Below are 72,089 nucleotides of genomic sequence, written 5' to 3'. Positions count from 1 at the left end.
TTACTTTGCTCCATTGCTGTATTCACTACTGCATCCGCGTAAGACTGACTTCACACTTGGCCAATCACGAAAAGCTGGAACAAATAGCAAAAAACGTGGCTCAAAACCCGAGCATTTCACTGTCCGTTTCTGGGTTCTTTCCCGTCGCCTGAGTTATAACATAGCTATTCCCTGTTGTATGAGCTGGGTGGAATGCATTCTGCACCGTATGATGTCAAATACTTGTAACATCCTTTCTCTTGATTAACCATTGGCATATTCATGCAGCATATAAACGATTTTGGCTTCTACTATATTTATGCGATGCTCAAAGTCTTTTCCGAAGTCGTAGCAGGTCAAAGTAGCATGGAAGAACATTCTATTCAACTACGTAGAGAATGCCGGAGCCTCCACATGCATGCCCTCAGGATATGCTTTGAAGTGCAATCTGTAACGTTCAAGGTTTTCCCTTTAGTTAAACATGTGGATAAACAAAATATCATTCTTGTATATTTATAGGTTTTTTTGTTCGTTCCCCACTTCCGGAAACCTTTAAATTAAATGGGCCAGCTTAGTAGATCGCGGATGCGAAAAAGAGATTGTGGTAAGTTATTCACTGCGTGCAGCCGCTTCACAGTAATACCACCAAATTTGGCATCTAAGCATACTTTTGCGTTTGCAAAGTTCTTATAAAAATAGGAGAAAAATTATTAACTTTGAATTTGCAAGTAAAATGGGGAACTGTTTTGGCTATGTCACCCTTCTGCGTCCGCTTTCAGAGACTTATATCGAGAAGAGTGACTAGATGAAGACACCTTTTATTAGTTAGATATGAGGGAGTTTCAGATGATCTGAGTTTTATGGAAGGGATCAGCGGACGCCTCTCTTTTCATACTTGGCGACGTGAGCTCGGCCACGAGGCTGCCTCAATAAGACCGCAATGCGCCGAACAGTTTCAGTTTACGCTAAAATTCCTCAGTGGTTTTATCTGTTTTACAACTGGGTTAAAATAATTTGCGTCTTTTCCTCTTTAGCTAAACAAAAGCAAGAAGTGATTTAGTAGGGCTTTAATACTGAAGGTAATTAGAAGACGCTGAACAAATAAGAAGCAGTCAAATCTGATATTTCGCTTCATCTCTAACCGTAGAGCTCTCAACACACACTTCTAGATAATTTTGATAGTCAAGTCAGCAAAAATCGAGTGTTTAGTCCAGTTACTGCTAATCAAGTTACACCCATAAGTGAAGTGTAAACCCAATTAGAACATCATAAATACATCACGGTTTTTAAGGCTTAGAGGCGGTTTAGGGTAGCAACGTTGCCTCAGTAGCTAAAGCGCACGACGAGAGCTAGACATTCAATAGAACACTGGGGGATTACGTCCATTAGATGCATTTAATCTCCATTAACGTAGTAAATGCATAAAGATAAGGAGGATATTCATAGCCGCCACGTATGTAAGCCAGTCTTACTGCAATAGGGTCTAAGTGGATGCTGCTCTTCTTTAGCTTAGCACGGATAGTGACAAGTAATTCTGCATCATAAGAAGAAGATCGTCTTGGACGTGAAGGTGTGATCCAAAGTCACATCACCAGAATCATTGTTCTGGCCAATCCTGTCATCTGACCTTCTGTGACACGGATAATCCAAGGCCACTAGAGCACTGGAACTGAGTTAAGCTTAAGTAAATTTTGAACCGAGGTTGAATACCATGCGTCAGGTTAGGCTGCTATTTTACGTAAAAAAGTTTGAAATAAGAGGGGAAAGAGGCAGTAAAGGGTCTCACTTCGTGCCTTTTGAGCGACCGACTCATGCTTATGCCTACGGAACGCCAGTAGATAACTTCTCATTACGTCATTTCCTTAATGTTCCAGGTGTTTTCTTCTTTTTGCAGCCCTAAAACTTCCCAAAATGTCCTTATCCTTCCACCTTAAATATTGTTTTAAAAATCTCTCTGCCTACTAGTAGTAGTGGTAAATTTGGACTAGCTCTTCCAAAAAAATTGAAAGTAATTGGTAGGATTAATGAGTACTGACAAGTTATTTACCCTTAAAACGAATTACTTCACTCGCAAAGGGTACTAACTTAGCAGTTTAAAATTTTAGGCCAGGGAATTCTACTTTAAAAAATGAGGTGACTGCTTTTAGTCAAAGTCCTTTCCTTTGGTCTGCCCAGGTTCTCACGTTTCCAAAAACATCATCGCCGATGGGAAAATGGTCTTAGATAGTAAGTAGATACTAAGACTGGTGAAATCTTAGCTTAATTTTGAGTTAAACCTCTTAAAAGGGAATTAGCTACCCTCGCTTTAGGATCATTCAACTTCTGTTCAGCAGTTTTGTCGGTAGAAGAGCTTTGCTACATCATCTGGTGCGACCACTTGCTATGAACAGACAACGAATGTACCAACAATTGAACATGCTTAGAAAAAATAACAGGGCTTTTAGTTCAGAAATAGGAATAAGCCATTAAAAAATAAAATTTTTTCCTTTTTTCCTTTACTTATACCCTTAGGCGGTTAAAGACGTCTATATAGAAGTTCTAGTTGCCTAAACACTCTGGTTGGGAGGTAAACAGGATTCAGGGCACTTTGTGCATTCCCTTTATCTCTGAACTTTTTATCGAACCAAAGTGGCAAATTAACTGCTCTTTGAGCAATTAGAAAAGGCTTTCAACTTATCTAGTTTCGGTGATTTAGGCATTTCATCTACCAAATTATCCTGCTGTGTAGTCCTCCAACGGTCATTTCACAACCTTGTGAAAGTTGAATAATTGCTTTCAACTTCTAAGGATTGATCTTGGTCACATAAACTTGTCTATATAAACTTTTTCTGAAAAGGGAAAGCCAAATCGCACGAATTAATACTTGGACTTGGAAGAGTTAAAGGCTTTTTAATCGCACGCGTTTTAGGTGGCTCACTTTCACTAAACAACAGCAGCACAAGGTGGAATTTAATATGTCCAAGTAACACCTGCCTCTTAAATTAGCCGCAATTACCTAAACCTGACTACTCCATAAACTCACCTGCCATTTAAATGGCTCGTCAATTCTGATACTCACTTGAAAACAGCAGCATCTCCGTTATTGAAAAGGAATTTCTTTTAACAAGTAGTTGATTTATTTTACCTTCATTCTGAGAAAAACCCTGGCAACGCCCCCACATCCACAACTTGGAGTAGGAATGATGCAGCAGGACTGGTATTTGGAGTGCCATCTCTGCTTTGAGTTTTTTGACCAGTCGCTTTGATGGACGTCAACACTTAGCCATCTCTGCGGCAGCAGATAACGACAGGTAAGTCAGCATTATAGGGAGAAGAAGATCCCCTTGAAAGCGAACGTAGAGGTAGTACGTGTGACTTAGATCCATGCCTTAACTGAGTCATGACTCTGGCCAATTCTGCCATTGAGCCTTTTGCAAATGCCACCCAACATATTAACGTGGGGCCTCTATGGCATTGAAAGAGAGTTAACCTCAGACCGTAAATCCGCAGACTAGCTCCAGTCTGGTGCGTCACGTTGGATCGGTATTTAATGTGAAAGAGTTGGAAAGATAGAAAAATCAAAATAAGGCGCAGTATAGAGTGCCGTATCGTACTGTGGCGTAGTGTGCTTTACCCATTCACCGACATGTCTGTGTCTATGGTAAGCCACTAAAGGCTATTCCTCCCCATATTTTTCACCGAAAGACCTATTCGAAGAAATTGCAGTCCGATGTAATGTGGTAACTGTTCACAATAACGGCTTCATGGGAGAATACTTATAAATTTGTGAAAAATATATCAATGGTAAGAACAGAAGTATTGTCTCTGGTCTAATCCTATTTGGTAAACGGAAACCAAAGTAATTCATGGATGTAATTGCTTTAGCATCGCATTGCGTGATAAACAAAACTCCATCTTGGTCAACTTTATAACTCCATCTAGTTTATTTTAAGTTTATCTGTTTCTATAAATTCTGAGAAATAAAGGATTGAAACGGTCTCTAGATCGTGCTTCCTAGTTTCGAGGAAAATGGAATTATTGCTTAAAATAAACATCAATCCTCTTAGGCTCATTTTTTGTTTAGAACCAAATACATAAACTGGAAAGTAGGCGTCACATCTGAAAAGTAATTCAGTGAGATAAATGAAATCGAATGTTTTTAAATTCATCCCAAATCATCTCATGTGTCGTTTACTTATTCTTATTCAGTAATATCAATGTTAGATACTGAGAATATTATAAAGATGATCAAATGTCAGAGCTGCTTCACCATCTTCATATCGGAGCACTTGCTCAAGTTTTAAATATTGGCTTAAATAACATCTTCAATTGTTTTTCTACTTTCGATTTAATTGTGGTGGTTTGATATTTTGCTAAACTCCGTGGGTACCGACACAGGCACCTCCGTCGCCATGGAGAAGGCTGTACTTCCACTCCACTCTGTGCCATGGTCTTACAGCCATGCTAAATATTCCCGTGGATCTTCTCTGCATTATTAAATGGTGCATTCCATCATGGCAGCCTGACTTATTACAACTTCAATGGCTCGGATCTCTACTTAAAATGAAAAACTGATTTATAAGTATGTTCGCATTACTCAATGGCACCTCGCGATCTGTGTGAGAAGGGTTTTGTGCCACAACCCTGAAGTAGTAAGCGATTTCATGCGTGACTGCAACAAGCTTCCAGCACTATCTTCTGTTTTTCCGTTGCCTTCTTCTCTACACTGAGCGACATTGCGGTCATATAAAATAAACCAAACCTTGGGATGATAAGGTAGGCAGTATAGAACTCATTTATCTGTCATGTACTCAGAGCTAGGAGTAGGGGATGGCCAATAACGTGAGTTTGCCGTGTCCAATCCACTTGCTATTGCACCCAAGTAGTCTTTGAAAAAGGCACTAATTTAACTTCGAGGACTCATGCCTGATTTCCATGCTACTGTCGCAATCCTCTGAACTACTTTTGAATCCTTTAAGCATTATAAGTGCGTGGCTCTCCGATTTTCTTGGCATCTGCTGCTTTTTTGTCAAAATTGTGAGCCGGAGGGAAGAAAACCTGTATACTTAGAAGGATGGGGAGAGCATAAACAGAGCATAATATCATGCAGTTGGAATCGCTGGGAAATAAAAAGTTCTTAAGTTGATCGGTTTATTGACTTATTTGTTTTGTGGATTTATTTTGAATGGAAAAAACCACCAACAGAAAGACAATTGGACAATTTCAGCTTTCACACTGCGAACGTCTGAAAACGTCCATTAATGGGTGCCTAAGGGCATATTCTACTACCTAATAATTCTACAGACATAAAGTAGCATAAAAGGCCTATAAACCTGGATAACTTAGCTTAACCGCGTCATCTCTTTGTTCTTAGGGCTTTGCATCGCTGTTCTGATTAGGTCGTATTCAGGTCACCTGTCCCTTCTGCACGTTAATAAGAGGTTTTCTTCCAATATGACATTTGGATTATGCTACTTCGTTAACTGCACCGTTTCCTTTGAAGTGGAGTAGTTAAATTAATTTTACCTAGTTTCCTTTACTTAAAAGAGACCTGTGAATTTGTCACCCTAAATGCTTGTAACATTATTTGTGGTTAAGATAGCGCTATTTTAAATTATCATGTAAAATGCTTGAATAAAAAACAGAACATTGTATGTTCTCAGAATTATCGTCCATTTTCTCAGTGCCATACCTTCTGACAAACTATTCAAAAGTAATGGGGGAACAAAGAAATATAGAAACGCATAGGAAATATAATGAAGTGCTTTGATGACGCAAACTAATGTGTAATACGATGGTGGTTTATTCCTCGGTATTGGTAAGGCGCCACTTCTGGACTTCTGAATTAGCCTTTTTGTAGCACACTGGGTGGAGTGACCTTCGGACCATGCTATCAGCCCAGACAAACCCTTGTGCCGATTATAAATTCTGCCCGAGTATTGTGCCTTCTTTCGTCTTCATGGAAGTCTGGGGAGGCTACAAATGGTTTTATTTTCATATGAGAGTAGTAGAGTCTAATTGTTCCGGTTAAAATTGATCTGGAGGGGTAATTTTCCCGTAATTTACTATGCGCAGTACGAGAATTTTAGATTATATACAATGGAAGGAAAACCACCGTAAAAAAGTGAATATTTTAAGCTCTTTACAATTACTCATAATTTGTGGTTATACTGAATATAAAACATAAATTAGCCTAAAATACAAAAATAGACGTAAATAAAGCCAGTAAAATATTGCAAAATGCTTAGACTTGTGCATCACAAATGAATAAACAAATTTACTCAACATTAACGCGTTTTAAAATGCCACACATCTTTTGAGGAATTCAACGCCACACAAATTCTGACTGTATATTGTTTACGGCCCAAAACTCTATGTATCACTAAATCATTAAAAAGCTGACACTTTCTTTTTACTATTTTCTGCCCGCGTCTTTAGAATTGGTCCTGAAAGCGTACACATCTTTGATTCCGTGTGTCATTCCGTTCGTATTGCGTGCAGAGGTGTTGATTGGCACTGGGAATATACGGTTCAAATCCGACTTTTTTTAGGTATCTTATTGGTATAGACTGCGGGCCGAAATTTTGCTTTTATTCCTTCTTGTTACTTTATAGCATTTCGCTGAATATCAATAAAATAGTGTTATAGACGACTCCTATTTTTCCAAATTTACAGGTATGGAGCCTTGCAAGCCAATCTTAGAAAACTTCGTGGTAACATACTTGTATATCTATCCACTGCATTTTTATAGAGTATTTATGAAACCGCATCTTCCTCGGAAAACAAAAAGGAAAACAAAACAGCCAACGTGTATCGTCCACCACATCTTAATCCAGTATTTTATGGTAATATATCTGCTCAGTATTGGGAAACATCCACTGTTCCTGAATTAACCTTTCCGTTTGTATGCACAAAATTACACACTTGTCTTGTGACTGGTTTTCTGCTTGAATTTGAACATCGCGTCTGTTCTCAGATGGTGAATCAGCAGGTCCGACAAAGAAAGTCTCCAGAGAAAAACGTAGAGCAGCCAAACGGCTGCTGGAAGATGATGATATAGTGAAGGAGGAGGATTTGCCAGTTGAAATTTACGTATGAAACGTTTGCTATCATCATTTTCTAGTATGGCTCCTCCAACACAGACGCGAGATTCCTTGCTAAAATGCGGGAACGAGAAAAGTAAATGCTGATTGCATCACTACTTGAACTTATAGATATGAGGAAGAAAACTTTACCCGCGTTTCCCTTAATAAACGGGAGCGACTGATGCAAAAACGTCTCGAGCGCGGTGAATTTCTCGGTACTAGTGCGCGCATAGATCACATTAGAAAGTTGCTTGAAAGTGTGCGTTTTGTTAGCTTGGCGACTTTATTTCTGCTCTCATTTCTTCAAACAACGCCTATTATTTTGTCGATTTCAGTCGGATGACGAGGAGGAAATGAATCTGATTAATCTCAAGGTAGGTGGGTCAGCAGTGTGGATAGATGTTTTGTAGAAGAAAAAGAAGAAGCCTAGAAAAAACAAACAATGGAAGGGTGGAAAGAAGTATAGGAGACGCTGACAACTGTGATGTACTCTGTCAATCTTGTAAATATATTTGTATATTTCTATGCTTTTCCTATTTTAACTACTTTGTTCACGTTGGGTGCATATTTGTGTCTGGAAAGAAACCTCTTCCTTATTAAAAAGTCATTTATTTCATTGTTTTCTTCTGTGAAGATAAGGTGTATCCATTTAATTGTAGATTTCACGGGACTGTTGCATGACTTAGGTCGCCTAAAGTGGAATTATTTATTGCTTTTTAACACGACTTTTAGTTTATGCGAAACCGGTCTATTTATGCAAACTGCACTCGTGGGGTATGGTAGTGGTTACTACAGAGAGCTAATTTCAGGCTTTATTACGTGAGCAGATTGTGTGATCTTCCGCGGACTCACTACAACTCTCACGCGGCCACAGAAATTAGTCATTAACGTGTATATTACTTACAAAGCTGCCAGTGTTTGCTGTTTTTTAAAGGCGCGTCATGGGGATATACGGTGATATGACAAAGATTTGCCATTAGATTTAGGTCCCGTAATCGACATTATCGCAAAGTTTCTACACTTTGACAATTAACAAATAGTTATTTAGAAAGAAGTTTAGGTGATTTTTGAATTTTATACTCAACACAAATATTTAAAGCGCATTCGCTGCCGGGATGATCCTCGGTGGTCCGGGGTGCAGGCTTCAAACCTGTAGCCGATTAGCGTCGGAGCGGTTCAATTCCGCCTTCCTGGCGTTCGTCCTTATCCCCGTAGGCTGCAGCACCGTCAGAGCGGTTTTGTGCTCTCGACGGAATGGGAAATGCTTGTGTAGTTCGTCTGGGAGTCTCCAAGCACACCGATTCTCCAGCCTTGTCGATGCGGCGGTTGGTGCACTGCGGAATCCGCATGGACGCGAAAGTGGGGAAGGCTCGAAGAATTCTTATTATTTATGCGTAGTTTGGTCCAGTACTGGTTTGTCGCGATCTCACACACATTGGGATCTCGTCTAATTTCCTGTCGGTTAAAGATCCTCTTTCAGTGCTCATAACTTATGGAATTACCTTGGCTCCGCTACTCTGAGAGTCTTTTATGATGTCTAAGTTTATGATTTCTCCTCTTTTGGAATTCCTGGCTCCCAACTATTTGTTGATTTAGTATAAAGGCCAGAGAAGTCGCTGCACAATCAAGACCTAGGGGATCGCCGACAAATGGCACCGGAGCGGAGTGCTAGTGCGGTTTCCTTAATCACCGTTTTGCGTGCCTCACCGAAAACCGTGGGAGATTAAGATTAATTGTTAAATGAAATCTACGACAATGGATGCGTTTGGAAGTTGTACGCTTTACGAACCGTGTTTAACCCTGTCTCGGCAGATGACAAGGCGCTTTAAAGACGCCCACTTTGATGTTCTTAATTCCTTTCATGATTTCTACAAAAGCAAGTCGTACATGTTAGGTTGTTTGCTGACTGTCTAGCCTATGATGAGAAGGGAGTAAACATGGTAGTTAGCTCTTACACAATGCACTACTCCCCACCTTCAAGTAACCACTTTGTTCTCAGAACTCAGTTGCTGTAAACGAGACTGATCATTTCAAGCGCACTTGATCACACCGGAGATCCGCCTACTCCATATGATACGAATCAAAGGTGTACAAGCAATTCTACCTCCTCGATAATTAACAAGGCTAAAAACTCCGTAGACTCTTAGATGGAACGGAAGCATTGCTATTTCGTATTTCTGCAAGTAATTAGCATCTTTTCCTCGAAAAATAGGCACACCAAAAATAAAGGAGGCGGATGGGGCCGTGTTTTCCTTAGTTCCAGGCAAGGAAGTACAACATGAACCCTATTGGTTACCTTATGGGTGCTCTGAACACCTCGTTATGGACACTTAGTTGGGTGGTCGAGACTTTTATGCATTCTACTGTCTCAGATCTTTCCGTCGATTAGTGAATAACGTACGAAAACGGTATAGGCTGTAGTTGACAAAGGAAAACCCTAGTTTAGTGTACACTTTTCCCGAACGACACTCCATTCTTGTGGCAGCAGTCTGTAAGCAAATCTTGTAACAAGCACTAGCGCTCACACAGTCATACAATACTCATTCACAGCTGCGCATTAAGGCGAAAATGGTAAGGTGAGAAGCATTGTAGGCACTGTTGCAACACTACCACTTCCACACCTGTGGCGATTGCATTTCTTGTTACATAGCCGCTGTGGTGATGGTGGTGATAGTGCGAAAGCGGTCGAAATTTTTCTCCCACTCAGCTATTTGGCAAGCCAACAACGTTGCTAAATGAAACGGAGAAAAGAACTACACAAAGTTAAGTAATTTGAGGTAGAAACGGAATTATAGATTTCCCGAATAAGGCAAGAAGTGTTCCTATTCTCCGCCCTAATAAGACACAGAAAAAGTGCTTTTCATGGAAGTTCTTTGAGTGGTTGGTAAAATAATTTTGGTGGCGCTTTGTGGGCACAACTGAGGTCATTAAAGTGGCGAGCCATATGCGAATGGGAAGGTTCTGAGATGGCCTGTCCTGGATGCATATGTCGCGGTGAAAGCGAGGTCTCCAGGGTAGGTGATAAGCAGGGCGGACTGAAAATACTCGCGTCAGGAACATATGCCACGTCAAATGTAGGGAGAATGGTATAGCACAAAACCAACAAGCTTCTTCTTAACTTGTCAGGCGGCTATGGATTTGGTGTATCAACAGTGTGCGTTGAAATCCGTGCCAAGTATTGGGATCACAGCATCCAGAGAACAACAGATGGACCACCAGTCGACCAATTGTTTTTCTACCCTTCATTAAAACAAATCTAGTGTGAGTAGATTTGTTTACTGATCAACTTTCCGTAGAGGTACTTTGTAGTTGCAGGACAGGTAAAGGTGGAGATGGAGATCATTAATGACCAACCAGGTGGACTTTATTACGGCATGCGGTGGGGAATCACTAAGCCCTCTCACCGTCCCCTCTCCGCATTCTGACCTGCTCGCCCTGACAACTGTGTTTTTCTCAACTATACATGTAAGTGGGCGAGTGGGGTGGCTGTATTGGTGGATCAAATTGCGGATCAAATCAGTTACCGGGGTGATGGGTTTAGCGGTCGAGCTTAGTGCCTTTGACTGGACAGATGATTAGCTTGATCAGGTGGAGTTTTCTAAATCTTGGCCTTGCATGACGAATAAGCGAAAATCTGACCGAAGTATTTTAAAATCTCTAAAAAATCTTCGGTAATGAGAAATGCCGAGAAGTTATGTGCCTAACCGAGAAGAAGAGGTTCAGCGGTGGGGGGAATTTTGTGGTAATTTGTTAGTTGAAAGAAATGAAGAAAGTTTAAAGGCTGCTTCCAAACTATTATCAAATAGGCGGAAGTAATTTAGCAGGTGGTTTAAAACTTCAGAGGTTTTTTAATAGTTTTTGCTTAAGCCGCACAGTATAAAGCAGAAAAACGTTTCAGGATACTCTGCGCTGTCTTTTCAACTGTCTCTTCCTCATTTCTTATCCTTTTAGCATAAAATTCTGGGTGATTCTAACGGAATGGGTCTGAACATGTCTTGTGATTTATACTGATTATGTTCAGTCCAGCTCTAAAGCTATAAATTTTTCCTGTATACCATTTGAAGTAGGTGGGGCAGTAGAATGCCCCACTTTAATTCTGGAAAGTCAGATCCAATGTGCTCACAGAGGCTCTCTGTCTCAGACAATGAAGACTTACAAGTCGCTCTTGTATAAAGTTTTATTTGTAACCTGCTAAGAATAATCTTACGTAGTGCTAAATCTGTGTGATGTAGGACAATTGGCTTACAACTGTATTAATGAGATGGAGAAGTGACATAGAGGCTCTTGATCAGGTGAACGCAACATCCATTACTTTATGGTATTGCTCACTTTTAAATCTTCCGCTGACTAATCCACTGACTGAGTGACTTGCAATGAAATTTTTTTGAATTCTACCGATGAGAGTCCAAACATATCCTCAAACGTTTTACTACTCATTCCTCACTTCACCCTCACGAGACTGTGCCCATTTCGAGTGTTTATTGTGCATTGTGCCGCAAGAAAGTGTTCACTTGTAAAAGGCCGAGAAATGATAGCGGTTGATACCTTTCTCCTTAATGCAACTCGTTTGGGCTCAGTAAAAAAGCGTCTTTTTTTCTTGAGAATCAGGCAGGATTAGTCAGTTAATAAATCCATCAGCAGGAAGTGTTAGATGATACCTCTTCCTCCTCCTCTGTATTTCGGTCACATCTTTTCAAGCGAATCTCATCTATTCTTATCACTGGCCAATCACATGGAGACAGAGATACTTTGCAAAGGTAGAATTCCCCAGCTTTTATTTCGACGAGTGGCGATCCAAGACTAAATAGTTATTTATTTAAAAGCATAAAATATATTAGGAATCTTTTTGAGTTTTAAATATTATTACGTTTGCATATGATACTTAAGGCGTTACTATTTCTCCCATTTGGAAGGTTAATCGAAGACTTCTCAGAAATTACTACCCGTATGATCTTATGGTTTTAGCGAATAGCCTAGCCTTTACCGGCTTTAATACGCGATGATAGTAGAGGAGAAGTGACCGCATTTTTCGGCTTGTTCTGATCCGAACGACGCCATGTGACCTAACCGATCTCGCAGCAGCAGCGACCAAGCTGTCAATTTAAAATGGAGGCAACAGGAATTTAACCAAAAGTGGCAAAAGAAGAGGGTAAAGAATATTTAAAAAACTTAACCTTCCTAATTATTATCTTTCTTCGGATTTGCCACTTCAAGGTAGTTCGATGCCACCAAAGCTGAAAGCGGAGGTGTGAGAACAATCGATTGAGAGATGAGAATGTCAAAAATGATCGTGTGTCAGGGCGCAATCGATACAGTTGTCACACGAATAGGCCAAATGCAGTACCTCTTGAGAAGGTTAAGTTTGTCATTGATAAAATCTTAAGGGGGATCTGTCACTTGGGAAAGTCTTTATTAATGAACGAACCCACATGTCACCACACCCGAAAATTTTGACCTATACCAACCGAACTTATAGCACAAAGCTTTATTTTTATTTCAAGGTATATTTGGTGTCGGAATATTTTATAAGTAGACTAATAAAATAGAAACGAGTAAACGGAACAACTGACAGGGTAGAACTGGGCCCCCCGCCCTTGGGGATAGTTGTGGGTGCAGGGGAACTTGAGCTTCTGGCATCACTGAGTTACTAATATGTTATCATTATCTCTGCTTGTGGTGGTGCACCTAGAAACCGTTTCTACGAAAAAGTTTCATTTGCCTTTTAATGCTTGTCTGGCATCCCCCATATGACCAAATCTCCCTGGATTGCCATAGAGTGTAGGCTTGCACGCAACCGCATATTCAGGAAAGGATGCAAATATTGCAATGATGACAGCTTGGTGAACTGTCATCCACCCTAATTATCTTGTTATGAAGAATGAGAGGTGTTTTAGCCATTGTGCTGGACTCTTGCTATTCTTCTCACACATTCGTGGAATGCGCTCCACACACATAAGCCTTTAGCTACTTTTAAAGGGACGTGCCTGTTGCAGCAATAACGGTGTTAGTGGTGTCGCCTATCGGTCACCCAAAATCTCAAGTTCTGCAAAATGGAATGAGACGAAGTCAAGTTATATTTACAATTATAAAATGAACACTGTGAACTCTGACCCTAACCTGAAGGCACAATTCGTTATTATGCTGCAATGAGCAGAAAACATCCCAATATGGAGGGATGTGCAAGGTGGAGTTGAGCAATAAGAAGACAGCAAAGCCTGCCAAGTGTTCACAAGTGACCAAAAAAGGTTTTGTAACCTTCATTATAGCATGCTACAATAACTTGGTGTAATTAGGGAGAAAATGAGAAACAAATTCAGCACTTTAGCTCAGTGCTGTTACTCTTTATTGTCTTCTCTACTATTTTGCCCTTATATGAAATGTCTGTTAAATTTAATTGGAGTATGCAAGCTCAACTCGTTTCCAAAGTTGTAACTGTAAAGGTTATCGAGGTGATTCCAATACAGTACTTGAAGAGACAATTCTGCAAGGGAATGCGCCTTTCTTGTGATTCTGATTAGGACTACTCAAAAATGGATGCACTTCTTTGTTGTTGCAAATGTATACTATCTTGTGATATTCTTCCCCGTCTCGTGAAGAAGGACTATCTACTGGATTGCCTTGTGGAAGTCGAACTAAAAGAGTTACTGCGTGGAACTCATAGGACAGTCACAGTCTCGCGCCATTCAGCTCCAGTCACTCGCACTGTTTGTCTCACAGGCCCTCTGTAACGTTCATAGTATAACTGGCACCAGGTTCTTGCAGGTCCCAATGACTTCAGAGACATCTCAGGGGCTACTTGTTGGGTAGCGAACTGGCTCCTTACTAATGGTATTATATAAAACGTGCTTAAGCAGCTAGGCCTCCTAGGAGAAAATACTAGCCGAACCCCCATAGGCATCCTGCACAACTATAACACGCATTTGAAGCCCACACAACTAAGAATCACGCTATTTAATGCAATTATCATCAAGGGGACTGGTAGGTGTTCCGTGGGATAATTTAGTAATTGGAGATAAAGTTATCACTATTTATGGGGATTCCCACGGTCTTTGAAAATGCAATTATGTGTGCAAACAATGTTTAAACACCTTTATCAGCCTTTTCTTAGCAGTCACGGTGGTATCACTAGCTCTACAGAAGGGCCATTCAACAGACACTAATTGACAACATTTTTTTCTTTTATTTTATTGGGCTTGTAGCTGTCAAGTCACCTTAAAATCTCCCTTTACTACTATACTGTGTAATAATTGTCTATGCAGCCTAACATTGACGTTTGGTACACGTGTCGTAGGTCATTCCTGACACTTAATCAAGATGGCAAGGTAACAGCAGTGAAATCGTTAAGCACTTGCTCCGATGGTAGACTTCCAACGGTGATAAGATGATCGAGGGCTTCAGAAAACAATCTATTATAGTGATTCATTTCATTGTCGACCACCACACAAACTGTTTAAGGAATGCCTGCTAAGGTCACAAGGCTACAAAGGAGTTGGGCAAGCCTTTCTGTAGCACCGGCAACCACACAACAATTATTCTCAGTGACTTAGGTAACAGAGTGGATCAGGTTGTCCTAGGACTGTCCCCTTGTGCTGACGAAATCCCTCTATCCTGCTATTGCTCTCTACCTCGAGTAATAAGTGGTTCAACTTGAACTTGTACCCTAGTTACTGGCCGACATTACAGATAAGCTTAATCTGCCACAGAGATGAAGCCAAATTCTCATATTTTTAGGCGATTCAATGTTTGTAGTTGACACTTTGACTGCAATACCAAAACTATCCTTTTTTTTGTTTTACTTTTCTCCCCTAAAAGCCCGGAAATTAAATTTAATTACCTTTTTACTACACTTGCATAATGCATTAAAATCCCAAACCTTTTTTTTACAAAAGATGTATCATTTATAACTTTTACCTTAAAAGGACAGCTTTTATTCCAGTGTTATAAAAAAGGGTGACTAGCATATGAAATAGATTGACCGGGAAGGGGGAATGGGGTTTTAGCAAGTGCGTGTGTTAGTACACTAATACAGCCAACCAGCCAACCGACCGATCAGCCAATCAAGGAAAAGAGGGAGGTGGTGGTGGTTGAGTAGGACATGGGGGAGACGACGGTATAGACAAAAGAGCGGGGTGGGGTAAAGCACGAAAGAATTGTGTCAACATTTCCGGCGATAGATGAGTGCTGCTCTGTCGCCGCAGTTTAGCTCCCAAATTGAGCACAATTTCCATTGGTCCTTGAGGCGGAGTTGGTTCAGGAGGTGAACTCTGCTCATCGGTAGGCGATTGGTCTTCCGGTGGTAGTGGTGGAGTGATACTGCCACTGGTGATCGACAATTGTGAATCCGCTGTTAGATAGGCAGAATCTAGGCTCTGACGGGTTGGCTGTGGAAAATCTGATCTGCCTGGAACATAACGATCCGACCAAAATAATTTCCCTCCGTTATTTGGGTAGCATTGGAAAGGCCATAATCCGTGTTTTTGAGTTGTTGGAGAAATAAATGATTGCATTAACAAATGCTGGGTATTCCTTCGCAAATAAGAGAAGATTTTAGTAGTAAAAGCGCAGAACGGTTTTGCTTTTGGAGCACACTTCGTTGAATACATAAGTATCTTCGGGTGCACAACCCGAACTAGTCAACAGGATAGGATTCACTGAAATTGCTTTTCAATGCCCACATAAAAAAGAATAAATAAATGACAAGTCTACTACTGAATATTTCACTGAAATAATTTTGACTGCTTTTCAAAATTCTCCACTGCCCCCTAAAAATTTGAAATCAAACGCCATGTATTTTGTAAATAGTTATTACCGTGTTTGAAATGTTCGAGTGCCTCTTGTCAACTTGAAAAAAAACCAGAGGAAAAACAAATTGACTAGACGAGCGGTGGATTGGGCACTTCCTATCGTCTTAGGAGCACAAAAATTAGGGTATTTAGCGTGTAGAAACTTAAATTTCCACTTGTAACCCTTTTTTCCATTCAAGGTAAGCATTTTGCGTTAGTTGAATAGGCCTTATAAATGCGAGCTACAAGATTTCCCGTAACAATTTTCCTCTCTTTCCATCTCCTTTTACAGAGTCATTACAAACCTAAAAAAGGCTATATACTTGATTGTGTTAATTGGCACTAACTTGCCGTAAACCCTTGACAACTTAAACGAGCATCGTCTCCTTTCCTCCTAAAGGTCATTTTCAAGATGACTGTAGCCAAGTTCTGCTTTTATAAGCAGAATATTTATAAAAAGGAAATAACCTTCTTGGTAGAAACTCTTTTGAGCGCCAAAAGTGAGATATTGAGAAGGGACAGGGTAAAAAAAGGATGATATTTTATGGAATCTTTCGCTACAACGACTTTGTGTACCCTGTAAAGACTTATGCTTGATTTTTTCCTATGTACTGTACTCTACTTCCCTGTATTTTGAGACACTGCACCACGAAATGTCTGAATCTGATGCGGATTTTAACTTGTCCACTTTACTAGTTAAGTTTGACCGGACTTTAAGTGCAACGACTACTACCTTGATATTTGCTTTTTATGCAACACTTGAACGAGATGAGGTGTGTTGCTGTACAGCCTACCACCCGAAAACTGAGGACTTTACAAAGACTCTCCATTCTGGATAGCAATGGCGATTTGTATGCTGCCATTAGACAAATGGCAGCTGTGGGAGAGGTATAAAAATGAGTGAAGGTGAAGCAATTAGTTTGCCTCTAATTCAACCGCCTAAGGGAAAGTAGTGGAAAGTAGAAGCTAATCAAGATTGGCCCAAAAATTATGCTTAACGGAGGATTTAAATAAATTTTGCGTTCTTAAACTCCATTACATATTTTGGAAAACCCACTGGTGAATTTTAGATTGTTTTTCAACCGACCGATAGACTGATTTACGGGGAGAAATGACTTCTCCAAACTATTCACTACTTATACTTTTACAACGCACATTACGTTATCCCCACAAGACCATGCTTGCCCTGCATGTGCCCAGGTGGGCTGTGATGGAGAGAAATATACAGAAGAAAACTGGTACGTTTGAGATTTGACTGCTCAAGGCAACATGACACAATCCGAATATATCCAGGAAAAACATATATTCATCCCTTGAACAATCTAACCTAATCAATTAGCCAGAAGATTTGGTTCATATAAGACAACGCTAGGTCTCGCATAATACACCATAGCAAAACTGACCCATGAAGGGTACTACATTATCCACCATGTTAATGTGACCATGCCCCCTTGCCTTTTCCAGCGTTCAGACAATCGCATAATTGCACAAAAGGAGCAGATGGAGGAGCAAGGAAAGCAGGGATGAAATTGCGCGCAGCCACGTCCGGATGTTTAACTTTTGAAATCAAAATGAGCATAACTTAAGTGACCCAAGAAATAGTCAGAAGTCTCGAAACAGCCGGAGTGAGAGAGATATTTTGAAGGCCATGCCTCAAGGTACGTAAAAAGATAATTTGCGAACCTTAGGCAACAGTACTTTTAAGCCTACTAAGTTTAAAATCACCCACATTGGTCTATGGTAGGCAGGTGAGAAAAGAAATATCATATATGACGAAGGCATTGCTTTAGTCAATTCCAAATTATCCTTGACAAAACTCACGAAGTTGTGGAGGAGTAGAGGTGCTGATGCAATTCTGCTCCACACCGGATTTCGCCAGCAAATGATGAAAAGCAAGATCCTCTGCTGCTTGTTTGCGTTTGAGCGCCACTTGTGCAGCCATAATTCGCTGACGCTCTACCACTAGTAGACACTGTTCACATCGGCAGTCGCGAAAAGCACAAAACCTCTTGTGTCCCTTGATCCATGCTATTACCCCGTGATTCCTGCAACGAGCGCACTTGGGTTTGCGAACACCCGCCAAGCCAGAATAAAAGCTGGTTTCGGTGGTCATATGTGGAGGGCGGGAAACATGGACTAATAGCACTTGTCTTGCGCCTACGTGAGGATTTTTATGCGGGGCTGTGGGGGTATTGTATCGCCATTGGTTTATCGTCTGACCAGTAACAGCACTGCGCGCGGACACGCGTCGCTTATTGGCCAATAGGATGATAAAAGATTTGGATGACTAGAACGATCAAACGGCTTCCAAGAAGGTATGATTAATCCCCATTACAGAAAAATTAATGATGAGTAGAAGTAGGTAGGAGTCAACATTACAAAATTTCTCCGATACTTTGCTCAATCAAACCCCTTAACCCTAATATTACTTCTTTATCCGATTACCTAGTAAATAGTCTATGTTACTGAGATTATTTTTGAATTTAAAACATAATAAATTAGTTTTACCAGACATTTCTCACCACAAATAAAGTACATCATTAATCTAGCCTATAACATCCTCAAAAACACCGTTTAATCAAAGCCTAGACACCCTTATGCTTATTGAAGAGATTTCTTGGACAGGAGGAAGTCCGGAAACCATTGTTGCTTCCTAATGGAAGTTCAAGGAAAGCGTTCTCTCAATAGTAGCATAAATTCTACCTCGAAGCGCCTATGTTTCTAACCCTCGCCTAATTTGTGGAGAATATGCTAATCTTTAGAAGAAGAAATTTGGCAATTTGCACTCAGAAGATTAACTCTAAGGGTTAGTTTTAGGGCGTGAGATGGGACAACTTGCACTATTTTGCAAGGAAAGGACTTTTTTCTGACTAAACAGCTTTGGCAGTTTCTCGAGAAGAATAGGTTTTTGTTTAGTGTCTAGTGAACAGATGTCAGCCGTATTTTATACTTGGTCTTTAACAATTGCTTAATCCTTGGTGGACAATCCTGGACTTTAAGATGACCCAAACGCACGCACAATCACATAAAGGAAGCACACTTTAGGGGAGGACAGAACGACGTGTGCCCTAAAAGAGTAGGCTCAGGATGTATGGTTAGTCGATAGGTAGTGGGGTAACTGTCGATATGTTTGTTCGCCCACAAGGCGTTAGAGAGAATGCGAAAGCCATTGCTTATCATGAATTAGCCTATCACATAGTCAGTTAACAAACCAAAATGCAAGGTTCTTTTTTGTAAGGGGAGATAAGTAAAGGAATGGTAAACAAATTATCTTGGAATTTCGCCGCCAGCACCTGTAGGTCGGTTGCGTTATCCTCATCGAAAGGCGTTTCCTATTCAAAAGCTTCAGAATTGACTTACCAATAGCAACGGGCATTCCTTCCCTTTTATTAGGGCAAGTAAGTCTTTTCAATAGGCAATCTAACTGCTGGCGGTTCTTTTGCCTACCGGATACTGTTTCCTCTCAAAGTGTCAAATTAGAAGTTGCCTCATCATTGGCAATTGGAATCAACTCGGTATTGCGTCGGATTAACCAGATTTGATGAGGTAGTTTAAAATGATAGATTCATTATATCCATGCTTTGTAAATGACCGAACGCTCTTATGAGTCAATAGAACTTACAATGGCATTGCCATTAGTCATCCAAACCCATGGCTACCTGTGCTAGAGCGAACTATTCATTGATGGAAAAGTAACCAGTATCATTGATTCATGAACGTTTTTGTATGACTTAAGGATGAAGGCACTCCTTTACCACATCAAGGAAACCTTTTAGGTATTCACAGTAATAAGGGACTATGAGTAAATTAGCCCTTGTCTCTAAATAATGACATGGAACCGATAAGGCGGTAATCTTTTCGCAGCCATGCTGTATGTAAAGTCTGATTGACGAATTTGCTTTGATAATTGCAGAAAAATGTTTAATTATCACCTCACTTGCGAGAATTGGCTCCCATTAAGGCGATGGCAATTAAGACGGTTGACGTGGTAGAGGTGGTCCTGTCGTATGCCGTTTTATTGCGATTAGCTTAGCAGTGCTTCATTGTACTGTAATGTCGAGCATTTTTGCCACCACTTTTAGGGCCAGTGAGGTGGCGGCCATGTCCGGATGAAGTAGAGTTGGTGTGGAGGTTAGAGGTCAGTTAGAAGGAGCATAAAACATTTCGACATAAACCGCCTTGCAGTTAAGTGACCCATCTGCTCAGTCATGGTGAGCAGAAACCAGGTGGCAACCAGTACCCTATTGCTTCTTCACTCTTATCGATTTATAAAGGGGAATGGGGAGGGGCGACAGCTACTGGACCTGCCGATAAAATCATATGGACAAACTTCAGGTCTACTTGTACATGCATACGTGGCTTGAGTCCTATGGTAACAAACCTCTATCGGAGGGTCAAATTTGTAAATATTTCGGTGTGTCAGGGTGTTTTGAAATGCAAGGGCTGAAGCGGTACTATTTTTACCTAGCAGACATGTAGAAAGGGATTTGTAACTATCACCTACCTTTTGACAGGGTCTTTGCCTAGCATTGCTCACTTTTTACTTATGATCCAACAAATGATACTCCCATTTGATCTTAGAGTCGGCGCCTCTACTAAGGGAATAGACATGTATCATGCAGTCGGTATGATCTAACATCATCTGGGAAATGGAAGGCATGGAAACAGCGAAGCAAATTGGTTTGGCTCTCCTTAATCTCTCCATAAGACTGAGCTTGTGCGTGTGTATGCTTGATGCATTGTAAAGCATGTAATTTGCCATTGTGAATTCTTTTCTCACCGAAGGTTACCCAATGATAGTAGCTTAGAGATCAGTCTGTTTGATGCAGCAAAATAAAACAGTTAAAAAATAGTCAATGAGTCAGATCCTCAAATCTCAAAGCAAGGCAAGATCTCATCAGACTCGAAATTGATCTTTTCTTGGCTGGGAGAAAGGATAGAAGATGCCATTTCCTTCTTTACCTTCCCCTTAATATGTCCTCCTCCAAGTATTAGCTATATTCTTTGGGTTGAATATTCACATGGGAAGCAAAATAGACGTAGGAGTGGAATAGAATGTAAAGAGCAAAAGCTAAGTGCTTCTCATTTTAAATCCTAGGAAAAGAGAATGATTTTTGCCGAAAAGTGTGGGAGTAGATGGTTTTGTTTGCCCTAATGACTAACCTTCTATCCAAAATGGCAAAGCTTAGTGGTATTCTTAGTGAAAATAAAAAATAATCTTTAACTTTTTGACAGAAATAAGCGAAGTTTGAATGTCGTCTTCAGAATGCAGATGTTTAGGTAAGAGGTCATTGGCTTCATCCTAACATTTTACAAGGTCTCCACATGTCAGAAAGTATTTTTTATTACACTCCCATTAAGTACTCCCTCCGTATATAACGCTAATGTCTCTGGTTATGAAGGAAATAAGTAAAAGTTCATTAAATTTCGATGACAGGTGGTTATCATTGCATTGGTGCACATCAAGTTTTTAAATGAGCTTCGAAATTACCTTTTTGGTAGTCAGATGCTCCTAACAGATGTTCAAAATGCCTTTAATGCTTCCACTTTTACAGGCATTACTACCACCACCTGTCAGGTGACATTACCGTTGATTAGACAGAGTGACCCCATTAGATAACCTTCTAAAGATTTTACAGTAATTTGGTGTAGACGCAGCCATAATTGGTGGACAGTTTTCCTACTGTCTTCCAGACTAAAAGGCAACCCAGCTGTCATCTAATATTTCACTGCTTATCTTATAATCTAAGAGATCAGCCAGTTTGCAATCGTGCTCCACTTCCTTATCAAATCCTGCCCCCCTACTAGCAGCTTCTTGGCACTTTCACTCTTTTGTAAGGCAGTTTGGTCTCAGTGCACTGTTTCTAATAGATAAGCACCTACAGGTACCTCGGTACTTGGCCCCACTTGCAGAGGTTTGCTACTTTCTATTTTTGTCTGGATTACCGTGGTCTATATACATGTAGGCCATGTAAGTTAGTGTTAAAAAATATTAAATCTTCCACGCCATCCTACGTAGTTACAAATCTGGGTAATTAAAACGCGTGTGAAACATGGATACCTTCTCTGGTTCGCTGTGAACGATTGCGGTTTGGCTCCAGCAAATCGAGACTTAGAAGATGTTGGAGTTCCCGTTGTCAGTCTCCACAGCCTCAATCATTCAATTATTATGCCTTTCTATGCACCAAGCAATTTCGACTCATAATCAAGCCGCTTTGGAAGGAGTAGATGCTCTTTCGCAGCCGACTTGCCATTTGAGTCAGCTCTGAAGGTGTCGCAAAGTCCATAAAGATTCAGCTGTCTGTAACATGGTTGTACAGCATAGTCCTCTTCCAAAAGTGTGAAGTATGACATGTCTATAGGGTAAGCATACCCTTGTGGGTATAAAATGATGTGTCTTAGAGGTGTACAATGAACTGTGCATAGCTTGGGGAGAAGCAGTGATTAATTTTCTTCCCATAACCTGCACCGCTGTATGCAAATCACTTCTCAGCACAACTGCTTCAGTTAATCAACCAGCGAAAAATTCCAATATATAACAACTAAAATAACAAGTTAGCGTTTCTTGATGTCCTTGAATGGCCCCACCTTTTGGTAAAAGTCACCAAAAGCTTTCCTTTTACAGCGACACGTAAATCTTCAAAATGGTCGGCCCACAGCCTGGTGAACGCCACCGGGATCATTCTATGTGGTTCTGCTATTGTGTACCTCACCTCCTCTAAACGTTACACAACAATGCTGTAAGAAAGCATCCATCGCATTGAAAGCGACTTCGCCTTGGTTAGTGAGATAAACAAAGCTGGAATATGTAAAATTTGATCAAAATTTTACGGCCGGTAAATATTCAGGAGGCCATAAAGAGTGCCCTCCCGTTAGGCAGACGCATATCTGTCCACCCATCCAGTTGTGCCTCCCCACGTACATACGAATAAAATAGAATTGTAAGCTTTGGAGATCCCTTTATGGTTTGTACACAGGTCGTGGTGCAACATCGAGACGTCATTTGCCAACTACATGGTGAGCTTTAAAGTTGGCTCCGCAAGGAGAAACTTTCTAAACATTTTAATTGTACGCATGTTCAAAAAACAGATTCCTCTTAAAATATTGCTTCTTTTTGTCTTCATTTAAGGTAAATTATAGGAAAGCGCGATTACTTTTTCATATCTACTAATTTTAAAGGCGATCCATACTATTTATGGCTATATTAACAGTATCTGCCAGTGATGACCGCCTGAGTGATTCCATTGCATTCTACTATTTACTATACAGTGATTTCGTTACCATAGCTACCCTACAGCAGGATGCAACAGCGTCGCGTGCCAACTGACTAGTCAAGTGTGAAATTTTGGGTGGGGGTGAAGGAATGGGTGATAGGGCTCTTTTCCTCCAAACTGTTTGGTCAGTTTATCCACTAAACGGCTTGTTCCTTCCTTACTTTCTCAACTCCTTCATTTGTTTATTTATTTTAACTATATGCCTGGATTAACAGTTGACCCTAACAATTCACAACCAGGGAGCGAATCTGTCTCTGTTTGTGTCTTAACACTGCCACAGACTTCTCATTCGATGCTGATTGCTTATGTCATTAATGGTTGCAGAACTCTGCAGAAAGAGTTGCTTTAGCGCTTAGCCTCTCTGTCTAATCCAAAAATGGCAGATGAGAGTTAAGGATTATGTGGATAAGCTTCTTCTAAATCTTAGGAAGTAGATTTTTTAAGTTCCTCCATTGCAAATCTTATATAAACTGTGTCATTTCATCGGCTCCTCTAATTTTTAAAAGGTCAGTGAAATTCGAATAAATTGATTTGGGTAACACTACACTATATATCCCGAGTTTGACCCGGTTCTAAAGACGAGGAAGCTTCTCGCGTAAAAGGCATGGTAAGTGGTAACAGAAGGCACCACATAAAATGGGTTTGTTTGAACGACTTCAGCTACACAAAAGTTTTGTCTGCTCTGTATATGTCATGCATTGTGGAGTGTGGAAGTAATCACCAGGAACTTTCCTCTCACAGAAGCCAAAGCAACTACTAGTGGTAAAAGTCTTCTCCTCAGTAAAAATCAGTACAGCTCAAAGGCGTGGGAGCAAAACATCTTCTTCTTCTTGAGAAATAGGTAAACTAGTTCAGAGGTAGGTCCTCACCGGCAAGAAGGGCCTGTGAGAGGACCTCAGGCCACATTGTAGAATAATGGGGAGGAAAAGACGGTACTACTTTATCCTTTTCTTTTTAGAATTTGACAATGAAAATATCATTTGCATGCAGACTGGCTAGTTAAGAAAACAAGAGCGACTGAAACACCTATTAAAGCTCCATTTATTACTTTTCCTGCGCCTTTGAGGGTGGTATCAGACGATCAATTCAATGAGTAAAGTGTTGTAAGAAACTGTTTGGTATTAGTTAGGGAATTTTTTACAATTCTTGGCAAAAAAGCTAGTCTCTGCATAATTACAACTTCCTTTTTTAAGGGCCAACGCATCGATTCCATTTATGCGCCTGCACTGATTCAAAGGAGTTAGTGAATGAATGGCACGAATTTAAAATTTGTGAATTTACACAAACCTTGTAAAGCTAACAAAATAGGGGATTTTATCCTATTTGAAATGCTTGATTTCATTTTTAGAAGAATACAAGATATTTCTAGATACTACTTATTACTGCCAATTGAGCTACTTTACGTGCTCTTTTACAAACTTCCCTACCTGAGGAAAATTTTCATCAGCTTGATGCTTTTACTACATATTAAATAAAATTAGAGCATTAAAGTTAAAATAGCTCACACAAATCAGCTGTGAACCCTTCAGTATGTGTTCACTGTTGTGTTTGACATCTTTCTAGCTAATTGCGCACTTTCGTCTCCGTGTCACTCATTGTGGCTACACCTTGCTCTGCAGATCAGCAGTCTAGGCATGGTAGTGACTTTAATCCTTTGGTACACCAGTAATCCTTGTTCCTAAACAGTACTTTAGATCTTCGTGACCTCAGTGCAGTTGTTTTAAAACAGCTACTTAAAATAAATTAATAGGCATGTTAGCTTGTTACTCTATTTACCTTTGTACTCTGAATGTTTGCTAAAATTACTGCTTCGGTGTGTTTTATCCCACGCTATTGTTTGTTATGAGTGATCGTTAAACTAAACAGCTGCCCTGTTATGCCTGAAATTACATATGCTGTTCCCTCAACGCCGATGGTGTGTTACGACTCCAAAGTGACCGGATAAGATAGCATGATATTTTCCTAGTATAAATGAAATAGCTCAGGATAACCTCTTGAAATGTTTCATTCGTTAAACTCCTAACCAGTATCAATGAAAAATGGGCCTTCAAATGTCACACTTATGATATACACATTGTCTCTGCAAGTGGTAGCCACTTCAATTTCCATAACGTTACTCCCCAGCTATTCATTTATTTTGTATATGATCACATGACTGTTTAGGAAGAAGGAAAGGTTGAAGTCATAAATTCGAGAATTGCTACTCGAGTAGTATGGAGGATGGAAATGAGACGGCATCTCCTTCGCTGCAGCTTGTCACCTTAGGGTGGGATATGAGGTCCTAAGGAAAAACTTCGAGATGATATGAAGTTTAAGATCTTGCCTTACCCTCCTAGGTAAAAAATACCTTATTGTTTTATTGAGTGAGTGAAAACTATGCAATGCTACTGAGGACGCGCTTTTGTAGCAATACTATGGCGTAAAACTTTGTAAATAAAGCAGCCAACCTCGAAACATCCTCACCATAATCAACCGATATTTTAGGAATTAAGGGTTAAAAATAAGAAGATAGTGGGGTGCACAGCAAAGAATTTCTTGCTGCACTGGACCGTGCATCATAGTGCGTCTATGGATTAAGGCCTTTTTATCCACTCCTTACAAAGACACGTACATAAAAACTGATGACATGCATTCTACAGGCGCATAATTCATTAAGTCGCCAAAATCTAACACGGAATATAAAACTCTTTTGGTCTGAGTCCTTGCTCATGAAGAGAGATATTAAACAATCTGTATGCATAGTTGGTTGAGGCTGTAGTCTAAACAAATAAACATATGATTGAACGAACAGAAGGTGGAAGGGAGGAGCGGAGTAACTAACCATTTTAGTTAAAGTAAGGGGGCAACCAGTCCCCTCTACAAATTTCATACCTCAATGATTATTTGGCACGGTTCGTTATTGCATCACATCAGCATGGAGCCATGGTAACTGGTGTTATTGGGAATGGGGGTAAGAGACAAGGTGAAGCCGCTCTTTGGATCCACATGATCGGAATTGTTGAGATAAACATCAAGTATGACAATGTGTAAAAAATGAAGTGATTAGTGATAGGTAAACCTCTAATTTCTGTTATAACGGATGTTCAAGTGACCCGGCTTTTTGCTCAAATACTGATTTTTATTGGCATCTAGGAATATGAAAACATGAAGATGGCAACTTCCGCCTTGTAAATGCCCCTTGAGAAGACCCCATACCGTAATTCAGAATGCAAGAAAAGAACATACTCTCTCATCCTCATCGCCACCCTCCACATTTCCCATAATAAAGCTTCTCCAAGTGATATTAGCACTTGGCAATCACATGCCAGAACAGAAAAGAAAGTTTGGGAAACGGTAGAGGGCTAGGGATGAGGGTGAACACGGCTAGGTGTTTTAGTTTTCCTTTGGAGTCAAAAGGTCTAAGTTGAAGAGGATTAGCGAACAGCTTCTCACAGCACGCCTTTATTTTTTTGCCTTCTAGAGAAGAACGAGTTAAGCAGCAATAGGACACTCCGAGAATCTGACCAAAAATGCCAGGCTTAGACTCACGGTTTACAAATCCCGCGATTATAATTCATCCCAAATGTTTATCGTCAGATTGACACTCGTCTCCATATTGCAGGATCAAGCAATTTAATTTATCAATGCTAATCATTACGACATAAATGTGAAATGGATGCACTCGCCAGCTCTTGCGTCCACTATACACCCCTTGTGCAAGACGGATACTTCCTTCCACCACCTGTTTAGTTGTAAGTACATGATGACATACCCTCACGCAAACGAACCTATCCTGGGGATAGGAAAACTAGACCACAAATGTGGGTCGAGTCGTGGCCTCTGGCCTGACAGTGTCCTCGACCGTCAATGACTCATGTGGCTAGTTGGTCAGCTATACGCGTATACAAAGTCTGTCTGACAATCACAGTCACTTTGAATTGGAGTCTCTGTCGAAAGACCTTGACTTCCTTTATGTGGTTGAGTACACTATTGGTGCTAATGTCCCATCATCGCGTGTACTAAGGACTGTGAGACGGTGATGGTGAAGGAGGGGTTAATTTTTGTGCTCACTGGTCAGAGGGTCATAAATTGAGTGGTCACTAGTTATGGGGTGCTTCGCCAATGCATATAAACTGAGTTGCCCTTTTTATGATTGAGTTTCTGTACTCTAGATCCTGAAAATCAGTCAAAACCTCTAACCGGGTAAGTAATAAAGGAAGGCTTTAGGGCGGATGTCTTTATTAACTGAAGCAGTGAGTGCGCAAAGGAGGTACAGCCAGTGTGGATGAGCCTGGTCGCTATAGAACACAATACTGGAAACTAAGTTGCTTTTCAGTGGTTTCATTTTCGGGTATTCTTAGTAACAGATTAATCTCGTCTTGACCTTCGAGAGTACACCTCTGCTGGATATAAGCCAATCAAGCTGGAATAGGCACGAGATTCGTTTAAAAGGTTGGGGACTAGCAATCAACTGGAAATTCTGGAAAACTAAACAGTGACATATTTCTAAAGATGGAGAGTGACGTGTGGATAACCAATACTTGGGTGTCTAATGGATGAGTCGGCTAGTGCTATATGGGTCTAAAACAGAGAGACTACACTGTGGTCTTCCTGTCCCAGCCGCATAATCAGTCTTTGTGCTTGAATGATGACAATCGGTGTGGTGAGTTGATCATCGCTACTGGCTGCACAAAAAAGGGAAGAATAGGGGTACCAAACAGGAAGCCGGATCCACAATTATTTGTCACTAAACTTCACCTTTTAAATTCCTTTGATACTTCAAACAAAAAAAAATTGCAGACCTTAGCCGTTTTAGATGCCAATTAATCTCCCCGGTGGTGAGTACAAGCATGTACAGGATCTGTGAATACGCATATATATATCTGTTGGATGGTAAAATTGACGTAATTTGAAACGCCACTTTTGTCCATTGTGGAGAAATGCCCGATTGTAACAAACTTTGAGTCGAACCGGATGCTCAAGCCACAACCAACGTTCAGTAGAATACTGACATCATTCGGTGGTGGTTTATCACTGGCTTGATCCCCTTTCGATTTTATACCCCATTCCATTTCCATGGCTAGCCCCAAACATTCTGGAACGTCATGCCCTCCCTCACTCCCTCCTGATTGGCCGATATCACGAACAGATGTGCTTTAAGTGTCCCAATACTCACTATAAGGTCAATGTCAAATACTATAAATAGGCGAACCTAAGAATCCCCGTGCATCCCTCCCGCAACCCTTGCCATCCAGCTTGCCACCGTGTACACACAGTGCTATAATAAGATAGGACCAGGCTTATTATTATCAGTTTAATCCAAACAGGAACAAAGAAAGAATAGATTGGAGCTAAATTTTTACGGGTTGAAAACTTCAATTATTTTCTTTTAGGTCCCTCTGCAGCATAAACGCTGGCTATACTATGTTAAACTTCAAAATGAAATGATCCATGGACAGTCTATTTTTAGTAGGCAGCGATGAAAATTGCAGGCTTCCACTGCTTTTAACTTCACTGCGAAGCTACGAACTTGAGCTTCACTATTCGTGATGACCAAACCTTCTTCACTCCAACTCTTCAGAACAGGGAAAAGTGGGATGCCATAATGACATAAAATGAGTGTTTAACCATTAAATCAACGAAAGGTCATGGTTGACTAGGTTCACAATGCCTTACGAACAGATTCGACTTCGGTGTGGACTGGGAATTCTCTCGATGGGGATCAACACCGGCAGTTATAAGTACGGGCGTCTTTGAGACGTCTGCACAATTCCAATGCCTTAGTGCTGAGAGTCCTCCAACGGTACCATAGTTAAATTCTTCTGTTGACATAAGTGAGAATATAATGTGCTGTTCCAGGTGCTCACCAACTCTCCTGTCAGATCTGGTTCGTAAAATACCTGTCAACTAGAGGTGATAGCAGGATCACGAAAGCCAGGACACAAGGAAAACAAACGATAGTAAAGCACAACTTCTAGCTTTGTTCGACCGCCCTCCTTAACGCTCCACCTAGGGGATTTCATGCTCTGGTATCGCTTCCTTTTTAGTACGTTTAGTCAAAATACCACTGGGTGATTAACGCAGACTCCCGAGTCTTTAGTAAAGACGTACTAAGTCAAGCTAGCATGTGAGGACAAGTATTCCTAAAGTATAGAGGGACCGAAGTCTGCTAGCCTGCAAAGACTGAAGTCCCCGCATGATTAAACATATTTTTAACAAAGTGGAGAATTATTGCTTTTAAGGTTCTTCTGCTTTAAGTCCGTGACACCTATTTGTTTGCTTGAAAAATCTTTAAAACATTACCCAGCTTCATTATCCAGCCTCGAGATGCATACAGTAAATTGTCTTCCATAAAACACCATGCTACTCATCATTATGAGTAGTTGAGTGACATAAAAAACACTTGTTGTGTAGGGTTTGGAAAAAACCCTTCGTAATCAAAGATATTCTTGTACCTTACACGTTGATCTTAATAAGAAACAAACAGGAGAAATCAGAAGCTTTACCAATTCCTGTTCATGATGTGGAAGTAAGTAGTCTTAAAAATTTGAGGAACCTCTCGTGCTTATCAAAGATTATTTCCGCCTATGAAAGGCAAAAGAGATTATGAATGACAGAAAAATTCTACATTTCGCCTTCATTTTCCTTATACTTACTTTTGGGTTTGTTTCTAAAGGTAGGGTGTAACTCATTCAAAATCACCACCTAAATTTCTCTTTTTAACAGTCTCTTTATCATGTAGTACCTTATTTTACAAGTTGTTTCTAAAATGTCTTCGCCTTTTTCTTTTTTGCTGTACCTATGGTGGAATTACTTCAAAACCATTGCACGATATCAATACTTTTAAAGCTGCCCTACCAGAGAGTATTTTATTCCAACACTGATACACCTGCCTGCTGGGATAATACCGTGTTCTCCACACTTCGCTTTGATGCAGTCAACTTATGCATTTCAAAGGTATCTCCAAGCGCAGGATAAATTATCCCTTCTACTTTCATAGGCATGTGGAAGTGGGTAAATTTTGAAACATTTTGAGGCGCAACTAGTGGTACTGAGGCGACTAAAACCCCGATCGGAACAAGGAGACTTGAAGAAACATGAAGGGAGGAAAGTTGGCACAGTGCCTGAGTCACCTTTAAGGACAGGGACTTGGCTCCGCCCCTTTAATGTGTTAACGGAATTGTAGAGGCTCAGAAAGGCTCGATGTAGGTATGAAGAAGGGTAGCTTGCTGAAGTATAAGGAAAAGCAACGAAACCGAAGGGAAACTCATGGAACCTGTACAATTAAATGTCACTATTTTAGGCAGAAGGTGCTTCTAAAAACACCCTGAGTAAAACATCACGGAGGCAACACTTAAGTCTTATTGACTCCACCGATTTTTTCCTCCTTTGTGATATACCTTTTAGAAATTTACTAATTTCGTACCTTTTAAGAGCTCATGCTGCTCCCTAAGATGCTCTCTTCGCATTTCACTCTCTACTGGCAGGAAGAGCTTATAAGAAAGGTGAGTTATTAACTGAAGCAGCCTTGCATGGCCAATGTTTTGCCACTTCGCTGTCATTTTCATATCTCCAAGTCACCTAATTTGCTATCCATTTGTCCTTTAAGAACCTGATGGAGGCAGTATTCATTCGTAGCAGCTCCACCAACAACGCCTTTATACAGTTTGAGACTCGTCTCGCTTCAGCTGTTAATTGCCTGCTCAAAAAACCTTAGCTTCAAGAAGGCTTAACTTCTGTGAGTCTCCATGGCTTCAGTCGCCATCAGCGTATACCTCCTTCTGTGACGTTTAGATGCGGTAGCTAGCAGTAGGGCTTAAGATTCTGTCGCCTTGGAGATGGCACTTTCCATGACCGACCATTTTTTGAGATCATTACTAAAGTAGAAAGATGTGAGGTATTACCAAGGCTTAACTTCCCTTGTGATATAGCACATCTAATGTCACTTATATGTTATTTCTCCCTTTATGACGTTTTAAAGAGGTATTTGCCAAATCACATTGGCTTCTATCTTCCTTTAAAGTGGATTCATCATCGCTTACTGAGCCTGAGTTAGCCCTAAAGATAATATAAAATACATCAGTTTGGAACTAGTCGCATTACAAACACAGAGCCTTGAACTCAGGCGACCAGTAAGGCAGTCCCTACTAGCAAGACTGCATGTCAGCAGGATATGTGCCCCATCTAAGGGGACTGCAAAAGGTCTGAGCAGTCAGATGCCTCTTAGACACGTAATTAGGTAATATTTTCAGCTAAAACATTTCAGCCTGCATCTCCTAACTAAAAAGATTAATGCAGCAGGAAGTGGTGGTAGTTAAATCAAGCCTAAAGAAGGCACAGTAATCAAATAATTTTCCCTGTCAAATATTTGTGCCTATAGATCCATCCTCAAATCAGTCAGTAATTAATATAAACCAATTAAGATTTTTGCTTTCACCCTAGGGTTTGGTTTTTGCGCGTTGTGTAAACTAGTATATCTAACTAGCCTCCCCGTCTCCCCGCCCTCGCGTTATCAACCCGTATCCACGCATTTACTCACGCACGCTACTCCTGATTTTACATCATAAAACCTTAGCCATCTCCTCCAACCCTCCCAATTAAGATACATCAATGAGAGGAGTGTATATTTAAACTGCGGTAGGTTGAGAGTTGGGTGGATAGGCAGGCGGGTAGGCAGGTTGTGGCGGAGCGGAGGAAGGATAAACGCCGCAATAGCGTGCATTCTCGCAACTGCAACTGCTTATGTCAGGCCACCCAGCTATCTCTCTAAGAGAGAAGGGAAAAGGGGTTGGATAGAGTGCAAACTCCCTCCACTCCACTCCGCTCTCCTAACCCCTCACCTCGTATGCCGCTTTCGAGAGCGCGTAAGTACCGCTGAGGAAAGATGTTGATGTGATTTTGGCGTGTGTGGTGTATGTGTGTGGGAATAGGGGGATAAGGAGGGGTGGAAGAAAGGGTGGGAGAGAGGGGAGAGGAAAGAAAAGGAGGTAAGGCAGTAGCAGGTGCTTGTTTAATTGGCATTGCACGCAATTAGTAGTCCACAACCATTACTACTTCCACCACTACCTCCCCATTATCATCAACGTTAATACCGCCACGGAATCTTCTCTTTCGTTTAGCTAAGTTTAGACTGATTAGACTAATTTAAGACCAGCTACTATTTACTCCTAAGGGATTGAAGAAATAGCTCAAGAAAGACAGTTTAACGGAGGATTAAGTAATTTTGTTTGCAGAGTAGATGGGTGATAGTAATATATATTTATCAATGATGTCTGAAAGAGCATTCAAGAATCGAATGAAGTCGTTATTTATCCCTTCTCTCTAATTCTGCTCAGTCGGAAGCAACCTTTGCATCAAGGACTATTAAAAATGTAAAAAAACTACCGAATTCATCCAATGGAAGTTGGCGTCTTCGCTGGTATTTTATGCTTTCGCATAAGTATCCACATAATTTCTCTTAACTTGGTACTGGTTGTAAACAACACAAGAGTAATTTTAGATCGACTTGCAAAAGTTTCTATCCTTTATTGCAGACAGATTGCTGTCTAGTGAAGGCCATGCACTGTCGTGGATAAGCGCCGATCAAGAGAATCATTCTCCTCCATTCCATGGCATGCTGTTCTCCCGCTCTATCGGACCACTCAGTCGTCATATTCACAACAGGAAGGCAAATAAATAAACAAACAGACTTATTCCACCTACTGCTCATATTTGGCTTGATTCGTCTAAATGATCAATGTCTGAGGGTCACAATATCATTAGCTTCTCAAATCCTGTCAATCGGTATAGAGCGATGAACAGAGGAAATATTACGCCAAGATTCGCCAACACTTACCACCCCTTCACTCTATTCCCAGCTGGTAAGACCAAGGCGACGGTGTGGCAGCTGTCACAGGGTTTCCAGTCACTGTAACTGAGTGTTACTTATGTTGGAATTTTTTATCTTCCCTACTGGTTGACCTTTGACCATATTCCACTTGAACATCATCACCACCACCGCCACTTCAATGAGGCCACGGACGGTGGTAAAGGTAGGACAGTGCTGCTGAGCCGATTGAAGTAAAAGGGCACGTACATGGCAGTGACTCTTCTGTCATATGGTGTGGAATGACTAGAAATCATTTGGCCTTTAAGTAGTCTTCTTTGGCCTATCCATCTGGATTTTTGATCTTGCTGTTTTGGAAATTACGATAGAAAAGGGGTTTTATAAATAATTAGCATCGAGTATGTCGTGTTATAAAAGTGTTTAATGGAAGTAAATGCTGCTGACCTCATCAAAGTTTCCCCTTTTTAAGACTAATCTCTATTAGTGACACAGGCGAAAAGGGAAAGGTAACATTTAGAGAAATGTCGTCATGAGGATAAGGGGAAAAAGGTGGTATTAGACATGGGACCTTGCGCTGTGTTGTTTCATAAGAATCGCAGTTTCCTTCGCCGCTTCAACCTCTTTACCATGCTAGGGTTTCATATCGGGCCTATGGACTTCATTTGCTGCGATATTTTTGGTGTCCATCAATCTACAGCACAGTCGTGAGTTAATGGAAATGAGACAATGCTTATCTTACACCTGTGAGGTGGATAGTGAGTAAAGCTTTCAGGAAAAGCTATTCGTTTTTTCATATCGACAACTGTTTAAATTATGCAGGTGTATTTTTCATCGTCATTTAAAAGATCTGAAGAACCATTCTACTACTTTCATAAGGTCAGAGATATAAAGAACAACAAACTGACCCTCCTTATGAAGCGTCTATCATCTACTAATCTATAAAATTTGAATGGAACCCACCCACTCAGGATGCTTCCATGATGTCTCTCTCCCCAACTGACGTAAGTGCAAAGCACTTGACATTAGATGGGTGAAATTTTTCCCTGACGTAAAAAAGGATATATTGCTAAATTTCTATCAAGAATATGAAACTCAATGCACCAATCTTTAAGTGAGTTATCAGCAGAACTAATTTTTAAACTAAAGAAATTTGGGTGGGTTATTCTACCGTTTTAGCTTATCCAATTGCTGCTTACAAATTCGTCGAGAAGCCACTGTAGCCCCGGAATTAAGTTAAACTCGGTTCGCGAAGCTAACAAGCTAGAATTACAATAATCAGGTCCATTAGGCCGACCCTTTGTCCAAAGGAACAGAAACAAGGGAAAAGTAGTAGAATGCTTAATCAATTATGGACTCAGTCCAGCGGATGCTGTTCGACGTAAACATGCGGTTTTTCGATGTAACTGGTCTAAAAAGCGTAATTTTTCCTTTGAAATTTCCTATTCTTATTATGAGAGTAAAACATAAAACTGGTTACTCTTTGTGGATTTCTATTTACAAACACAAGATTGATGCTACTGATAAAACTTAAGCAGTATTTATTGATAAATCGTAGGAGAAGATGCCTTTTTGCTAAGATCAATTGGGACTTCATCTTCATTGACAGTTGAAAAGGGTAGCCATGGCGTTGCCTGATCTCCTGCACGACTGCCACTGTTTCGAAATGACTGACGTTTGTTGCAGAACCAAACACGAATCACCTCACGATCGTAGTTTAACTGGTTTGCCAGTTGAGAGATTCTGGTGCCTAAATAAGAAGGGAAAAACAGAGTAATGTCAACAAAGCTGCATCTACTTGTATCTGGATAGATGAAAAACATGTTTCCCATCAAATATGCAAATATCCCAGACGATCTTGGGTTTTAAGTAGGTAATGATGCACGACGCACTGATGAAGAACTCATGGCTCTGAGGTAAATACTAATTAATCTGATCCTTGGCGCTTAAAAGCGTGGCAAATGATTTTAATCAAAACTGATTGTCAAGCAGTTATGTTTAATCATTTTTAATGAGCTTTGCCTTCTTATATTTACCACATGGAGTAAGTAGAATCGAACCTGACGGATGCATGTTGATGTTGAATTCATGATTGAGGCGCTCCAACGCATCAGCCGAGAAATTTGTTCGACTCTTGCGCTTCCTAATCCCGGCACAAGACTCATCCGACTCGCAGTCGGCGCGATAGATCCCGCTATCCTCCGGACTGCTGCCGACACTTCCACAGACACTGTTTTTATTTCCAAGATTGGTTGGATGTGAAGCCATTTGATCATTAGGACGACGACCCTCCAGTTCCGCGAGCCAACGCTCCAATACCGGTTTAATGCGTTGAGCTGATTTTGGTGTGATGTCAAGCTTTTCAAACCTAAAAATAATGCTTCACGTCAAATAATCTTGAGTTTTTTTGAAAAGAACTCTGCTGCGCCACTTCCCAATTAAAGAAAGATTCCCCAGGCGTAGGGATTGTCAGTAAATGACTAGTCTAAACGGCGTCTAAAAGGTGAATTTCCGGCAGACGGCACCTATCCTTTTGAGGGTTTTACATGTAAGATTATTTTTAATCGAGACCAAGTTGGACTGTAAAAAGCCTCAACTTCTTGAAGGAAGTGGATACACTAATCTCAAACAACTTGGAAATTAGCAGCCAAATTTGATATAAACCTTACCCAGTTATAAGCTTTTTTGACATGAAAACAAATTAGATCATTTGAGAAAAATGACAAATTTTTGTTGACTTATCAGAGTAAGATTCACCAGCTGGGGTAAAATAAACAAGACGAAAAGTGAATTAATAGGTGAGGGATTGACAAGGTTGCTTGATAGATATGCATATAGCTGATGAGATGTAGACTTGGACTAGTGTATGTAATTGAAAGAGAAGAAAACTGGATGATTCAAGATCAAAAAATGAGTGAATGGATCAGGCATTGTTAGATAGAGATGGGAAAGTAGACAGGTAAATGAATGGCTAGACGTATAAGCGGGTGGATAAAAGGTGAGGACAAATGAGCCCATAAATGATGGGATAATTATTAAAGTAACTGAAAAAAATGCCCATAACTACAGGTTGACCAATAGTCTAAACAATACCCTATTATTCTGGTCATGATTATCAAAATAGCTTGTCAAAATAGCCCCAGTAAATTCAACTCTTTTGACTCAACCTTTAGGTATTAACTCAACAATAGGCAAGTCAATTCAACGCTTCGAACTAATCGCATCATCGCATGGATTCAGATGGACAAATGGTCAAATCTTACCGACAAATAGCGCTTTGACTGTAGGCGGGTCCATCTCCAGCTGTTAACGCACGTCCGATTTGTGTCTGTGTTAGACCCAAACTCAATCGCTTCATTTTGAAGGCCCGTGCAAATCGTCGAATATCTTCGATGTGTTCATTGGTGTCATTCAGTGCTGTGGCGCTGATTTTTTTGCATTTCTTGCTCCCACTACTGGTATTTTCATTTTCATCCCTCGCTATCCTATGTAAACGCTTCGTCTTTCGTGAAACGGCAGCCTCCTCCGACCCGTATGAACGTTGGGCTGAAAAAAAGTCCTTAATTACACAGATTAATTTTATCAAGGGCTAGAGGTCATTTCAAAATACTTCATGTTCTCTAGCCATCGGGTGAAGTCCCTAACTTACTTCTTTTCACTTCCAATCCGTTTTGCACTGGAATGATTTTTGATGGTTGAAGGAAGAGTGGGAATGCATATTCGATGTTCGGTTCAAGCTGATTAAGAGATGATATGGGCGGACGCGGAGCGACTTCAATCGGTGCTCGGGGTGGGGGAAAAGCAATACCAGGCGGAGCAAGACAGCGAAGAAGCATGCTCAGAGGGAGCGGTGGGAACAATTGTGGTGGGTGTGGCGGTGGTGGTGGAGGTGGAAATACGGGAATTTGGAAGGAGGAATCACTAAGTGCTGGAGGCCACATTGCGAGAAATCATTTTACCGTAAAGTAATTTATTTACTAAATATAGTAAGTGATGTTCGTTGATCACAATCTATGATGAGTAAAGAATCGACGTGAACAGGAGATATCGAAGCATCTACCGATTGCGCGTGTCACTCTGTCGCCCAATTTGGGCTTATATACTCCTCCTCTAAGGATGAAGGCAATTTACAGTACCTCTCCTCCTCCCCCATTCCTCCCTTTTCGTGATTTATACACTTGCTCGTGAGAGGGTATGGTCGGAAAGTCGCTGCCACACGGCATTTTGCGGTAATATCGTTCAGACTTTAGTTAAGGCAGGGGTGGGTGGCGGAAACCAAAGGAGAGGAGGGTGTAGGGGGAAGAGGGGGAAGTGAAACGCCGCTTTCTGCTAGAATCACGCGCGTGTTCGACAAAACACGCAATACCTCCTCCTCTTGCCCCTTTCTCTCGTCCTCCTCCTGTTCAGCACACAAAGTCAGTTTGGTAGTCAAGTCTTTTGAATTAATCATGCATGTTAGGGTTTTCAAACTCCTTAACATTGCCTCTTTATGGAGGGGATCAGGAAAATGGGTAAATTGAATAAAACTAGACAGTGACTACCACTTGGGAACACTAAATACATACTTTTAGATTCATTGGCTAGATATTTGTTGAAAGAGCTGCTTTTATTCCTTTTTTCTCATTTTCTAAACGGGTGATACGACCCCTCAATTTCTGTAGCCTCAACAATCACAGCACAGTGGAAGCTTAAAAACCGCTCCCAAGAAACTTTATATTAGGTCCACTGATGCATCACTTCAAGTAAACTGTATCCTGAGTCTTTCCCATTCGCTAACTGTATTGGGAAGGGAGAAATGCACAGACCTTCTACTGCCTAAGATTGGTTGATGCTCTGCAACGAGGGCGCTGGTTACCGCAATCGCTCGTCGCAAATAAATTGGTCAAAGAGCTAAACCATTAAATAGGAGCTATTTAAAGCATTTACAAGGGGTCTATGGTCAGTATTTGTTTCCCCAAGCCCCTTATATCTAAATTGCCTTTCAGCTAGTGGAGACGTGGAGGAAGTTTTTCATTTCTGCTTAATCAAAGGCTTTACATGTATGCAGGAGATGTTGCTCTAGCTGTAAATAGCCTCCTTTTTAAAGGGGGATTAGGATCATTGCCAAAGGAAGACGTCAGTTTTGGCCATTCTGTTAGAAATCCTCACCGGCTATACCCATCCACAGTAGATGTCCTTCTTCTATTAAGTCAGGTTTTTGTTCACCCATTAAAATCAGCAAGTTTGCTTGCCGATGTCACTGCAACGAGACCTTCTCAAAGTCATAACTACCAAAATTAGCATAAAAGAACAAATTACTTAATGACGCTAAGGCGGGCTATGCGGCTACTAGCATGGCGCAAAGGACATGCTGCGGAGGCAGTCGGAGGCAAAATCTCTTTTGTGGAGACCGCAGCAGTCGCAGTTTTTAGAATCCCATTTTTAACCAATTTGGCAAGTCATACACGTAACAATAATGTGAAAGACAGAGGTGCCCTAACTTCATAGGTAAGGGAAACAACTTATACATCCTCAAAAAATTAAGTAAATCTATGAATTAACTTATGCATTATTTCCTCCTACGATAATTGTCAGCGTCCTCAGTCCAGTTGCCGGTTATGCAAGACAAAGAAGGGGAAAAAGAGCCCCATTGCATTAATTAGCTAACCTTAAGCAATTGTATACCATTCAAGGTAGCTACTTGAGAACATGCTGTTGCAAGGCTCCAGGATCGTGAATTATCCTTCATATATTCAGAGGCCAGTAAAATATTGTGTATTCCATCAAGTAGGAGTGCTAATAGCTTGAAAATTCTTTTCGACAGCAAGCTAGCAAAATCCCTCCAAAATTTATCATTTTTTTCTCGATTTTGAGAAACAAGCGACTAATTCACTCCTTCGAGTCAAGAGCAAAAACAAATCAAATTTCATCTAGCTGTAGAAATCCACCACAAGATCACGGACACTTGTGATCACATTCATTTCCTTCAAAGTTTTACGGTGCTGAATTTGATTTGGTTAATCAGTCCTCCTAACTGCTTATGGATAATTTATTTCCACCTTTTTAGATGGAAAAGCACGACAAAGTGGCAAAACTATCTGGTTTTGGGAGGTGATGCTGTACCACTTGACTAGGTCCGATGGTACCACCATGGTGATACAGTAGATTTGCCAGTGTCAACCAGAAGGGAGTACAGCTAAGCGATTGACAGAAGTCTGATTTCATTTTTTTTTCGCTGGTTCAGCTCTGACTTCCGATTTTCCCTCACCTCTGCCATTTGTGGCCTGTCCAGCATACATTCTCCTGCAGAAGGGTAAAAGCTATCTGTCGGCTGAGCCTTTGTAAAGGAAACTGCTTTTTTGAGCTCAAATTACCCACAAATCATGATGAGCTGGAAGTACTACAGTTTTAGTTTCCTTTACAGCCCATTAATATTAGGTATTCCTTCTATTTGAGGTAACATTTAACATAATTAAAGGGATTCTGAGAGGTATTACTTCCCTATTCATAAAAGCAAAGCTTAAATAAGCTCTTTTTGGCAGATCAGCCGTTGGATGGCAGCATTATTCAGGGCTTCTTCTTTTCCTTCACTGCTTTTTTCAGTAGTCTGGACTGATATCGTCTCAGGCGGAGGAGGGGAAGGGGAAGGAAAATATCTTAATGTCTTACCAAGACATGTTTTTCCTAATCTTTTCCAAAGTTTCACCTCTGATAAGGTATTTGATAGTGTTTTTGAATAAAAAGCCTTTTTGAAGCAGTTACCAAATAAAATATGACCATTTGAAACGGAAGGAGATTCTTCGCAGACGAGTAATGCACTCTCCTCTTCTGGCTCACTGAAGTCTTGAAAGCTCAGCTGGAATATAGTCAGCCTTAGAAAGTTTTATTGCCCTCACTTTGTGGTAGGTCCCGCCCCAAAATCCCAGTACTAAAGCGAAAGGTGGGGTTTGCCGACTGTTCAACCTCTCACCACTTTGGAAGGGCAACATGTGAGTCACTTTTGTGAGTGAGTGGACACTCATTTAAAGGGAAAAATCTCCCCCGAAGCACATTTTAGAACAAATTTTCCTGACATTGCTTTGCTAGTCATCTGATTCTGCCATCACTAATGCTGTCCAGTGACACCTCGAGACATGCAATCTGAGGTTTGAGGCGTCCACTTGGCATGTTGTCAGCTTTAGAGCCTGTCTCCATACGATACAAATGCATTAGGCTGTCGTCACACTGACAAAGGTAAAGGATTCAAGTCTTTAATTTTTGTCATTCTATTTTGGAAATTAGTTGACATCAATATTTGCATCACAAATACGAAGAAATTAAAGAAGAATAACTGGTCTTTAGGCTCCGTAGGCTCTACTACTCCGTTGTCAGTAGTATTGACAAAAGGTAATTATTTCTTTTAAAGAATGAAAGTGCTTCCTCCAATTATATAAGGTCAACATTACCGATCTGCTACAAGTTGTGTGGCATTCACTCTGAGATCCTTCATTCGCCACAGTCATCTTTTTTTATAGAGGCTTCCTTCCATCGTCAAGTCTGTGCACATACCGTGAAAAGGTAATTTGAATTACTAGTTGAGGAAGGGAAAAAATAGATTTGTCTTATGCTTGCACGTTTGTTCGCATGTTTGCAAATTTTGACCCTTACGACGACCATTTTTTAAATACCCTGAAATCTCGGCCATATCCGCGTGGTCATGTCACGCACTCTTGAATCGACATGCAAGGGTGAGGGTGGCTGGGGATTTAGCGAGGAGCTGGAATAGCTCAAAGGGGTGGGGGTTGGAGTCGCAATGCTAGTGATAGTGGTAGTGGCAGTGTGATGAGGCGGCAGTACACCAGTAGGATAATTAGTGTTTGCACGCACGAATTTCAGGAATTTTATTTACTCCCTTTCAACGGCGGACCCATATCAAAGTGGGCTAACATTAATTGCCTCCCTAGTGCGATGGCTCGCTCTCTCTCCTCCTGTCCCTCATCATCTTGATAGCGCATTTTCTTGCATGACTGGCAAACATGAAAAGACTAGTGACTTTCATCCATACTTTAAAAGAGCAAGATATAATTGAAAGGCACTCTTAAGAGGGAGACGTGACAGCATAAAGAGATGAACCTTTACATGTGTATGGAGATCGGAAGGCTCTCCAAACCAGCTATGGTTAACAAAACTATTAATTTATTCCATTAACTCAGTAAATTTTGGAGATTAAATATTCCGTTTAATTCTATAGTCAAAATGCGCGTGAAGTTCGGTGTCCACCGAGACAGTTATGCTTCAGCTTAGGCCATAATAGTAGCCGTCCCTACCCTGCACAAGTTAGTAAGTACTATATAATTCCACTCTACTTTTATCTACTACGATGTCGAGCATGCCTCAAGAAGCCCAAAAGCTTGACAAGAATGACATTTGACTCATAGGTTTGTTCAAAATATTGTTTTACGTCGTCAGGTGCAGAGATGAAACACAGAAGTGATACAGACGTTAATTTTGTACTTGTCGGTTCAAAGTAGATTGTTGCAAAAGTGCCTAGAACAGGCCTTCATGTAACTTATGAAATAAACAACTGCTCCTTAGTGTATTTAAATAAATATTTGTTTAAATACACCTATTTCAGGTGGGAAGCGCACAAGATGGACAAGCTAAGGTGACTGAGCAGACGTCAATGATGTATGAGGGAATTTATTTTTGACATTTGCGCTTGATTCATGCAAATCCCCGATTGTTGAAACCACTAAGACTAGCGAATTGGTAGAAGGAAAGCGCTACCCTCACAAGCCAACGCAAAACCTCATACCACCTTAAAACTTATCCACGAGAAGCCCTTATTGCTACATTTTAGGATGGAGGATGGAGAGTTGCTGCTTCCCACTCATCTCTTACATTATTCCGAGATCATTACCTTCATTTAAATTGGACAACAGTTGGAAACCTTAGTGAGGTGGGAACGGAGGATCGGGCTGTCCTTCTTGACCTTCAAAGATGTAACATCCTGTAAAAGTGAAGGCCATTAGGTCGTATCTTACCGGCAGTGGATGATAGTTTGTATCAAAAGCTGGTTTAATAAATAAATCTCATATTTGATGATATTTTCTGCAATTCCTTGGTTATCCTATGCGGTATTAAGCAGAACCGCTGAAAAAGCTCAAGGCCGATACTTCGGCATCTACAGGCAAAAATTGTTACACTCTTGTGGAGCTGAAGTTCTCCTTGATTGGTGAAGATAGGTATAAGAAGTAAAAAACAACAAGTTCATAGTCTTTGAAGTTTATTTTTAGCATATGACACCCATTTGACCTTTCCAGTTGATACTGTATGGGTATGATCTGCTTCTCAAATCGCTTAAACATGACATGTTAGCCGTCACCACTCTTTGTCTATGAATGTTGCATCCCTCCGTCGCGTACTCAGAAAATCTAAACACAAAGGTATTTTACTTTAAAAAGAAATCCAAGTATGGTTCAACAAAGTGGACAGGTTTGAAACGCGAACATCAGATTCAACCAAGTTCTTATGTAAAAGAACTAGAAATAAAAAGCGAAACAACAGAGGGTACAATAGAGATTCCTACACCGATGGACTGATGTATATTAGTGTTTAACAACCCATATGAACAATGACATCCAACAAACCATTTGGGAGGTAATTGCAGTGAAATATAGCAAAAATCTCATTAACTTTTTTGGTCACCTCCATGCAAAGTCTTGTCTTTTAGACTTGCAGAAGGCGGGATCTGTGCATTAGGAGCATCAACGATGTCTTAGCTAGGTGCATTTTTGTAAGCATCAGTCTGTCAGGCGCACCTTTTAATCACTTTTATATGCATGGAAAGGGCCTCTTAAAATTGGAAAATTCTTTTTTGCAGTTATTAAAAAAAGGAAAAATTTGCATGTTTTTTAATATCTGCAGTCAATTACATGGGATTATTTCCTTTATAACTAATTGTTGTCATTTAGCCAGACCCCAAAAAGAAACACTAGTGCTTACGAGTTCAAGTCAACGTAGCGAATAAAATCACAAAATTAAAAATTACAGGTTCTGGGAACTTCGTCAATAAATACAAAATGCATACTTTCTTTTCATGTGATATAAAACACATCAAGGGCAGAAGGGTTATGTTGTCGTTCACGTTACATTCTTAATAACTTGCCTCACGACTAAAGAGACTTCTATGAATTTTTTAAAAATGTTTCTTTCAGATCTTCTGAAATGGTGCTTCTAAGGTAGCATTATCTTTGAAGTTGAGCATTGGAAATTGAGTTGAGTCGCGAGCCAAAATCGTGATGTAAATTTCTTTAATTTTTTTGTAGAGCAAAATTTGGAACTGATTAAATCTACCAGATATCTTAGCAAATGAAAAATATTCTAACCTATAATACAGAACTGGCTACTTAACTACTACGTAGACAAGAGATTCGTTTAACTTCTTTTGTTTATTAAAAGCTTTTTGGGATTAAAACAAGATTTTAGGTTTATTGCTGGTGAAGGCAAATCGGTTGACCTGACGGAGAGGAAAATTCTTGTGTCAGGAATTAGTCCTGTTAAAAATTTTCTAAGTCACCCTGAAATGTCAGTGCAATACTAGTCTACCTGATTTAGTAAACAATCGACTATATGCTAACAACTTGATTAAAATAAGTTGTCAGTTCTTGCGCCGATTATTATGCATGCTTAATACAACTAGCTCCGGGCAATTGGCGAGTTGGTGACTGGCAATCCCATCGCTACTTAAGGAAGAGTATTAGGTCCCCCATCCACCGTGAATACGTTTAAAGGGTTGAAAATGCAAGCCTCTAGAATGTACCATTAGTTAATTACCCATTCGTTGCCGCTGTTATATACATGAGTGTTTGGTAGATATTTATTACAATTGCTAGTTCCGATTATTTTCCACCCACAATCTAAGCCAAGGAGGGGAAAAAAGAAGGAGTAGGAAGTACCTGCTAAAAGACAGACTTATAATATAGGAAATGATTCTTCATGATAAATAATACATTAAGGCACATGTACCGTAGTGGTCACAAAAAAAGGAGAATAAATCACGCTCATGATAGAAGAGCACGATCATCGTCTCAGAATGGGACAAGGTGAGGTTCTGCGCACATACCTCCCACTTCCCATTACTTTACCACCCGAGCCGGTGGCGGAGAGCAGCGCTGGCAATGAAGCACTAGAATCGTACATAATCATCGAGGTGGAGGCAGAAGAGGAGGCGGAAGAATTCATAATCGGATCAGCTGGGACACTTGAACGCTCAAATGGAGCAAACGCAAAAGGCAACTTTTCGTTAGGCCAAGGCCACGTAGTGGCCAGCCATCGCATAAGATCTCCGTTAGATTCACCAATGCGGCGGAAGATTCCCTCGGAGTCGCAGACTTCACGAAACCACACGGAGGAGGCTTGAAGAGTTAATGGACAGGCCAGAAGACGGAAGGGGGAGAGGACAAAGGCTGATGAGTAGGCAGAGTCGTCAGTCAGATTGTTCCATGCCGAAGCTGTGACGCAACGAAGCCAGAACTCTGGAAGCCACTCAATAACCTCAGTGAGAGTATCAAGTTCGGCTGCGTTGGAAACGCTGGAGGCGTCTAAACACTGGAAGGCGAACTGGGAGAAGCGCTGCCGTAGACAGCGACGCATGTATATGGATGCGCTTTGAATGTCAGCGAGGAAGGGAAATATTCTGGAATGGAATAAGTAATAAGCATCATAATATGGCCCCCTCAAAATGCCATTTTCATTCAGTTTGTTCAGTTTTTTAAGGCCTATAGGTAATGTTTATTGATTCTTGGGGTAAGCGAAAATTCCCCAATGTAATTCAAAGATAAATGAGCGTAACTATTTAGGATGTAGGGAATGGGTTCTAAGCTTATTCACAGAGCTCGCGTTATTTCACATACCCGGGACAATTTCGAAGTTTCGTGGGTTCCTCAGGAAAGATCAGTGTATCCGTGATTGCCAAGAGGAGAATCCTGAAAAGGGGCAATCACAGCGTTCATGATTCTCTGTCTTGAATAACGTTTGAAATTGTTCTGTTATGTTACGATTTCCAGCGCATAAATTTGCCCAAAATAATGACTAGACATTAAAACAATAATTCATAATAAAATAAGATGCCAAGAATAATCGAGAATTGGAGATATTGTCAAACTTAGCCTAGAATGTCGAATTGACTCCTTCTTTTTGCTGCCAAGATACCAAGCTCCTATTTCTTTTCAAAATAATGAATAAACTGCTGCCTCAAGCAAATCAACTTACAGGGCCTCAATGGCTAGATATCCTAAAAATTCGCTGATTTTATCTCACACTTTTGGATCGCTTTTATAAAAGCAATCCAATGCCAAAAATATCAAAGCACAAAGCAAACACCATAGAGTCACCACTTGTCCATTGTAATAAGAGCCGAAGTATATTACTCACTTGCGAGGGTGTGTGTTGAACCCAAGTTCTGTCATTATGTTTACTAAATCAGGAAGAAGAGATGGGGGCATTCGAAGGATAATGAGGCCCTCGACAGAAAGGAGAGCATTAAGGAGAACCTGTCGCAGCTCACTGATGGCGTTGGAAGATGCGCGGAGGTAGTAGTGAACTGCATTCGGCTGATTCGTCCAAAAGCCGGGGAACCTGCCGACAGCAAAAAAATAAATACTACTTATTTTAAACAAGTAAAAGTAATATCCCTACAGTTCAAGAAGCGCAAGGGCAATGGTAATCGATCTGCCGAACGTGAAATATGCACTTCGTATCTTTAAAAATCACATTCTGCAAAACTTTTTATTACTGTCACAAAAAGTAGTATAAGGGGAGAAAAACTAATTTCTTGCCATAAAACTTGATCACAATTCAAATCATTTAAGTTTCACTTGCATATTTGCCATCGAGTCAATTAGAATCCGTCCGAACTCAAGTTTTCCCGACCCCCTGGGCCCATAAATGACGACACACTTGTTGGCCAATAGCGATTCGATCATTTTGCCTAGCAGCGGGGCAGACAGAAGGGAGATCCATGCAATCGAGGACACCGCAAGGGGATTCAGCAAGCTCGGTGCTACTGGCTTCTCTAGTGCATACGCATTCTCATGCAGTGTGATCACTATGCGCAATATTTCATAGGCTGGGTCAATTCTCATCGCGCCGTTGTCGATGCTGTGAGGTGATATTTGAACTTCCCTTGGAGGTTGTCCACTATTCATTGATTGTGGTGTCATCTTGACACAAATAGATGAAATGCTGTCTGCGCTAATACCAATCTGGCCGTCTGAGTCGAGGTAATGTAGGTAAGTCTAAAGTAGATGTCAGATTTTAAAAAGCACTCATGCCTCCTAAACTCTTCTGAGTAGATCGTCTAATTTTGGCTCACATGGAAAAGATTCTTCACTTTGGCTAGTAGATCAGATGCAGACGTATTGAGACAAACCCTTCCTAATAGATGAAGATGTGACAAATCGTCAGTTCTAGACTCTTCCAAAAGCAATCGTGTGCTGATGTTAGGAGAAGTGCAGCCCATTTGCTGCGCCTGTTGCCCTGGCAATGATAGGTAGTGCTGACTAGGGCTGGAGGGCGCAGTTGTGCGTCGAAAGTTCTGTACATCATCGCTTGGTCGGGAAGGAATATCTTTGTAGCTCATTCTTAGGAAGACTGGGACGGCGTGTTGTCCAATTTCAGGGGTTACTGCAAAGAGTTCTACAACAAAGTAGAAATTATGTCTCAACCTGCTCCAGTTTCGTCCATTTATTCATTTTATATTACAACGGCAATCGCAATTAGGAAAAAACTTTATTCCCGATGCCATAAAAATGAAACAAGCGTCTATCATACCTCTAATTAATCTACTTATTCGAAGGGGATTAGCAACGAGTGAAAAGGCACCAGGAGCTGATGCAGAACCGACGGAGGCCTTGTCGGACTCGGAGGTGGCGAGAGAGCATCGATCGACAGCGCGTTGTAGGAAAGCGTTTTCAGCTCGTAGACAACGCACCTGATGCTGAAGCTGGCGGACCGTCTCTTGCGTCGCCTCCATCACCCCACCTGCATCAGTTGCCATACTCTCGCCACCCTCCTCCGAGTCCACCCTGCCTGTGGTCGAAGGCGATTCGCCACTTGAACTAGATGGGGAGTGACGCACGCTTGAACCGCTATAATAAACGTCATAAAAACATAAAAAGGTTGTGTCAAAATGTCATTCACCCTGGTTTGGTGGAATGGGCAGCTAATGAAAAAGTAAGTCAATAATAAAGTAAAAATGAATTTGTTAACAAATCACATCTCTTCTTGAGCTAATTTAATGAAAACGGGTTTGCTTTAAGAACATAAAAGGGACCTGCGGAAACTGAATGACTCCTTTTCCCTATAATCAAAAAAGACTGTGAAGTGTCTTCTTGTTTTGAGGCAAAAAAACTTAATAACTGCGGTAATAATTGTTAATAAGAGATGTGTTTCAAGGTATTTAGCAAAATAAAACAACTGCTACTTCACTAATTTCGGTTGAAACGATATTTGTGCATTTACCTGCTGGGACTGGGTTGGTTAGGGTCCTGTGATGAGGTGGAGGTCACCTTAGTGCGATCAGGAGGATCGCGACTTTTACTGCGTCGGAATGCGCGACTGATGGAAGAACGCAACTACCAGAGACACAAAAAATGGAATAAAACGGTTAATTGAACCAAATTGTGGCGTCAAAATTGATGAAATCTGTTTGGGCTAAAGGCCATAATGAAGTTGGGTTAGCCACTACTACAACTTTGCATCTACTTCTTCCATAGTAAGACAAGAATGTAGTGATTTTATCTTTTTTAAATCATGAGTTGTGCCTACAAGTGGGGGAAAAATATGACTTAATTATTTATGAAGTTAAATAGTACCAAATCGAAGTATTGCAGCCCTTCACTTGTAATCCACATTGTCCCATAACAGTTGCATTTGACCGATATTAAAAAAAAAAAATGAAAAACGGTGTTGGACGAACCCAGCCTGCTTTCTTATTGGCCCGATCCAAGGAATCGCGGATGGGCATGTAGCTGGGTGACATGAAGCCACGACCGGTGGAGTCGTGAAGGTACCGGCCCACCTCGCCATATGCCCCACCGCCACCACCAGTAATGGCATGGGGACCGTGCACAAGGCTAGATAGACTGCCTGCTTGTTGCAGCATTTCTGGGAGGCAAAAGAGAGTGAATGTCCAGGCAGTATTTCTTCTCTCTTTTTGTTTGTTAGTATTTCCACCGGACAATGAGTACTCATTTAAGAACACCTTAACAGTCCTCAAAATGTGGTAGTCAGGCGACATGAATGGGTATTTCATTCCTCCCACATCTGATAGGAGGAGAGGTTGTTTATGCTAACAGCGCCTTATAGAGCAAAATTTCCGCTATTTTCAAAAGATTGGGAGTCAATTTGTCCTTAATTAAGACTACTGGGTCGTTTAATTTGTACAAAATTTAACCTTGTCTAACCACCTGAGCTTTAATTCTAGGTCGTGGAGCCAGCTTCTATGCATCGTCTTGGTCTAAGCCCAGTCAATTTTATTTATATATCTGCAAAATAAACTCACAAGTATGGACACTGACACGCACGTCTTTGTGCGTGTTGACAACCTGACCTCACTACTTTGTGCGCCAGAGGTACCATACTCTCATTTTGCTATAGGCCAAATAGACCAAGAAGTTGATGGAAATGCAGGCTACTTCCATATTATGCTAGTATAACTTCAGCATACCTGGTGCACAGTAAATGTCAAACAAATTATTGTGTAGAAGAAACCCCTGCCTTAACAGCATCACTTGATACGTGAATAGATGAAAAGAATCGGTGAGAGAAGAAACACTTAGTTGCCTCTCCAAAAAAACACGCAGAATTGAGGATTTTACTAGTCTTTAATGTTTGAGGTACTTCATGTAATCTCAAGTTGACTACGATTTGTCCTGAAGGTAAAAACTAACCTGAATCAAGTATGTGGTGAGATTTAACAAACTCTTGAGATTGTGAGAGCTTCCTCCCATTCCTCGCATTCTCCATGGCAGGGGGCCAGTCATTCTGTAGAGCCTGACACCTAAATCTGTCGATAATTTTTCTCAGCTCTTGTACTTCCCTCTCCTGCGTAAATATAAAAGTAATAATAATTTACGACATCTTTTCTTCCACATTTAATCCATGCAATAATGAGCTGCTAACTATTTCTACACCCATTGTTAGTAGTATGATGTAGTTTGTTTTAGTAATTTGCATAAAATACAAGGAAACTGTCGCACCAGTTTCACTGATGATGTAGGAGTCAAAGTCGAAAAATTGACGAATATTTAGTTTTTGGCAAAACTAGACAAATTTTAAGTACTTTTTCGGAAATAAAAGAAGGTCAAAAATAGTGGCCCACCTTGAGTGCTGATGAAGCTGAAAGTTGATGCAGCCGTTGGTTCATGCTTTGGAGACTCTGTTCAAAGGCTTGAACAACGCTTGTCTAGATGGAAAAATCAAAACCAATTTCTCATCAAGTGGTAGACAAGATGGTTCAGTAATTGGTGTATAGCAGGTTCCATCAACAAGGTTTCTGTCAATATTTTATCAGGACACTTCACTAAAATACCCCCACGAAGAATTATCGCCATCAAATAACGGTGATATTAACCATGAAGTATAAGTTAAAGCTGAAAAGGTATGCCTTTTTAGATAGAAAAAAAATACATCCTTAGGTAGTATGTGGGTTGTGCGGTCAGATGTACACTCACATTTGCGGATAGCTGACAGGTGAGTGCTGCGACCTTCTGGTGGGCAAGTTCGAGTTCACGCCTTAATTTTGCTGCCTACAGAATTCGCAAAATATACTGGCTACTTAAATTTTAAAAGTACCGATAAGTGAAGAGTTCAGAAAGATACTCACCTCAAATGCAGAATCTGATGCCTAGGGAATAAAATGTGTAAGAAGACCATTAATTTACAAATAAATTATATTATTAAAAAATAAAGGGGCTTAACGGCCTGCAAATTGGTACAATTTGCCTCCAAGTTATTCTATATTTAAAGGAAATTACCTCGTTTAAATAACTTTTTATTCAAACCTATTTTAGTAAGTACGAAAGTGCAGCCAAGATTGATACTTTTGTTCGAAACTGTCACCTATCATTTCGTGTGATAAAATGAGGTGTTGGCTTGTTGTCAGATTCTTGTCTTTGAAGCAAATGGACAGATCTTGAAAAGCTGAGAGGGCAGGAGACACGCATGAAGCAAAATATTTGCGGACCAAACAACCACAAACGCTTAAATTCGACAAAAAAGAACGAAGCAAAGAGGATATAGTGGAGAAAAAGGAGGTTATAGTGGTAATGACAAAGCGATCATACACATATTTGTTCATACGCCATGGCCCAACGTTGCACAAACATCAGCACACAGGTATTTAGAGCATAGACAAGTGTTTCGCTCTCTAGAATGCGTAACAGCAGTTGTGTGGGATTTCAGGGCTCTCGGTTGCTGTTGTTAGTGCTGCTGCTGATGTTAGAATGATGATTCATCTCGCCTGTGGGTGCAACTTCGTAGCCCTCCCATTCACTGTGTTTCGCAGTTTGGATTGCATCAATTTTAGGATCTCGTTAGTCAACACGAAATGCGGGGTTTTGCATGTTTTGCGCATCGTTTGAACTCCGATAAAGGTAGGAAGAAGGCCCAACTTGTAGTGAATTTTGTTCGCACGATTTCAGTTTACCTAATTTTTTCTCAGTAAGCGATGGTTTACTGGAATGGGAAAAGTGATCCAGAAAAAAAATGTCTGCAGGTTTGAATAAATCCTTTGCATGACGCATCTAATGTAGGATTTTTTAATTAGTTATTTTTATTGCTCATATTTACTAGAAAAAGTTGTCAAAAAATGACTGTTTCAAACTGTAAAATAAGCGCTTAAATTAGCATTAAGAAATTTCGGACTCACGCTGAAATCAAGGCAGTAGTATCTTCACTCACTAAGGCGCCACTAATAGTATATTCATTTGAACTAAAAAATATGCCTTTTTGATTATGAGTGACAAATAGATTATTACAATACCATAATCTGACACCCATCAACCCTCTCTTTCCTCTTTTTTCTCCTCCTCGTAGGTAGCTGGCTCTTTTCTGAGTTTAATTTGAGCCAATATCTTAAATTGATACTTTGTTTAGCTACATATCTCTAACCATGCGGAAATATCAGTCTCCACGGTTTGTCATTGTGCTTTGTCTCAAGTAACGTACGCTACCTTGGCTTGTTATGGTTAGAGGAAGGTTGGGGTTTCTGCATCAGAAAGCCCTTTGAAAAAGTACCCGTACAACTTCACAAAATATCTTTATTAGAAAATACGTTTACATTCACTTATTTTGCCTTAAATACCGCAGCTCCAAAACTACTTCCCCTTGATTAGGAAAGCGACTGTTCTACTAGGTGGAAAAACACTCTGTTGTCCTTAGTGAAAATTCTGCAATTTAGCTTGAAGGCGGCATTTTTAACACCGTCTACTCTGGTATACAATTTAAACAAAACAAGGCAGCACTTTTTGAAGATCCGCTTGTACAACCGAACTGAAGCGACCGTTTTTTTGCATTAAACGCGTAATCTTCTGCTAGTGAATGTAGTAGAATCACTTCCGCCCTTTTTGATTAGAAATGCAAGCTACACCAACAGTAAAATTTGTGCCGAATTCCCTAAACCCTATTGGAAAAAAACAAGAAAACGGTAGGATTCATTGTCTTTTTTAATTATCTGGTCTTTTTTGCATCAGCTGTACTTTTAAGGTTTAAAAAGGTAACTTGCTGCTTCTCGATGCCTGTGGATTTATAAAAAGGTCGAGCAGTGAACCTTTCAGAGTACAATAAGTCATGGATATCTATTTATACTTGTTATCGTCACCTTCAAGTCCCGAAATATTTTTGCCAAGAGGAAAAGGAAGTGGAAGGAGATATACAAGTGGTAACCAACAGGGCGACCTTCAGACGAAAATGCCAAAGACAACTTTTAAAACCAACATGTGTATGCAGCGTTTTGGGTATCTCGGAAGCAAACAAGGCTCGGTGATTATGCTATTGCAAGAAAGGGAAAAAAAATTACTTCAGTGGGCCGAAATTTCCTCACTTAGCACGATAAATGTCGATGAGTGGCAAACAACGAGGAGGGGGAAGCTTTTGGCGGGTAGCAGTACACTTATCAGTTTGACAGAAGTAAATACACTTACGGTACTTTAGTCCATAAAAAGCAACAGCTAGCTACACTTTATTGCTTGAATGAAGAAGGCTACTTTGAGAATACCTTTTTTGTGAAAATAAAATTTTCATTTTTATTTTACTACTTACTGGTGACATAACAGAGCCGGAGGATGACAAGCTCGTATGCGAACCGAAAGCTGAAAATGCAGAAAGCTAGGTTAATGAGATTTTCAAAAAACACTAGAATACTTTGCCTTATTTTAGGCTCAAAATATCTTAAAACTTAATTACACAATGCGATTGTCAAGAAGCCATATTTTTTTATTTTTTTGACAGAAGCCAATTCTGCACCAGTTGGAAGGTTCCATTAACCACTGATTCGGCGGCTGCCTTAAGAGAACACTAAAAATTTTCTCGTTTTCAAAGTGTATCAGTGGACGAGGAAGGAGGAGTCATGACCTCTCCCTGTGCGCACAAAACAAACAAGCAAGGAGGCAGTCCTATGGATTATGCATCGGAGAAATAAATTTTGTTTGTCGGTTAAAGGTCTTCAAGATTGCCTTTTCAGTTAATAGATAGGAAGAATTATTTCTAGAAATAATTTTTGGCTGTCAAATGTTCCACCTTATTGTTTCCGCTAAGACCGACGAGTTGATTTACTGGAAGTAGTTTTCTTCAATTCTTGGAAAATATTCATCTCGATTAGATCACTTCTGGAGTTGTCTACGACTCCAAAAAAGTTCTTTTTTGCTTTTTTGGACAATTCTGACTTCATAGCTACTTTGCAAACATCCTAAAAAGGTGCTCTCCCTTTCAGTCCCTCCTTATCGACTCATTATCACGTGCAGATGTGCCTTAAATGTGCTACTAACCCTTATAAGGTCAGGGTCGATCAAATGGTATAAATATGTATGGCCAGGGTCATCTCGCGTCTTAGACATTCTTCATTGGCCATCTAACTGTCAAGTATGCACATTTGTCGGCAAAGTGGGCGACTTTGTCTACTGACTAGCCTAGGTAAGAGTTTAACAAGAGTCCAAGTTCACACACTACAGCTCTTCATAATACGTAGCCCTGAGATCAAAATTTATCAGCTTGGACATCGACTTGCTAAAAAATTGTCACCCTTGCTTTGCCGTTTCAAATTTCTTGAAATTGCTTTTTAAGGTATTTTGCTAGTTCACTACCCTTGAAACCTTTAGAGAGATCGGGAGGCTTTTTTCTTGATCGCCTATTTGCTCCCCGGTGGGCTTCATTTTCCCCAGTTGCCCTTGTCTGGCTTCAAGTTTGCTTAATCCCGCTCTATCTACAGGCATATATCTCGCTCTACCTCCACTGAAGGGTGAATTTCGATTTCCTTCTTCTCTCTATCCCTGTTTGTCTGAATTACCACCATGCAATTTTGCACACTCAAAAGATGCTCAAACCATATTGTCTGACTGCTTAAAAAGTGACCTTAAGTAGAAACCTCAATCTGGTCTGACATTTGGGATTTGAAAGATCAGATCTACGGTAAGAAAAACTATTGAATAAATCCCATTGAGTACTTGAAATTAGTATACAGATCCTTACAAGAGGCGACAAAAAAATTTGAACCCCTATCTTGCACAAATCCACCTGTATAATTTACACTCAGCCATTTTAAAGCATTCAGTTTAGTTGGTGAGAGACTTGCTTAATCCCTCAAAGCCTACTTGCAAAATCTCCCCAGCTTTTTTTGAAGCTGGAGGATACTTTCATGCCCTAACTAAATATAAAGGCTAAGCTTTTGTAGGAAAACTGACATACGATATGAAAAACTCAGGAGAATGCAATCTTTTCTCCTCTAACATTTCTTCTAATAGTGCGTAAAGTTTCCCCTATAGGCTCTTACAAAAAGTGGAAATTTTAATTCTATGCCCCGTGTAATTCAGTTTTTTGTCATTTTAATAATTTCTTCCTAAAAATTGACTTTTAGGATATTTTAAACAATATTGGCTTAAAAATTTCTATTTTCGTGTCCAGTAAACTGCCACCGGAAACATGATACATCCAATATCAGTTGTACAAAGGAATGGACCAGTTTTGATGAAAAAGATATTTTATAGCATGAACTTAAAGCCTGAACCTTGTTTCTTTAATATTGCGACACTTGGCGCAACTGTGGACTCGTTTATAACACAATGACATTGACATTTGGCAGAAAATTTTCAAAAAATATTAAAGGATAATAGTCTACAATTTGCTATCTAATCAGCATAAATTTTCCCAAAAAATTGTGAAAAATTCACGAAGCTAAGGCATTAAGAAGTTTTTTCTAAAAGCTCATTCAGTGAGACCGGATAGCAATGGACATTTGAAATGAATCATATTAAAGGTATCCAGGGCAGTTGTTCCCCTTCCCCTTTCCTCCTTCCGTCAAAAAATCATTGACTTTGTTGGTTTCTGTACTTTTAAAATTACAATAGCTTACCTTCAGAAATCGGTTGACCCGAACAAAGAGACGACTTTTCTCGCTTTGAATAACCTACATTGCCACTTCTTCCCGTCGTCTGATGCATTCTCTGCATCACAGGCGTCGAATAGGGTAGTTTAATGTGACTCAGAGGTCCATAACCTAACGAGCCCTCTAGGTGATCTTCTCCAGCTCCACTCAATCGCGGCGAGAGGCGAGGAGATCGTGGAGACATCGGCATGGTTGGGATTGTGAGAGTGTTGAATTCTTCCACCACTACTCGCGGCTTTGCCGCAACGGTTGCACGAGGTTCAGGAGTTCCACGATTTGACGGAGTCGGAGTATCATCAAGATTGGAAAAATTGCCTAATGTGATTCGGTTTTGGAGTGAAGCATTAGATTCCTTCGTATTAGCAGCAAGGGTGCAGGTAGATGTACTACTGGAGTCAGAAGTCATTGAATTGGCGGGAGGGGAATTGAGAAGGGTCTTCGAAGAAGCAAACTGGGGTGGAGGACTTAGAGTTTTGGCTCGGAGGGCTGAAATCTGTGAGGGTGATGCTGCTGTACCAAACTGACGGTCTGATCTGAAAAGGACGAGGATATCAAAAAGCCTTTAAAATTGTCGCTTCGGTTGGTTTTGAGGCAAACATTTCTGGTATTATGAAGAAACAAGAAGATGCGTGCATTTAGCCAAAAACAATCTGGGGTTAGTAGCTACTTCTTGATAAAGCTTTTGTTTGACTATATTCCAAATTGTTTGCAAGCACAGTATAATCCCAACATCCCTAGAAACGAGCCCCATTTTCTCTCATAAAGTTTCCAAAATAATTGTTAAAAATAAAACAAAATGATAACTTACAAGAGCATTTTTGTATTATGACAGCCAGTAATATGCTGTTGTTATCAAGTAAGCGAGACTCTTGTACTCCCTCATGCCTCAAGGGGGTGCTTTTAAATTACGCAAATTTTCTTCATCCCCTTTAAAAACTTAAAACTCTAATTTTTTCCACAATTTGGTTGAATGTATCAATAAAAGTGGTGAATTCACTTCCCGGAAGATTTTTCTTATCCCGGCATTTTGGGCCCTAAAGCACCTTTAAGCGGCTGCACCCGAGATTCCCTTCATCGTGGAGTAGAGAACCAATTCAAGAAAGGCGTTTAAGTAAGTGCCATCCTGACCAATAACTCCACAGTCTAGTAAAGACACCATCGGCTGGTTTTATCGGAAAGAAAAAAGATTCTAAAAGATAGTTAAAGTAGTGATCCAAAAATGACTTGAGGAAGAAACTGGCCAAATGCATTATAAAATATCCTTTTAAATAAGTCGGAAGTTTTTTTCAATTATCAAAGGGTGTATCCTGGCCAATTAAACTTTGATAAGGCTATCGTTTATTCGGTTATGATTATGTTTAGAGCTTTTTAGGTTTTGTCCGGGAATTTGGAACATCTCTCTATCTATGACAGGACACAAATGGTTGGATTCGTGCTCAAATCCAATTCAACCATCAGTAGGCCTTTTGTCCACTGCAGCTGCAGCAATCATGTAAGAACACGGCACCTGAAAGGGCACTATTTCTCCTCCAATTTTACTAAAACATTAAAATCACCGATTTTATTCACTTCTTTCATAAATTTTCACCTGTCTAAAACACATATACCTGAAAGAATAAAAAAGCTAGTTGGTGACAAATTATCAAAAATAAAGAAGTAAACGAAGAAGAGTAACTTGCTTTGCCATCGCCCTACTCCACCGTAAATCCCTGCCTTTACAATGTGATAGTTTACAACTATAATTTTATAATGTGCCACTTCACGGAGCCATTTCAGTATTCACAAATGCCACTCTGCACCGTCTTTGGCTACCATGTGATATGGTACAGTAAAAAGCAAGCCTCAGTCTATCATACAAAACCACCCAACCATGGAATAGGAGGCAGGTAGGTAGTCAGTCAGGGAGAGGGACACTTGTCCCCACACAGCTGCATATGGAAACTTATAGGAGTGCACGTGGTTTCCTGTCTCTGCGTACATGTGTGTTCATCTTTATTCATCCGATCCCCTTACGGTTAGGAACTGAACCGAACTGTACCTCTCTCCCTCTTATTTTTCCCTATCGTGGCAGTAGGACTGCTTCTTCGCCTCTTCAGTCAATACGCTTTTCCAGAGTGGTCCTTCTTTTCTGCTTCAAGACTCCTTCCTAATAATTTTGCTACCCTCAGGCAATCCTTTATTTCAAATGGTAAAAAAAAGCATTTTTTCACACTGTTGCAAAATTCGCCCAAACACTGGATAGTTTATTTGTTAGATTTCGTAATTCCCTAATAACTACCATGTCTGTAGTCTCGAACCCTTTCAGCAAGGAAGTCGCGCACAAAAACTCGCTATCTTATAACTACTGACTCATTTTTTATTCACTAGACTACCCTTTCCCCTCCGTCTTGTTTGAGATTTACTAGAAAATAACAAGAAGCGAGAAGAATAACTGAGAGCGGTGGGATTGCACCTTCCCTAGGAGGCGATGAACGCTGAACCTTCTCTCCCTCCACTATCCCCTAATTAAGCTTTGATGATTTGTAAGGCATCCTCTCCCGTACTGAGCAAATATGTCCCGCCTGACTAGTTCTCTTTATTCAAGGGTCTATAACCGGAGGCAGGAGAGTGAAGTAACAGAAGTGCTGTGGGATCACCCACCCATCCTTCCGGTTGTCAAATCAGAGGAATAGCCCCCTATTTTATAAAGTTTTTTTGAGTTAGAACTGTTGGAAGGGACTCAGTTTTTATGCCTATGGTGTGTGCAAGATTCTAGTGAGATGAGCTAGTATAGTTTGAAGTGATGTTTAGGCAGAATGACTCGCAAATAATATAAGACCTGTTACTTGGTTATGTGTTTTCTGCTACCAGAATGAGGCCTATGATTTGTATCCACTGTGAGTGGAGAAGAAATTCGGAAAATTTTTAAAAATTCCTCATCGGATTGGATACCTTTCTTATAATGATCCAAATTTAAGTGTTTGGCAAAAGATCTTTTGACCGTGAACCAAGTTTTCCGCATACTTTCTTTTTTTCGAATAAAGTGTTAATATACTGGCGCACTATTATTTTCATGCTCTCATTCTCTCATACAAATCCACTTTTTAGTGCAGCTTGCAAGACCGGAAAATCCGGCTACCCCTTCACCTACTTACCAAAAATTTATACATTACATGTATAAGTGCGTTGATTCATCCCTATTCTTAGTTATTTTATTACTTTCTGAAAAGGTATGCAGAGGCACAATTTTGGCCAACTCAAAGTGTAACTGGCTTGGCTCACTTGCATGAGATTTACGATTTTCTAGCCAAGTTCGCCAGATAGCGCTCAAATGAGTCATTTAGCTGAAACTTACTTGGTTTTTAATACTTTTTATCAAGGCACACTACTAAAGGTGCTTAATTAAATCATTGCGCTGTGGTTGTCTACAATCCCAGACAATATTTCCGTTCCGGTGCTCTAGGAGTTCCCATTTTCATGGCTAATTCTCGTACATTCTAGCACTTCGTCCCCTTGTCGCACTCCCTCCTAATTAGCCGATAGCACATACATTTAGGCTTTGAGTGTGCTGATGCTTGCCATAAGGTCAAGGCCGATCAAATACTATAAGTGTACGGGAGCTAGACCACCCTGTTTCGTCAATGATCTCCACTACTTGTTCTCCCGTTTCTTATTTATACGTGTTGGCAAAGCGGGTATGTCTGTCTCTAAGCCTTGTTTACTGTTTACTCTGGTCGGGAGGCCGACAGGGTCCAAACTCACGTGACCAAAAACTAGGCCACGACAAAATGAATTCAAGTGAGGTCAACGTTGGGATGTCTATTTCTTCTCCAGAGTGGAAGTACGGCTTTAACTTGAATAGAGGTACCTGTTTAAGCGTATACGACTAAGTCTTTTCGTTGGTACTCCTTATTCATGCAAAAGCAATTCGTGAGGATGTTTACCCTCAGTAGAGTGTCTGGTTTTACTAAATTGTCTCTTATTAATATGATATTAAAAATCATCTGCCTACTTATAATGGTATGCAAGTAGGTTGATTTGGCTGTTAAAAACCAAAATAATAACTAGGGCTGAAAGTCTTGATGTAAATTAAACAATGTGCTGAAAATCTCCCTTATTTGCAAATTTGCTTAGTGTCCCTGTAACAATAGAAAAAAAAAACGTTCTATTCGTCTTTCTAGAAGCCACCAACCTACATTGTCCCGACGGCTTCGATAGCCAGTCTGGAGGACGTTTCGGTCAAAGGAATCTGGGTCAGGTGTACACCACTACAATATCTTCTGGGCAGTGGGCAACAATCGCCAACTAAGAGTCGAGGAGTTGTAAATCAAAGCTTGCAGGATAAATACATATTTACAAAATATTCAATTACCCCGAAGGTAGGGAGCTATTCCTTGTGGGCTTTTCATCTGCATTGAGGATGTGATGAACCTTCTTCGCCAATACCATCACCTCCTTCTCACCTCGTGGACTCCTATCTCCTGCTAGGTTTGTGGGCCTTGGAATCCTCCCCGAATTTGTTGTTGCCAGTACCGCCATAGACGTTGAATCCTGTTTCCCCTGCATATTTCGCTTTTTCCTTTCCCTTTCCAGAGTTTCGGAGCACAGACTCGTGGAACGACCTACCCTATTACCCGTTTTCACCGATTCATTTTCGCCTCCAGTAGAAGATGAAGAATTCCAGCTAGCTCGAGGAGTCGCAGGAGATGATGTTGTGCTAGTCGTTGTCGATGCAACTCTACTTCCAGCGTTAACACTCTTAGCCATTCTGGCTCTGTTAAGAGTACCCCCGGTCCCACCACCACTTCCTCGATACCTCACAGCTGGTGCTTCAACAACCATCTTCTTGGCAATATGTTTCCCTCGTCGTGAAACACACTGAGGAGTCCTAAATCCACCTCCATTCAATTGGTGACTGTTGTTGAATTCATCGTTGGTGAAGGACTGAGAGGAAGTCGAAGAGTCCTGAGACATTATTCCACTGTCTCGAGAGGACGAAGAACTTGAAGGAGTTTTTGGAACTTCATCAGCAGGAAAAGTCTGCTTTGCTAAATGTCTTGCCTGCCTCTGAGTCATTGGAGTGGCAATACAGGACAATGTAGTGGCAGGAATCGTGACTGTTGGATAGGGAAGAACCATAGAAGCGTGTTGTTGATGATTTTGTTGAGGATTAGGTGTTCTACCAACAAATCGCGGAAATGGTCCACCTGGACAACACGGCGAATTCGGAACTGAGTTCTGCCGAATCATCTGAGGTGACTGAATTCGATAGAAGGGATAACGAAGAGCTGTGACCTGAGGTTGTACGATGCCTGTTGGTAGAGTCATTGAGGAGAAGCGTTGACCAGCAGGCGGTTCAACCGTTGATCCACGCATTTGACGGCTGTATGAGGACTGTTGCAGCACTGTAGCAACTTTTGCTGGCTTCTTTAAAGTGGAAAATTTCGTGGTGTCTTGAGGTGAAGCGGCTTTGGATAACATGATTTTTCCCTGGGCAAGGAAAATAGGGGGTTTAATCATATCTCCGACGTTTTTAGAGATTTGACGGCATCGGCTTGGCATTTCAGACTAACTGAAGCTCTCCTACCCTCTCTCCTAAAAATGAGCTTTCACTTGTGCACGATTGCTGGTTCAACTGTGGCGTGGATCTCAACATGCATGATCACTCCATGATTAGATCAAATAAGGTTACTTAATTAATCATCTGCCAGGAGTTAGTACTTGGGAGGACTATCTTTTTCCGTCTGGGTGAATTCATACAAAGGAGTAGGTTAAGGGATTCGTATTTCTGTGGCATTTTGTTTATCTTAGAGGAATTTTAGATTTCGATGCTGAGCTTTACCTGGTTGGATTTGGAAATCTATTAACTTACCTATGCTAAAATTTATTATCGCATTTTGTTTTTGTTTATATCCTAAAACCAACAGAAAAACAAGTTTGTTTACCTTAAAATGTGTCGATGTTTAAGGGAAATCACAAAAATTCGACAAGCCTTGAAAGGTTGAAAAGTCGTTTGCGAAGCCATTTAATCAGACAGCTATTTTTCAAAGTGAAGACAATGGGCTTTGGGACTTCTGTGTTGACCATGTAGCCCAAAAATGTTGTCTCTTATACGGTATTTAAAACAAATATGACAACCCTTTTTCTGCATCTTGTGACAAAGTATATTTTGGTAAATAGCCACAAAAATTCGCTAGATGTTGACAAAATTGACAAGCTGACATGGTCATATCCATACAATTCTTCATCCATATAACTGGACAAGTCTTGGCTAGAATCACTTGGTTTTACGTTTTCAAATGAACCGGAGACCGTGCTAGGATAGTTGCATTGTAGTGAACTGATACTTTCATTAACAATGTGTTTAACAGCGTGGGCACTTCAGTCTCCACAGAGAAGGTCGTGCCTCCTCTCTGTGGCATGGCCTTCGGACCATGCTTGTAGCATCTCAGCCCTTTGTCCGTTATTAAGTGGTACCTTTTTCGATGCTACTTTAGCTTATTACGACTTTGCAGAGGACTCACCGTGCTACAGCGCGTGTAGCATCAAGCAAATCCGATGCAAGGGTACAGCTCTCCCCGTGCTGTCACTGAAAGCAAACACTTGAGGTGATAAAAGAGAGGCGTCTTTTGCGGGTGGGCAAACCGGTAAGGACTTTGAACAGAAGTGTTAAAAATAACGTCTAACTTTGGCAACCACCTCAGCCTCCTGTTCAGCAGGAAGGCCAATAAAATCTGAAGGAAGCGATACCAGCCTTGAACCACCTAGTCTTAGATGAAGCCGAGTTTAAGTCTTTTCGCTTTAAGGAGTTATTTTCTACTGACACAGCTATTCAAAGTTTGGAATAAATAAACAGAAACTAGCAAATTTATCCACCATTTTTAAAGTCACCTTTGCATATTTAAATGGAAGTTTGGAAGCCCGATTTATGATTGGTAGATTTCAATGCTCCATTTCTTTTATTTATTCCTACTTTTATAGCTTATTGATACAACTCAAAAGCTTTGTATGCAGTGTTTTAACCATGGATTGGAATTTTCTTCTATTATTTAACCACGATTTTTAGGAAAGCCTTGTCAAAGAGAGCCTTGACAAGGTCATAGACTTGTTATACATAGAAGGGTATTTGGGCCACCATTGTGCCACTTGGCTACAGAGTGAATGTACATAGTTTTAAGTCCAAAGTAATGGCTACAGAGACTCCAATGTGTTTGGCATTTTGGGATTTATCGTAAAATTTCTGCTTATCTGCATGCTATTAGACATCTCGGAGGGATTTGGTCTCCCCGTTGTTTAAAACGAGAATTCTACCTAACGTAAGTATTGTTCGTCTCTGGGATTAAATCTTGAAGGTTGAAGACCTGCAGTGTTCATTTGTAGTAGTTTTAAAGACAATGCTGCGTAGGCAAAAAATGCTGCCTACCTTTTTATGCAAAACGCATTGAGCCTTCACTGACATTGTGGCATCTCCAAGGTAGAGTGGAGGGGCATACTAATAACTAACACATGGAAGGGTCGAAAGGCTACTCGCGTGACCCTAAGGCTACACAGAAGAAGGGAGAGGACGTAAAACCTTCTTTACATGAGACTGAAGTGGTCGCACAGATGGATTCACAGCTAAACAAAATATTAAGTTACTGCAACACCATTCAGTACAATTCTGTAATTGAAGGTTTTGTGTTTTCTGGGAAATTTTCTAACCCCTAATTGTTTTACAAAATTTTGGTTAGAAATTTCACATCGGTGTTTTCTTAAATAATCCGCCACCTGATGGAACAGAAGGATGAACTTGAGAGCATCTCGGTTAAATATGGTAAATACAACAGGAGTATTCGACTTTTGATTAAAGAGGTGAAATGCAAACCATGTAGCAACACCTTCACCTTTTTTTTCAACCTTCATATCCACTGTGGGCATAAATAGTTGGCAGATGATTAAATACCCGTCAGATCAGATTTGCATTTCTCTGTTTGTGTGCTTGCGTATATGTGTGTGTCAGAAGGAGCAGAGGGGGATAAATGACCTTTATGACCACGATTTACGCGGCATTTCATGAAAATGCGATTAACTCGGGTGGTAAATGTCATACCTATGGGTGATTGTCCTATTTCTTTGCCTTAAAGCTATATTTTTAGGGCTCACATAATCATTCGGTGCAACACTATGTTTCCCTGTGCAAGGAAGACTGTGGGTCTCGCTTTGAATACAGGGGTGATTCGGAGCCATGATTTTTATCCCTTCCCACTTTTATTTGAACCCAGTTTCACAAAATGTGTTATTTGTTCTTTCTCAGTCTATGATAACCAAATCGTGCGTTGCAAACTGTTGGTAAGGTTCCAGACATTACGTGTAATGTGCGATTTTCTTCGACGTATAATAAACACATTTTAGTTTTTATGTTGTTAAGCAGCATTTAAAAGAGTCGCTTCGGTGGTGCAATTTTCACTACCGCATTAGAACGTGACAAGATATTGTTTGTTCTCTGAGGACTGGTATTCCTCTTGGACTTCGGTAGTCAGTTAAAAAATCGGTTTAACAGCACAGTTTTAACAGGTCATAAACTGCTATCTATGGCTGTTTGCATTCGCAGCCGGATATATGGAACATACCCGTTATAAAAGTTACGCATCTACTAAATATGATACCTTCATGAGAGAGGAATAAGTGAATCACTTCTAGAAGATGGTTATTGATGATACGCTGACGTCTTTCTAGCTTGCTATCACTCTCTTGACGTCTCTGAACTCCTTACCACATCCCTGTTCTGACTTAGACAGGGGTATAAACCCAACGCCACCTAAATTCTAAAAATTGCGCTAAAATGCAGAATTTTGGACTCTTGAAGAGAATAGTTTTTTTCTTGAAGTCATACTATTAAAAGTAAAGGTAATGGACAAGAGTACATAGAAAATAATGAATTAAAAGCATACGTAAATTGTTTTTGCAAGTGAGAAGAAAGGCCAGCCCCATTTTCGGTAAAGTTAGCCGTAATGACCTGTTGTAAATGGTAGAGACACGTCAAAAGCAATGCAGTGCGAAGCGCTAATCCTTCTTATACTTTCTACTGCCTCTTTTTTTATTTAGAACCCTTAGGCAATAAAAAGGGTGTGAATCAAATAAATCTCTTGGGGATTTATCACGCCTCCTTTATGATTTCAACTGTCAGGGTAACACCATTTTTCGGGCTCAAATTTGACAAACGCACCTCAAAGCTTCCAATTTCTATCATAGAGATATTTCCAAGCGATATTTTACACCTATAATGTAAAATAAGATGTATCGGTTGATTCACCATCACTTCAAACACAGTGAACCCCTTTTTTCCAAAAAGCATTAAAGATATTTTACCTAGAGGCAGAAGTTACGGCTACTTCTTCCCTCCATTATTCAAAATAAGTTTTTTTTAGAGTTTAAAAGATCTTATGTGATGTAGGCATTTTACTTTGGGACCATTGCCTTGATCACTTATGAAAACTTAAATACGAAAATTCTACATACATAAAAGTTATCTATTGTAATGGAGCCCATCAAGACCTTAGAGGAGGGGGCTTGTGTGCTCTGCAGGATTTTGACGAATTACCAGGCAAGCCGAACTACTGGATTGAGGAAAAATAAGAAATGTGTATCAGTGGATCCAGACTGCCAGGAAGTGGCCTCGTCATGAAATCGCTTTTTACGGAAACCACTAAATGTCGTGGTGTGTACAAAAGGTCATCTATTCCGACATTTGTGTGGTAAAAGTGAAAATCTTCCGTGGTAAGTAATCCACTTTTTATTTGTAAACTTTTTAAAAACGATTGCTTACTGCATATCCTATCGGGTAAATTATTATTTGGTTCTTAAACAAATCGAGTCAAACTTTTACCAGCTTCAAAATGCCGCCAAGCATCACCACTTTTGATCCCACTGAAGGGAGTTTGTAGAGTTGGAAATTATTTTAAAAGTAGATGTACGAGTGATTGAAAAGGATTGTTGCAGTATTTAATAAAGCTTCCTCAGGTGTAGAAGCCTGTAAAATGTATGTGAATGTTTATATTTGCGTATTTTAAGACATTGATGGAGTGCTCTGGACTTTTGGCTCAATGCGACCCAGCGCGGTACTCTTGCCTTTCCTTTCGGCCCATTTGGAGCCCTGGTGTAATAAAAAAGACGTCAATGGAACAGATCCAAAGAGATTTACTAAATCTCGAAGTTGCAAAAGCTTTTCCTATGATATTTTTGTAGCCATCTTGACAAGATGTGGTAAAAGAAAGTATAGGTTAGAATCAATCAGAGAACTGAAAACCAAAGGATTATGCATTGTATCACCTTTAGCATAAAGTAATTTTTTGTTTAGCTCTGGTGGCGTAAAAACCATCATCCTACATTTACATCCACTGGTAAGCGAAGGTAGCGGTGGTGGGTGCCATTAGGTGGATCAGACCCATCCTGTGAGAGCTGTGGCATTTGTTAAGAATTTTATGCTGCATCACAGGGCTGTGATAAGAGACGTCTCTTATGCACCTCTCACACACAATCCTTCATCCCATATAACTAGCCTGGCATTGAGTTCACTGCTGGTAGACTATAGACGCAACCATCTACTATGAACCGCTCACCTGCTGAAGGTCCTATAGATATTACAACTGATATCTGTATGCTTGTTATATTTTAAAAGGACTCACTTCCATCTTCTTCGCATTCCATCTACTCTTCCGATGGGATTTTTCTAAGGATACCTATCGGTTTCTCTTGGCATCAGCAGTGGACAATCACATGGCCACACACAAAACAGAACGAACAAATGAAAAATACAAGTGGGATGACCGAAAGGAGTTGGCTAGAGCCGGTCTTCATTCTTGACTTCTGCAGGCAAGAAGGGATTTTGGCACCCCAAGGAACGCGTTTTTGGATTATAATAATGGTTGCCATTCCAATGAAAAATTTGGCTTTTGTAATGCCTTTCTTTGCTTATTTATTTGGTTTTTATATTCATTATCCGTGCAAACTTATTCGGTCATCTATCCAAATGGCAGATGTTTAAATGGTAGGCTTAATTTTAAAATACACGTCCTAAACTGACGTCTTAAAAATGGAGCACCGTTAAGGAGAAAGCTTTTGCATCCACTAGTCAATATTTGCCAGGGGAAACATAGCTTAGTTGAATGACACTACTACAAATCTTTGTGTTTTGTACTAAAAAAGACTAAAAGACACTTATTTTTACTGTTAATTCTACCCAAAACTTGCATTAAGAACTGCATTGTCTACTTATAAGGTGCCATCCACTCTCCTAACGTGGCATTTGCATATTCACTTCCTCAATTTATTTGCCTTGAATAAATTAACGTAGATGAACAGAAAACGGAAAAGTAATTCAAAAGCCTAATTTCCTAAGAAATACGTTTAATACATTTTAAATCGCATGGTTAAGTGCACCTTTTATAGCATTATCCAAGACAGAAAAATCGTCCCTCATTTATGTATCGTGAACACTTCATGCTACTAAAATCGCCCATGAGTAGCTTAGGGTTTTCGAACTTATTTCGAAATGCACTACTTCAATTTTGCGAGGAAAAAGGATTCTTATGAAAAATAAATTTTAGCAGTTGGTTTATTTTTCAAAGTTCTAAAAGTACTCAACCTTTTCAATCTAACAGTACAATAAAGTGCTGACGCCGATGTATCCAAGCTATATAAAAGTAACTACTTAAATGGCAGGTGGGTCGGGAATGATTGAAAGGTATTATGCTGAATGATTTTTAAAGTTTATCGTTAAAAAGGATATTTAGATTTCGTGGCTGGTAATTTTCTTCTTTGCAGATTGGTGGTACATTTGTAGGCAGTCCCTGAGAATAACCGCACTTTATTCATGCAGTACTAGACAAACCATACTGGCAGAGTTACGTCTAATTGGCCTGTCCTTTTTTCTTCGTTTTACATAATTATTGTCCTTTTGGTGATAGCTAAAGCGTAGACACCACCGAATTCCTTTCGCACTGATAAGAAACAGATTTTTGTGAGGACTTCTATAAAGTCATGCTGGAGTTTAAAAATTTGGTCATCGTGCTTATAAGTCAAAAGTTATCAATGCAATGGCTCTCGTCCTTCATGCTTTTGACTAAAAACCTTTTTCTTTTTGACCCTCAATCCTAGCTAATGTCTTTTTTAAAAATGAATACTAAATGGGGCCATAGTTTGGGTATTATCTCTCAAAATTTTGCGTCCCATAACCAAAAAAGTAGCCTTATATTTTTGTTAGATCAATGCTTAGAGCTGGAATGAATTGGTTGTTTGCTTTTCTTCTCACAGAATGTGCCTTGCCTAAAATCAGGTCGTGTTTTTGCAGTCAGAAGAAAATAAATAAATCAAATGTCAGGAATTTCTATCTCCTTTACTAATTCCAAAGAATTTCATTATATTTATGCAAAAAGAAAATGAAAACAGATTTGTGTGGTGCTAATTTCTCCTTTCCTGATTAAAATTAATGAAGAGGTCTTGAGGTGTCCGTGATAGGTCAACCGGGTCGCATGATGACTAGGATTGGAGGCATCATAAGGACGTAATGGTTCTTGATCTGCCCACTCGGTGGTGCTACAACCGTCTTTTAATCGTTACACTCTCCCGCACAATTCGATGAATCACATCTACACACACACACACACGTATCATTAATTCGCAGGTGCCGGGGTCATGTAGACACCTGTCGAATGGACATAGTGGGATACAATTTCACCGGCTAGAATTTGCCCCCATCTTCTGTAAAGGTTAAGCCTCCTCTCAGCTAGCTTGAATTTTACCGAAGTTCTTAATATTTATAATAGAGGCGGTAGACTTCAACAGATCCTTTTAAAAAAAGGCATCTTGCAAAGTGTTTAACTGCACTTTTTAATAGCAAACTAATTACAACAAAAAGGCCATGTTAGAAGAATACAAAGCAACTTAAAGACAGTGAGAAAACAGGTCTAGTTCAAGATTAACCGTCTAGTGGCACCGTGATTTTTGTGATTCTAATAAGTTCTTCCCTCTTTTCTCCCTCTACTTCGATGTTTTGTCAGACCATTTGTGGTGCTCTCAAACGTTGCGCTAATCCACGAAGCTTGGCTGCATATGTTACTGGTAATAAGCCCGTTTTGTTTCTGTAATCCCCCGTCCCAACCTATGAATGCTAGTTTGCTCTCCCTATTCGTCGAATATGCCTGTTATCCCTACTTCAGGTTGACATCATTTGTACTGCACTGTAGTAGCAACCGACTTGACGTGACACACATCAACGCATTCAACAGAAGGGCCTCCTTACGATGGAAACAAAAGAAAAAAAAACGGTTTTTTATGTTCTAGAACGATCTTTAAAAATGAGGCGAATTGTCCTTTTTAGAGTTATTTGAAAACACTGAATGCACCAATCTCTAGACTAAATGTAAATAAATGGGTGGCTTAAAAGAAAATGCACACATGACATGCAGTAGGCAGTTTCTCCTCGTAAATATGTTAGCGAAGCAAAAAAGTTAAAAACAGACTACAGCATTAAAACTTGTCCCAGTGATGAGGGTTCACTCGACCATTCGCCTTCCCTTCACAGAATAGGCGAAATTGATGCCCCTAAAAAGGGAGTGCTTCCATGACATAATCTGGCAGTTTCTCTACTTAATAAATGATGTGCTTAGCTGATTAAATTTCTCACCCAAAAATCCAAAGCAAGTTCCAGAATTAATGTGCTTCACAAACAACTGTCAGGCTGATTTATTGTAAAAAAAGTCATTTTAACCCCAACATTTTTTGCTTTTTTCTTCTTAAGATGTAATTCTTTGTGCATTTTTGCATATTATTGAGGGATTCTTTACATAAAAGGCGTGATTAAAGGCAACTCGAAGAGGTTGGTCAGTTAATTAGCCCTGACTTCCGCATTGGAATTCCACTTTTTAGAGTGGAGTGATGCCGTAACAGTTGTGGTGATTAGTGGATTGGTATCGTCAGCATGTTCAGCTGAATTCCTGCATCAATCTTTAAAGGCTTTTTTGTTTTCTTTTAATCAACCGGCTGAAAAAATGTGCCGATTTCTGTTTTTAATGCATTCAGTAATTCAGGAATTTCAGAGTGCTGCCTCTATGAATGTGCGATTGTCTTTGGTGCAGCTTCCCCATGGCTCATAGTCAACCTTCTAATACGCTGAAAGTCACTTTGCACCTTTAAAGGAAAAGCCGATTAAATGGGCATAGGTTGCAGTGTTGCAAACTTTTGTGCTGTTTTAATGTCGGAACCCTTCTATGTGGGGAAATTTTTTTTCAATTAGTCCCATTGCTACCAGAAATACACCCAAAGATGCCACAAAAATCACAACTTCCCACAATTGCATGATTTTTCGAGTGTTACTGATGTCAGTAGAGACAGTAATCAACCAAACAGGGTATCTTCATATGAAGTAAAGATACCAAGAATATTTTCAAAATGTTCTTTGGAAATCAAACATCCGTTAAGAGTAACTAGCATTAAGACTATAGGAACTAAAAACCTGTCTGATTTACATTGTTCCCTTTAAAAATACATTTTACAAGCTAAAGTGAGCAAGTCAATCAAGCTGATTGACCTACACAATGTGCCCGAGGGTGGTAATTCAAGCCGCTGGGTGCTAAATTCTACACCGACTCTCTTCCAACCTTAACACCTATATCCCTTGGAATCGTGGACAAAAGAATGAATAAAGTGTCGGTTGAGCGGAGGCAAAATATTCAACTCTTGGTAGTAATTTTACAGCCACGATCTCTGTTTTTTCTTTACGACTCCCTCTTCTCTACTAACTGTTCCTCCATCTTCCATGTATACGCGTGCCTGTGTAGGTGTCTTCGTACCTTAGCACAGGTTTAAATGAAGCGTTTAAAGAGAAAAATGCACTACCCCATGACTTCCACCTTGTTATGATTGGCATTTGGGGTCGTTCAGAATCGTCTGTACCGAATCACTCCTGATTGACAGCTCCCTTACAAAAGGCTGATTTTCGAAGAGGCATCACAAAATGGCAAATCACTGTGCAATAAAGATGGTGAATGAATGAGGTAGATTTTATCCTCGAACTTCAAATTTGGGGCAGATAAATAGCAATCTAACTAATCTAAGTGATGGGATAATCCACCTAGCCCATATATGGATACACTTTCCTAAAAAATGGATTCAATTTCTCTCCACTAAACGTAGCTTTTGATACAAAGGCTGCGAGAAAAATGGATGACTTTCCAACAACCAATTGCACTAACCCTGCAAGTTGTATTATGAATCAGCTTTCAGGGGATAGCACCAAGCATCAGCGTATAATTCTACATTTTCAGTGCTAAAACTGATTCTCTAAGTACTCATATTGACTCCAAAGGACTTTTTAACCTTCCCTTATTGCAAAAGTAATGACAACCAGCGATAGAAATGTAACATCTAATCTTATCGTAAACATTCGTAGATAATGTTAATGCGTTATTCAGACAGAGACCTAGTGCGTTTTGGGTAGACACTCCCAATGATGCCGTCTGGACGGTGTCCAATAAATCTAAAATTTACAATACCCACGGATATAAACTCTACCAGCAATAGACTGGAAGCGTCTCATGTCTACCAAGAAGAACAAAGGAAGTAAAATGTATTTGCAGTACATGTTTGCTTGAAAACACCCTTTCAATGACATGGGATAAATTTGTATTAACCAGTCCCTAAAACGAAGATAAAAATACCGATAGTCTCCCCCTTCCACCCCTAAAAGCTAGTTTGTAAACTTCCCATTCTAACTCATATGAAATGTCTTTTTCTAGCCAAACTTGTTTGATCCAGGAATTTGAAGACTGAGGTGAATGAGAGGAACTATTAAGTTAGCACAAAATTTGTCGTCCATTTTTAACTTTTCTTGCACTATTTTGGCACTTCGCGAGTTTCAGACAAACCTTGTCAAGTGCCTTCATAACTAACTTACTAGAAAGGGCTTAAAAATTTGTCTTCTGCTAAATTTTTTCCCTTGAAAGCTTGTAAACAGGTGTGGGTAGTTCACTGGGGATTATCTTTATCTCTCCAAGTGACTTGATTAACTTTTCCAGAGGGCAATTTTTGGTACACGTTTGTGCAAAAGTTTTTGCTCTGCTTGCAAGGTTTCTGCAAAACTGTTGACTTTAAATTGATTTGGTTTTGGTTTTTTGCTGCTTTTTAAAAACAAGGGCCACATTTTTCTCCGGACATCCTACAAGGTAATATGGAATAAAGCAAGCTGCTCATTAATTCTGAGTTATTCTATAAAAATCATTTACAGAACTTTAAATGTTTTGCTGGTGGCTTCAAACGGTTTTGTGGACGTTTTAAATTTCATGTCTAAATTGAAATTTTGCAGCTGAATGCGATTTTCAAAATTGTATTCACCTACAAATTAGTTAAAAAGGAACCAATAAAAGTGTCCCTCTATTTTTCTGATAAATAAACAGTTATGAGAAGCATCTGTAATCTCCACTTAATCTGATACAACAGCTATTATTTTGCCTCAACTGGTTTTGACCAATCAAATATCCGAGGGATTATTTTGATTAATCTCCATTATACGGGATATTCTGACTAGCCAATAGGAATTTTGCATTCCATAGAAGATCTGTGGCTCTTGGTCTGAGTTAGAGATATTATTTTATCAACCAAAGATAGCTGTTCTTTTAAGTAGGCGAAAAATGGCGGTTCTTAGAACCAGTAAATAACAACCTAAAAGGCATTCAGATAATCATGTAAATACAAATGCCATCGTTTTTTGGCCTCCTTGATTACAATTTTATAGGCGTTTTGTGTGTTGCTGATATCACATTCCCTAACGGCCTCTTCCAACTAGTCTGTCTGAAGTCGTTTTACATCCCTGTACTGCACGACAATAAATCACGTCGGAGAAGTGGATCGGTTTGCTTTATCACTTAACACTTTCGTAATGTGTCAAAAAATCCAGCTCTTTGGATTTAAACATTTAGTTAATTAACTTAAAACCAGTCCACAATAAAATGAAAAATTTGCTAGTTATAGGAACAAAGAGAAATAACCCAAGGTTGTGAAAATCAAGTAAGATGGAAGGGGAAAGAGAAGGGGATTGAGGAGGCGCTGGATGTTTCGACATTAACAGTGGCATTTTGGAAGATCTGAGAAAAAATGGCCAGATCTTAACCACCAAAGGTAATAACAATGGTTAAATTTTCGCACGCAAGTGTGTGCATCTCTGAACACCAAGGTGATTCATGGAATCTCAAATTTGCTCCTACCTTTTTGACGACGCAAAAGGTGAGATTCAATTACACGGTCCCAATTTGATTATCTGCACCTCTTGTTGATTTAGAGTTAAATAAAAATTTGAGCTCTGGACAAAAGATTTGACGATTTTAAGTGAGTGCTAGACATTTAACGATACAGTCATGCATTCTTGTCAAGGCGTCAGATCATTGGTCCTGTCATTTATCTCATGGAAGGGCAGGGATGCAGGAATGCGCGTTCTGTCCCAGAAAAGGGTTTTATTTAAAATTCCAAGTTGTACACAGGAATTTTTATGTGATTTTGCAATCTCAAAGAAGGGAAACGCCTGATTTATTAGCAGTTAGAACAAGTGGTGGTTATTTC

At 40.1% G+C, this 72,089-nt stretch overlaps 6 protein-coding genes across 6 annotated transcripts; 2 read left to right on the top strand and 4 right to left on the bottom strand. All coding sequences in view use genetic code 11, as the record gives it.

The window, feature by feature from the left end:
* Nucleotides 1–6,635: 6,635 nt before the first annotated feature.
* EGR_02029 (hypothetical protein) lies at nucleotides 6,636–7,519 on the top strand (the record flags this gene model as incomplete). Its single annotated transcript, XM_024491278.1, has 7 exons — nucleotides 6,636–6,671; nucleotides 6,710–6,803; nucleotides 6,935–7,050; nucleotides 7,082–7,137; nucleotides 7,173–7,302; nucleotides 7,379–7,417; nucleotides 7,454–7,519. The coding sequence occupies 7 exons, from the start codon at nucleotides 6,636–6,638 to the stop codon at nucleotides 7,517–7,519; spliced, it is 537 nt and encodes a 178-aa protein (XP_024354421.1).
* A 684-nt stretch (nucleotides 7,520–8,203) lies between these two features.
* EGR_02028 (hypothetical protein) lies at nucleotides 8,204–8,392 on the bottom strand (the record flags this gene model as incomplete). The annotated part of the gene is made up of 1 exon (XM_024491277.1): nucleotides 8,204–8,392. One exon carries the CDS (start codon nucleotides 8,390–8,392, stop codon nucleotides 8,204–8,206), a length of 189 nt encoding a protein of 62 aa, XP_024354420.1.
* A 6,708-nt stretch (nucleotides 8,393–15,100) lies between these two features.
* On the bottom strand, nucleotides 15,101–17,939 carry EGR_02027 (Doublesex- and mab-3-related transcription factor 3; the record flags this gene model as incomplete). The annotated part of the gene is made up of 2 exons (XM_024491276.1): nucleotides 15,101–15,444; nucleotides 17,648–17,939. The coding sequence occupies 2 exons, from the start codon at nucleotides 17,937–17,939 to the stop codon at nucleotides 15,101–15,103; spliced, it is 636 nt and encodes a 211-aa protein (XP_024354419.1).
* A 10,807-nt stretch (nucleotides 17,940–28,746) lies between these two features.
* EGR_02026 (hypothetical protein) lies at nucleotides 28,747–29,963 on the top strand (the record flags this gene model as incomplete). Its single annotated transcript, XM_024491275.1, has 4 exons — nucleotides 28,747–28,772; nucleotides 29,494–29,608; nucleotides 29,674–29,755; nucleotides 29,806–29,963. The coding sequence occupies 4 exons, from the start codon at nucleotides 28,747–28,749 to the stop codon at nucleotides 29,961–29,963; spliced, it is 381 nt and encodes a 126-aa protein (XP_024354418.1).
* Nucleotides 29,964–34,900: 4,937 nt separating this feature from the next.
* EGR_02025 (POU domain-containing transcription factor) lies at nucleotides 34,901–39,870 on the bottom strand (the record flags this gene model as incomplete). Its single annotated transcript, XM_024491274.1, has 6 exons — nucleotides 34,901–35,270; nucleotides 36,166–36,448; nucleotides 36,552–36,639; nucleotides 38,550–38,743; nucleotides 39,551–39,737; nucleotides 39,778–39,870. 6 exons carry the CDS (start codon nucleotides 39,868–39,870, stop codon nucleotides 34,901–34,903), a joined length of 1,215 nt encoding a protein of 404 aa, XP_024354417.1.
* A 4,072-nt stretch (nucleotides 39,871–43,942) lies between these two features.
* On the bottom strand, nucleotides 43,943–64,946 carry EGR_02024 (hypothetical protein; the record flags this gene model as incomplete). Its single annotated transcript, XM_024491273.1, has 15 exons — nucleotides 43,943–44,558; nucleotides 44,776–44,847; nucleotides 45,296–45,499; nucleotides 45,821–46,158; nucleotides 46,236–46,558; nucleotides 46,709–47,010; nucleotides 47,384–47,496; nucleotides 47,841–48,028; nucleotides 48,814–48,967; nucleotides 49,245–49,328; nucleotides 49,597–49,671; nucleotides 49,749–49,769; nucleotides 54,547–55,054; nucleotides 58,873–59,990; nucleotides 64,866–64,946. The coding sequence occupies 15 exons, from the start codon at nucleotides 64,944–64,946 to the stop codon at nucleotides 43,943–43,945; spliced, it is 4,197 nt and encodes a 1,398-aa protein (XP_024354416.1).
* Between the last annotated feature and the right edge of the window lie 7,143 nt (nucleotides 64,947–72,089).

Source organism: Echinococcus granulosus, assembly GCF_000524195.1.
Source record: "Echinococcus granulosus chromosome Unknown EG_S00008, whole genome shotgun sequence".
In the NCBI taxonomy this organism is placed as follows: domain Eukaryota; kingdom Metazoa; phylum Platyhelminthes; class Cestoda; order Cyclophyllidea; family Taeniidae; genus Echinococcus; species Echinococcus granulosus.
The sequence above is the reverse complement of the archived record's forward strand: the minus strand, read 5'-3'. Positions and strand labels throughout refer to the sequence as shown.